Raw genomic sequence first — 72,089 nt, forward strand, 5'->3', positions numbered from 1 at the left:
ACACATTTACTCAGAGTTTAGTAAAGGAAAGTTTGTTGTCAATAAATACAACCATGCAGTCTCATCAATTGTTCTAGATTGAAATAATGAGCAGGAAAATGCTACCATCAAGGGAGATGGTGGTGCTGTAGGTCTGAAGGAAAATCCAGGGACTCTCAAAAGATGGATGTCTGGGCAGAACTTTTCAGAAAGGTAAATTAATTTGAACAAAAAGTGTGAATGCAAAAAAAAACAAAATTTGTCACCATGAATAAATACCTAGTGTACAAAAATATTTCGCAAAAGATGTCAAATCTCTAATTTAGACGATTGAGGACGTTGGTAATCCGTTTATGGATGAGAGCAGTGATCTATTCAATCTGGACAGCAACAAAGTTATGCCTGCTACAGTTATAATGTTGGTGAAAACAGTACATGAAATAGGTAGATCGCAGTATAAGTCCTATTTTCATGAGGTGTTGCAAATGTGTCAGAAGCCCATAAAAGATACAATACCAAGGAACAAACTTCAAATACTCAGCTCCTACCTGTGTAGAACCTCTGAGTACAAAGACAAACTATCCTTGTTAAACAGTAATTGCAATCTGTTTTCTAGAATATATATCAGATGTCAGGTAAGAAATGGTAATTTGGAAGAATTTTTCAAACATGAAAATTAGCCTTTTCCACCATCTATATCTGTGAATGGAAAACACAGACAAGTACAGATGCTGCAGCTTCATGACTGTGTTGCCTGAAGTACCACCATACACAGCACTGCTCCAGAGGTGGATGCAAACATATTAGATGGTGCAGCTACAATGAATATGCTACCTCCCAAGTCTTGTAAAATGTTTGATGATTATGCGTTAACAGTTTTTACACCCTACATAGCAACCGAATCAAGGAACGTGAAACAATGGGATCTTAAGTGCGATATATATTACTGGAAGCATCAAGCAAAGTGTTAGAGAAAACAATGGTGAGGTTCTTTGCAAAACGAGTTGAATCTAACACTCCAGTACCCAAAGATTGGCATAGGTTCCTTAGATGAGATAAAAATCAGACAGAGGTGTTTCCTTTACTGAGTAGGTGTGTGCAAAGAATTAACATCGAACAGATACAAGTAATTGTCACCTGTCAGGATTAAGCTGCAAGGTCCACACCAATTTAAAATTTCTAAATGATATTGCCTTGAAATCATGAGGAAGCGGACACAAGAGTTATGCTTCATTCTGTCCATGTAGCAACTGAAAGTCATTCCAAAATAATGATTTGTACATTAGATATCGATGTAGTTGTTCTTGTGATTGCTGATTTTAAAAACATTGGATGTCAAGAATTGTGGTTAGCATTTGATACAGAAAAAGTTCCTCTACATAACAGCCCGCACTACTGCAGCAAGCTTAGGCGTAGATAAAGGTGAATCTCTGCCCTTTTTCCATTGTGTTACTGTTTGCGACACCACATTATCTGCTGATCCTGTAAACTTCTTAAATGTTGAGAGATTCATTGTACTGATGTATAGCTGCGCTTGTCCATTACATGAAATAAACGGTGCTCGCCAATTCATGTTTGTAAGTGCCAGCAGAACTATTACTTACACCCAACCCACACAAAACTTCAACATGTTAAATGATCTGCGTACCAAGGGGGCCATGTTTAGTGTCAGACTTTAGTGCCCATAAAATAATTGCCAAATATAAATGATTGGGACAGGAAGCAGATTGATGAAGTAATGGTAGCCCACTGGACAACTATTCATGAGGCAGTTAAGGCATGGAAAGAACTTATTTATTGTGGGTCAAAAGTTGTGCCAAAATCAATGCAGTTACCCAAAGGCAAGCCTCCCATGCACCGACCATTGCTTTTGCAGTGGAAACTGTTATCAAGATTAAGACAGTGTACAAACACGAATCATCATTGTTTCATATTACAGAAATGTTATCAGGGTTTATTATACAGTAGTCTTGTATTGTTTGATTACAATGGAAACATTATCCACATGTCAATAATACATGTTGTAAGGATACAAAAGATGTGAATTATAAGTTTACTTTCAATACAGTGTGTGTTACTTATTATTGGCATCCTTATTGGCAGCCCTTTTGGAGATATATTTATGATGTCACTCTAGATCCAACGTGGGTATGCACATGACATGCATTGACAGTATACATTAACTTTTGTGCCAAAAGCGATGCATACTGGAAGATTTAAAATTATTTTTAAATATTTTTTGCCATCTTGAATTTTCATTAAACTATATGACAGAATAGGCAAGATTCATTTAAGATTTTGCTCTCATGTGATTACCATTACAAAGATGAATGTCTATACCAACGTTCTGCTTTCTACAACAAGAAAGGCTGATTTTCGTTGGAAAACAGGCTTAACAGCTGTACAACTGTAGAGATAATCAAAGTTATTTTACATCATTGTAAAACCACTACGATCTCTTCAGAATGTGCACATCCATTTTTGTTCTATTGGCAATATTACAAAAAATAATAATTGAAACATAACGGTCCAGAAGATCGCCAAGACATCAACAAAGAAAGAGACCCCGGATTCAACTCTTCCGGAACAAACGCAATCCTTCTATGATCAAACACGAAATGATGAATGTTACCAAAACATATCTGCCCTCTTCTTTTTTTTAAATCTGTCTCCAGGTGTTCAAGCCACAGGTTAGAGTGCATTTTATTTTTGTGCACGCTACACCTATAGAGTGCATTTTATTTTTGTGCACGCTACACCTATCAGACCGAAAATGATGCAACCAAAGGGACTGACCCAAAACACTTTTTTTTGTACTGTACTGCAGGTTTCAAGATGTGGATTAAATGCTTCATAACTGCACTCTCCTTCATCAAGACCAGCATGCATTCAGGAAAATGTCCCTTCAGTCTTGGATCGGACTAACACATATTGTACACTCAATGAAAAATCAGCCGAAAAGAAACATGGATCAAGTTCAACCACAATGAATGCCAAACTGGTATAGTTCTTAAATCAAGGGCAGTTCAGAGGAGGTAGGAACCAAGTCACTATGCTTTTTAAGGATACAATAGACTGAGGGTCTATGGATGGTGCAAAGGGCAGAAAACAGGACAAAACACAGACTTGGGAGGAGAACGTCCCACGGATCGCTAGGAACTGGGGCTAGTTCTAACAATCTCATTAGTGTTTAATATATACCAATATGAATTATAACCTATGAAATGAACGTTATTAACCATGACCTAGGGTCCCTACCCTGACTATATACAACCCTTTCTATTTTCAATTAGTTTGCTGAACTCAAGAGATTAGGAACAAACTAATCACACTGATAAAGCTTTCATAAAAGGGATTCAGAGAAAGGACCGCTAATATTATAAACCAATGTACTTTGTAAGTCTTTTGTTATTGTGATCTATGGTAGTCTCCATGGAAGTTAATTATTTGTTTAAAGGGTCTTCTCCCTGTGTGAATTCGCCTGTGACATTGAAGATCTGTGTTTTGAGTAAACTTTTTCTTAAATTTTGGTTCTACTGCCAACATGTAGTCTCTGGTGTAACAGAAGGCTTCTTGTATGAGCTAATCTCAAATAACAACCAGTGCAAGTAAAGGGCTTCTTATCTATGAGGAATACCTGGTGATGCTGACGGTTGGACATATACATATACAAAGCTTTTCTTGCACTAAGTGCAAGGAAATGGCTTGTCATCCAAATGAACTATCTGGTGAAATTGAAGATCTGTCCTGCACATGAAGCTCTTATCACATCTTGGCAACAAAAGTGGCTTTTCATCTGCATGCATTATCTGGTGATGTTTTAAAGTTATGTATTGGTTAAACCTCTTCTCACACTGCCTGCAAGTACAAGTTTTCACCCCCTTGTGGCTGTTCTGATGATGTTGGAGAGCTGCCTTTCGTGTAAAGCACTTTCTGCACTCAGGGCAGGGAAAGGGCTTCTTACCAGTGTGCCTTCTCTGGTGACGCTGAAAATCTGATTCATACGAAAAGCTCTTCTCACATTCAGTGCACTGAATGAGTTTCTCACCCATGTGGAATCTCTGGTGATTTAGGAAGTCTGACTTCTGCACAAAGTTCTTCTCACGGTCAGTACAGGATAGGATTTCTCATCATTGTGTATTCTTTGATGACGCTGAAGAGTTGACATGTGAATAAAGCTCTTCTCACACTCACGCTTGTTGATCCGCTGGTGACGTTCAAAGTCTGACTTATAGACAAAGCTCTTTGCGCATTCAGAGCAGGGAAAAGGTTTCTCACCACTGTGGAAACTCTGGTGACGTTTAAGGCCTGCCTGCTGCGTAAACCTCTTTTCACACTCACTGCAGGAATATGGCTTCTCACCCGTGTGAATTCTCTGGTGACGATGAAGATCTGACTTCTTAGAAAAGCTCTTCGAACAATCACTGCAAGGAAAAGCCTTCTTTCCTATGTGAAATTTGTAGATGATTTCTGTCTCTTTTAAATGCATTCTTACCATCAGTAAAGAGGGTGAGCTTATCAATTTGGACTACTTGGCACAGGTCAATGATGGCTGGACAAGTAAAATTCTTCAGACTTTCATAACACGTAGAGGACTCTTTCACAAACATGCTCCCAGAGTCTGGTAGGCATGAAAAAGAATGCAAAAATTCAATACATTAGAAGAAACTGTATTTAGTTTGTTCGGCAAAGTATAACGGTACAGTTCAATTTGTAAAAGGCAGCCACTCAAGCTACTGGCAAGGTATAATTGAACACCACTTACTAAATATCAGTTCGCCCTCTGATGTGCAAGTGCTACAGAGTGCACTGAATAAGAAATGGTTATCAGCTTTATTATTCACAAGAGTGAAGCAAGTGGGAAGAGCCCAAGGTTTAAGAATTGACAAGTATTTAGGAAAACTGGAGCTCTAAGAAGCCAAATTAGTGTAACTAATATGAGTACTTTGGTCATTCAGATGTTTCTTAATGAATTAAACCCTTCTTTGTTATTATGGAAAAGTGATTATGTTGTTTATGATTCTCTGTTAGTTATGAGACTGGAAATTTCGGTTAGGTGTATTACTGAATACTACACTTCCACCTCCCCTTTCTTACAACATGCACCACTATGCTGTTTCACAGGTGTACAGCAACGATGTTACATGCACACATACTCAGACTGTTCTCAAATGTATTACAGTGGCAAATCACCCACAAACAACAAGTAAAAAGCCAGCATCTGACATTTGCCTATTATTCTTAAATCAAAGCTGAAATTCGTGATGGTGTTCTTGATCGGGCTGCATAGTGAGAGCACAATTTGATGCATACCTAGCTCTTTGTGGTAACATTTGTAAATTTGTTGTAAATTTGTTTTTGTATCTACTTAAGTCCCTATCAGAGCCTTGACATTATTGCACATTAACATGCATTTTAAACGCACTGCCATTTTGTTATCCCATACTGTACACTGTACATTTGGCCTGACTGTACATGTTAGCATTGGCTCGTTTGGCAGCTGGCATAACTAAGCAAAAAATGCCAATAAGTGGTCAGCTGTTTACCACAGCTTGTTTTTTAATTTATTTTCAAGAGCATCTCACATTCTTCCCCCAAGAGGTGCCAGACACCTTCTTGTTAGTGTCTATATAGTTTCTGTTTGATCACATGTTCTGTTCACCTCTTATTGCACTGGGTAAAAGTATATAAAAGAAGTGAGACAATTAGCACTGTCAGCTCCATATGATCACATGGCGAAGCGCTGGTTGGTGAAATGGCAATTTGCACTTACATTTTTTTTTATGCCAACCAATTATTTTTACATTAAAAGTGTTAGATTTCGATGAGCTTTCTCAAGTGTCTGATTTCTTTCACAACATTCAAAGTTTTAGTGGGTCTCTTAAGTGAATCATTTGAGTTATGGATGTGTCTTTGTGATGCACCTAGATAAATGCCCGATTAAATATTGTTCAACTACATTTGCTTTATCGTGAGTTTTATTCAGTGATGTAAGTGTAAGAGACGTAGATCACATCCTCTAGAACATTGGTGTATGCTAATTATGAAATACTGCAAGCCATTAAGTAAAAGTCAGTAGTAATCATGTGATTTAGATTGGGACTGGTTTTTCAAACATTTCAAGCATATTGGAACTTCTATGCCATTGCTATAGCGGAACAGGTGAGCCGGCAAGTACCGCTATAGTGTTCAATAAAAATGAAAATATTGTATTAACAGAAAAAATTGTAATATTAACGTGTAGAGCACCTTATCAATATTAGCGAAGAAGGGAACACATTCAAAATAACACATGGTTCTGATATAACAGGAGTGTGAATTTTCAAGGTTGTGTTGCAAACATACCAAAGCAAAATGGTGTTGTGGCCAGGTACAAATTTGAGGGACAGATATAGTGTAATTTTATGTAGAGTATTCTCATTATTGTACAGATAGGTCAGGTTGATTTTGCAAGGACTAAGGAGGGGCTCTTGACAAGAAGATGGGCAGAAACTACACCAGGGAACTCCATGTAATCACACACATCTCTGTATTGTAGCACCTTAGTTTGAATACAAGCAACAGGTCTACATAGCCATTATTCAGATATGATGCATCAGTAAGAGTACTCATTAAATTTCTAAATCGGTAAGAAAACCCATTAATTTCTAGATCAAACCTTTGTTCTCTTTCACAGAAGTGCCAATTCAAATAGTTTGTGGGTTCAATTTGCACCTTTTTGAGGTCGCAGAATGAGCATGGGAGGCATAGTTAAGACTTTCTAGCTATTATGTTTCATTTATCTAGGACTTTCATTCAGCCCAACACCACTTTGAAGTCTCATGGGAAAGGTAAAAGTCATGCTCGGAAAGCTTTCATAAGGAATGCCTTGACAATGAAATAGCTCGCTTTCGCCAGCTAGAAGATCAAAAATTATCCAAAGTTTACACAAAAAAGTATAATTCATTCATATTAGTGTCTCTGTGCATTAGTCCACCATCTTGTAATTAAACCAAGGAATTAATTTTGTGCTCACCTGAAGATCCTTTCTCAGCTTCTGTCTTTTCTTCTGTACACGTTTTCTCCTCTAGGTTGGTGCTCAGTGAAAACACAGCTGTAATAAGTGGAACCCCTGAAAAGATAGGATAGATTATATATTAGGCTCAATCCATTATAGCATGTTTGAGGGAGAAATCAAGCCTTATAACCAAAAATGAACAGGTACCGTCAGGTAGGTCTTCCGATGCAGAGCAACATCACCTATACATGTTTCTCATGAAATCCACTGCATTTTCCAAAAAGGTATACAAGAAATAACTAAACTAAATGCAATTTACATGAAAATATGTATTAATAAAATATTATTTTACTGTGTCTAAGTCTATAAATTGCTTTATCAGAGCCAAGGTTATTAGCAGTGCAAGTGTTCAATCCAGATCCAGGGAGAGGAAAGCAGAAGTAGATGTTTGGACAATCAAAAAAAGTAGGACTAATTGTTGCAAAAGTCAATTAGTAATTATTTAAGTATTGGGGTGAATACTTCAGCAGAGAAAGAAAGTGTATTTTATGCATCAGTTTCAGTTAACTGCTGACCCTTTGAGCTGGATGATGTTCACCTCAACAGATCATAAACCAGATGGTCTGTTAATTTCTACTCCAGCTTATGGAACCCACTCCCTCCAATGTGTGGGGGCTGGAGTACCAAAGGCCTTCACTGCCAAGCCACTGTTGAGGACTCCAGGACCCAAATTACCAATTGCACCATGGCATATCTTTAGGCAGGTCCGCCGGGAGCAAACAGAGAAAGTGAACTTTGCTACAATGAATGTTCTGCCCTCAGTGCAGCTGCGAACTTGTGCTGCCCTGGAGGCAGTGCATTTAATGAAATACAGAGCAGGTGTTTTAAAGTCACTCCTTGCTTCTCTATGCAGGCAGCAACCCACCTGCACTTTGAAGAGGGAAGGCAGATCCCCCTGCAGGCGGGTGCAGTGAGTGACTGCACCTACATGTAGAGGGGTGTCTAGGGAGGTCCATGAGACCCTCTCTTCCCCCTACAGAGGGCTGTGTTAGGGGGCCCTTCCCCCATGCAAATGAGAGAATGCTCTCTCATGATACTGCTGGTATCAGCACTATCAGTATTACAGAAGGGGGAGCACAAGCATCTGCAGCACCTTTTCTAATACCATTGAGCACTGGAGGCGCACAAAGCTGAAGCTGGCACACATACATGTTGCACCCCGGGGCACAATTTATAATACAGCCCCAGTCAGTTATACCTTACTAGTTGAACACACTCAGGTGTGTTGAAGCCATCAGGGATGCATCAATGAGACATCAGCAGACTGACCATACTTGCCAACACATTCAGTTGCCAGCTGACCCTTGGTTTAAGGACAGCTTCCAGGACATTGCTGACCTCAAGAGCTCATCTATTGTCTTTATAGGGACTGCAGCTTCTGTCTAAGGACCCCACTCTCTTCATCTACAACCTGAGAAGATCATACACATTGAATTTGTTTTAAGATATTGGACTTTTCTTTTTCAATATTCTTGAAGCACAACACAGGTTTACTAGAGAATCTTCTTAACATATCCTCTAACTGGTCTATTACATTTCCTTTGTTTGCATAAGCTGCTATTAAATGAAAGGTACACATTTCAGTACCAACAAGAATTCCAACACCTATTTATAGATAAGCAACCCATTGTATGCTGTTTGGTAGAAACCTGGCTTACCCATAAAGGTGGTACGGCTTTCGCTGACCTAATAACCCTCCTGACTACCCACGCATCAGATTCTCTAAAAAGAGAATTCTTCTGAAATGTTTCTAGATTAAAAAACCCTTATAATTACAAGGAGAACAGATTTTCAGTAGCTCGTAAGTGCCTCATTTTATATAGTACTGTTTCTTTAACATGCCTCTATCTGGACTTTGCGCTATCACTCACCTGTGATAAAACTAGGCAGGAACAGCTTCCTAGCTTGCTCAATGAACTCATCCAAATCGAAGGTTCACGTCCATCAAGTACCCTTTTTAATTACTATTTTAAACTAATGCAACAATATAACCTCAGGATTGAAACCTGGTGGAGGAACTACCAATGGCTATCAGATATTTTGCTCTTCTTAAGGCAGCTGAAGACTACAAAGCTTCCATTTTCAAAACAGTATTGGGATGATTGTACTAACAAGGATGAAAAAAAGTCAGGAGACTTATGTAAATTGGTCACTTTGGCCACTTCCCCTGTGCACTGCCTTCCTGAGGTAGTCCTCTATGAATGGCTAAGTGTTGACGTATAGAACAAAGTGACAGCAGGATAATTACCTAATTTCTTCTACAAAATAAAACTGAGCTTTAACCAAATTCAAACTCATCCACAAAGTACCTGTTTTGGTGAAAACCTTAGCGAGCAGTATTTTTCCACAACTACAAAACCATTGTGAGGTCAATCATAGCCTACCACCACTGTTGTCCAAAAATAGCATCAATCGTACACTACTGGATTCCTGAGGCAATGCCTTGTGGAAAAGAGATGTTCAGATAGGATGCCTACTGGTAATGCTGGATCTATCCGCAACATGTGACACCATGCCATTCTCCTGGAAAGGATACCCATGGTGACTCATGCCAACAGGTCCTCAATTAAGTGGCTTTGGATGTAATTCCAGAAAGTGTTAGCATTAAGTGCTTTCCTATGGCACTCTACACTCTTGCATGCACTGTTTAATACTGTCTGTATGGGTGTATTATTTCATATCTTTAAATACACCCAAATTGAGGTGCAGTCATACACTGATGACACACAAGGTCTCTTGTGATGAACTCACTGATACAAGATCTTCAGAAAGTCTGGGGGGAGATAAAATCTGAATAGAAATATAATCCAGCTCAATGGATTAAATACAAGTTATTCATTTTGGTATAGTAAGAAGAACAACAAAAACACAATGAAACCTGTTGCTGAGAATGCCAAACACTGCTTTTAGATTACTAGCTAGGCTAAGCACAAGAGATCAATTAACAAAAGCTAGAAAAATGTTTCAATAGATGCCCTTTTAAAAAGACTTTGATTGGGAAATGTTCACCACTATATTTAAATTTAGCTTACCCTCTCCATTGCTCCTTTCTCAAAAAGGACTCTAGAATAACCACTATTAAGAAACCACAAAATCATTTTGATGGAGCTCCTTTAAGTCACAAGTCTCTGGTACTCTGACACTGTACCCACTAATGTTGGTCAACCAACTCTGGCGGTGCCGTAGTGTTCACACCTACTCCAACCACCTTCAGCCTCTCCACGCCTCCCCTCCCCCAAAGGGATGTTATTCCTAAGCACCTCAGTCATTCCTTCATTTCTAGGCAGCACTTGATAATAGATATTAAAGCATACAGTGTAGAAATACTGCTTAGGGCATAGGCCAACCGGTCTAATGACATTTTGTTATGTCGATATGGTCATTATAATACAATAGTGTTAATACAGTGCACATTTACATGAAAACTACTAATGCAAATTGTGTTCTACAATATTAATAATGTATGTCACTCATTAACAGCTTTCCTGCCAAGTTAATGTGAGAATTCTCTAGGATACGTGGTTGTCATACTTCCCTGCCCAGCAACATATCACAATGCGAATGGGCCCAGAACCAGGTTACTAATTATTTTCACTCAGCAACAAATTACCAATCACCTGCACCGAGAACAAGACTGCCATGCCACTTTCATGAGGCAATCACTATGTAAAGGCATTAAAATTATGTAAGAGTGTCCCCTATTAAAAGGGGGAAAGTCCATCTTCAAACCTGGATGCCTTGGCCATCACAAGGACATTCCATCCAATAAGCCAGCAGCCCAGCCATGTGTGTTGCCAATGTACATAGCAATTTTTACACAGCTCCAGAGAGCTACGATTCAAAATATTGAACTGTTAATTCTGGTATTTTATTCTCTTTACTGTGGTTTAATTTGCCTTTTCTTGTACTTGTAACAAAGACGATTCTAATCCACAACTCCTATAATTAATTAGGCTATATGAAGTCTCCATTACTATCATATCCTAATATCTATGTGATGATATGGAAGTCCATAATGAAGTCTGCTTTATTTATTTCCTGGGGAGTTTTCTGGCATATCAGTTGCCTTCCAAATTCCTTTTCCAATGTGTACGTCCAATAGGAGTAATGGGAAATATCTGTCCATGTTTCTATTCTCGCAAAGCCTACTCTACACTCATTCTCGGGCGGTGGGGGCTCTAGAAATTAAACCACATTTCTCCCATAAAAAGATGGGTACCCAATAATCACACCCAGTTTAGGGCCAATGCCATGCTGTCCCTTGCTGGCCAGAAACCCAACTTTCATTCAAACATTGGTACCATGTTGGAGGCATTCACATGAACTAATAAATCCTCCTTGTGATCAGTAAAGAAGCCTCCTGCTCCCACTAAATTGGTAACGTTTAAAAGATTCAAGAGACCCAAAATATCTATTACTACCCGAATCTTTGTATACTATGTTGTTCAAGTAAATATTCCATTGAAAGTGCACCCTCCCCTTCGAGCTCACTTAGCAGGAATAGGGTTACTACTGGGTTCATATTCAATGTTCAGATTCTATGATCACTAATGATGTCAATACTCATGGGTGGACACTTGACATAGCAGATGCAGAGGTATGGAATTCAATAAATTATATCTACTTATCTGTGGGTCAGTTTGCTTCTCAAATCTACTTGCCCTGTAAAAAAAATCTACTTGTCTCTTTGGTATCATGTAGTGCAGAGACAAATTACAGCAGAAATCTCATTATGTAAGAGATCTGATAATAGCTTCTCTGATTATGCCAGGGCTAATACTATAGCAGGGCTTGAAAACTAGCAACTTCAAGCCCTACTAAGCAATGTCCTTATTGTGCCACCTTCATGCATATTTACATGCTGGGGCTTGAGGAAGTAGTAAGCAATAGTTCTAGGGCTGGAATGCCATTGTGGCTGTGCAAACATACATGTTTTAAGGATTTTCACCAGCTCATCTTGAATCTTTTCCCATACAGAGAAAGGTTAGAAATGTACCACTGACAAGGGCAGAAGTATAAGTTCTTCTAGTGGCTGGAGGGAAAGTGTACTTGTAAACGCTCAACAGAATTTTGCACGGGCAAATCTACACATGCATATTTGCTCGTGCTAAAATACAGTTCACAAATATTTTCTAGGAGTACGATTTCCTGATCTACATCTGTAAATTCTTGTGAATTCATGAAAGCCACTCATGCAAAGCCATATGCCATGAGTGCAGTTCTGTGACTTTCTTTAAGAATTGGGCCCCCACTTAGGTCTGGTGTTAACGGTTGGCTTTCCTGTGAGTAATGGCATTCTGCTCTCCCTCAAAGAGGATATTGGCACACAAAATAGTTTTGTTCAGTGCCAGGAACTACTGTGGCAATGAGTGCTTTTTGAGACCAAAAATCATTTTTTGCGATTTTCCAAAGTTTGTTACAATGGTGAGGGCCTGGCAGCTCCTACAACAATAAAGTGTTAACATGTAAATCTTGTATTGACAAAACCGAAAGACTGATAACCAGTGTTGGATCGGTTGACCTTGCCAGAGCCTGTTTATTTTCATGTTTCCCATTATCTTGTTGAAAATCGTTATAGTGATTTTCCATTATAAATATTTTTTGGAAATACTAGCATGCATCAGCACATTTTACTAAATGATGCATCAAAAAATAGTGACTACAATTTCACAGTAATTTAGCAAAACACTATTTCCCTACTTGCATTGTTTTACTGAACATTTTATTTTGAAAGCAAAGAATCATCAATCTTGCTTACAAGCTTCTGCAAACCACTGCCAGTAGTGCTGTGTGACCTTACAACTTTTCTTTAGAGTGCTCACACTAATAATGAAGGTTTTGCACTAAAGAACCATAACTACAAGTTTGAACAGTATTGACATACGGACACAATATTACCCGAACTGCAAACATTTCCCTTTCCTGTAAACTCACAGCCAAAGGGTTTGAGTTGTAGGAGGTTTAGCCTACTTGTTCCAAGGACAAAATAAACCCAAAACCTTGTTGTCTTTGACCCCAAAAAATATGTCCTGGGCGTTGGACAGCACGAATTCCACACACCTGTCAGATAAAATCTCCATAAGCTCCCAGACTGTCACCAATGTCCTGAACACAACAATGACATAATTATGATCAGGCGGCTGCCTTACATGGACACCTGAATGAACCTGAAGTAATTTATAAGGTTACAGTTTACATTGAGTAAAGTGGCACTACCTGTGCACAGGCCTGTAGATTAAATGCTACTAAGGGGCCTGTAGCACTCAATGTGCCACTCCCTTAACTAGCCTTTTAAAAATGTATCAGATCTGCCATAGCAGTCTGTGTGCGCAATCTAATGCCAGGTCTAAACCTTCCTTTTTGATACAAGTAGGTGACCCCGTGGGTAGACCCTGGCCAGCCCGGAGGGCAAAATGCAGTGTTTTTAAAAAGTTGTGCATGAACTTGAGTAGCCTCCCCCAGCCTCTGGAAATGCTTTGAAGGGCACAGATGGTGCCCTCCTTGCATAAGCCAGTTTACACCGGTTCAGGGAACCCCCAGTCCCTGCTCTCGCGCAAAACTGGACAAAGGAAAGGGGAGTGAGCACTCCCCTGTCCATCACTACCCCAAAGGTGGTGCCCAGAGCTCCTCCAGTGTCTCCCAGACCTCTGCCATCTTGGATACAGAGGTGTGATGGCACAATGGAGGCCTCTGAGTGGCCAGTGCCAGTAGGTGACGTCAGAGACCCCTCCTGATAGGTGCTTACCTAACTAGGTGGCCAGTCCTCCTTTGAGTGCTTTAGGGTCTCTCCTGTGGGGCTTTCCTCAGATAACGACTTGCAAGAATTCACCAGAGTTTCTCTGCATCTCCCTCTTCGACTTATGCCAAGGATCGACCGCTGACTGCTCCAGGACCCTGCAAAACTGCAACAAAGTAGCAAGAAGACTCCCAGCAACATTGTAGCACCTAATCCTGCTGGCTTTCTCAACTGTTTCCTGGTGGTGCATGCTTTGGGGGCTGCCTGCCTTCATCTTCCACTGGAAGCCACAAATTAATCTCCAGTGGGTCGATGGAATCTTCCCCCTGCTTACGCTGGCACCAAACTTCAGCGTCACCGGTACTCTGGGACCCCTCTCATCCTGATGAGCGTGGCCCCTGGAACACATGTGGTGGACCCTAGTGACCCAGACTGTCCAGTGGTCCAACTGTAGTGTAGCCATTTTTTAATGTAGCTTCAGGCACGTTAGCTTAACATATTAGGCCTCTGTGCACTTTGCCCTAGATACATTTTATTCAACCTCACACTGTTATTTTACAATAACCAGTTTTACGGTCTTGTTTTTATTTCATTCTATCACACTGTTTAGCTTATTTCAGCACTGTGTCCTCAAACAATGCATTCTTGCTCACTCTGTGCTTCAGTCAAGGCTACAGTCTGGTACATTGACGGTAAATGTGGTAGAAGTTTAGTCTTTAGTGTTCGTAGAAAATACACATCCTTACGTAGGGACATTATCTTAGAACATCTGTGCGTTAGTTATAAAAACACTTTCTAGTACTAGTACACGTCAGAGGGAGATTCCGACCAGGAACCTACAACTAGATGCTGACTGCCCGTTGCAGATGCCGATGCAGAATACAGGCCTTTGCTCAGGTATGAGGGTTGATGTCCTCCCGGGGAAACCTGAAAGGCAGACTTAGAGCTTTACATGCTGTGCTCAGACTATGACGTAGAGAGAACCTAATCTAGTTGCACTATGATAGTCTTATTCTTGTGCTTCACTCTCATCGTTACTATTTTAATCCTACTGTGTTGTATAGTTCCGGTTATTGCAGCTTACGCTTTGCTATCTAAAATGCAGTTGTTTTATTAAACACATCTTTAAAACTTAAACTTCCTTTGTCATTTATATATGAGACTGCACTGTGTATGAGAGAACCGGTTGTAACATGAGTAACCACGACTTCCCTGGGAAGTATTAAGATGTAATGCGCTTGGCTGCCCAATTGTCTTTTCCCTTTGGGAGAGATGAGGCACTGCTAGTTAGCCGGGGCAAAAAACGGATTTAGAGTGACAAGGGTCCTTCACCGTGGATCAGACTTAGTCCCCCACACTGTGAACAATCTTGCCGCTCAAAATCCAGTAGTCTCATTAGGATAATGAGAGCCTACGCGACATGGCGCCGCTAACGTTTGGTCAGGCTCTAATTTTCGGGTCCACCGGTATATCTCGCTCTCATATAATATAATGACACCTCAGTTCCGTATACGGAGACGTCCCTGGTACTGAGGATTTCCACCACTGCCGCATAGGTAGCCCTATTTACAGGGGGTGGTTGTTCAAGCTTGAACCTTAAAAGGATAGACCCCGTCTTGGTGTACCTTCTCTGAATTCTCACTGTTTTTCTAATGGCGAATCCCCAAGTAGTACAAATAGCTCTTAACATGAGACAACCACTCACAGCACATTTGCTAGCAAATGGCCTTACGGCCCAGGGTGGTCCAGTCACGTTTGTGGTGGATGCCCACGCAGCCTATAGAACAGAACTTTTTTACTCTTGGATCACATTTCCAGTAGTTGATGGGAACACAAATACATTTCATACATATACAGTTGCGAACGCGCCTGGACAGTACAGGGCGTACGCATACTTAGAGATACCTCTATCTTATCAAGAACATAATAATTGGCTTGATGGCGCCCTACCCCATACAATATTACCAGTAAGGTTAGGTCCACTAAGCAATGATGGTCCTACCTGGCGTTTATTGGCCACATATACACCACATCCTGCGGTTGCAAATATGGCGGCGGCTGAAGTTCGACGTTTATATACTGACTTAACGGCTACATATAGACGCTTAGTACAATTTGTGTTGCAGACACTAAATACAAACCCAGTGCGTGCTGCTCCGGCACAACCACACGCAGTAACTCCAGGTATAAATCCGGTGACTGTACACTTGATTATGGGTAAAGTCCCAGCAAAACGAGAGGAGACTCCGTTTTGGTTGCACAAAAAATTACTACGCTGGAAGCAGTATTTCCCCAAACGGGACCTCAGGATAAACATAGGATATTAACTATGTATTTACCCTTCGGGATGGTTCACACATTGGAACATTGTAATACATGGGGCACGGTGTTTGCCGTGCTCTGTACGACAGCACACGGTACACCGACACTAGCCAACCTACAGGAAGTGCTTAAACAAATTCAAGATGAATACGGGGCTGCCCCGGCCTTAGATTTAGGAATGCAACTGATAAGCAATTTTGCCACGGCTTCTTCAATAATCTTAAGTAATCTTAAAGGGGAAGCAGTTGCGCTTGCAGTGCGCATGCGTCTTTGTGACGTCCCGCATCAAGATCAGGAGCGGAAACTGCCTAAAATAATAGCGGAAACATATTCCAGTATTGGTCGGGATAGCCTGGGGACTAGACCGCAAAAACCTCAATTTCAGGGAAAAAGTAATAAAGATAATACTAAACAACAACCTGAGGGTAATAAGAAGCGCTGGGAGAAAAAACAAGAGATACCTAAAAAAGAAAGGGGAGAATCTCCATGAGCGAGACCCTGCAGAATAGGTATAATCTCAGAAATAGGGATAATATAAAAACGCCTGATAAATATCAATATACTGATACACGCCAATATCGTTCCATTCAGGACTCATCGGAAAAGAGAAATGAGAGAGGTGGGCGGTCAGAGCGGCGAACAGAGTACTTGAAACTGAGACAGGAATCACAACGCTCTTCAGAGGTTTCTGGTCAAGAAGGAAGAGAAACCAGTACAACAAAAACAGTTTAAAAAGAAAAAGGTGGCTGCAGTAGTAGTTAGGCATGCCACTCAGGAAGAGGGTTCTCTTGAAGAACAAGAAATGGGCTCTAGCAGTGCTAGACTGCGCAGCAGAGGTCACAATAGTTCGCAGCAATCTTCTAGAGCATCTGGAGGTGGAGGTGAAAGCAACTGATGACTTTATACAAGTAGAAACAGCAGTTATGCGTGTCTCTGAACCCGATAGGGTGTATAAAGTAACTCTACAATTGGAAGGAGACATTGAACGTACTATACACACAATCTTCTGGGATCGTGTAGTTAAGATATATGACATTTTGCTGGCTGAACAAGGTTGGCCGCCTGATTTTGTCCGCACCTGTGCAGCTAGGGAGGTGGTTATTAAACCTTCCTTCTCGCCCCTTGTTCCAGATGAACTCGCAGAGTCCTATGCTATAAAATGGGCTCTTGCACAGGCACCTGCTTATGTAGAAATCACGTAGGGTGGGACAGGGATTCTCCATATCATGTAATTCCCATTAAAGGTGAAACTCAGCCACAACCGCAGTATCCCATAAAACATGAAGCAAGGGCACCGGTGAGAGATATACTGACACAATTAGAATACCAGGGGGTAATTGAACCCTGTGTCTCGCCGAGGAATAATCCCTTATTTCCAGTAGCAAAGCCAGACCATTCATACAGAATAGTCTTAGACTACAGACATGTGAACGGACATACACGTACATATGCTATACAAAACTCGCATAGCACCGCATTAATGAGCAACATTGTGCGTAAAAAATATAAGACGACTTTGGATATCTCAAATGGATTCTTCTGCCAGAATATAGCTCCTGAAAGTCGTGATTTAACCAGCTTTAGAGCACTAGGCTCCCAGAAAAAATTCTGTTGTTTGCCTCAGGGGTATAAGTACAGCCCAGGACTGTTTGCGGCTCGTGTGACTGATATTTTGCACGAGTTAGACCCTGAAGCGTTGTCATATGTGGATGATGTATATCTCACAGATGACGAGTTACTACAACATTTAAGATGAGTAGCCCGCATTGTTGTAGGGTTTGCCGAAATAGGCTACAAATTTAACTTTAGAAAATCAAAAATTGCCTTCCTCAGTGTCCTGTTCTTGGGATATGAGCTGTTGAATGAAGGAAAGAGCCTAGCGTCACAATTCTTAGAAAAGTGTGCACATTTGCAACCCCCAAATACGATTAAGAAACTCCAATCATTATTGGGCTTTCTGAATTTTGGCAGAACATACATTCCGGATTATGCTACACGCATAAAGTCTTTATATGAATTAATACGTCCTGACTTTTTGAGCAAATTTTGGACAATAGAACATACACATACTCTTCGAGAGTTACAAGCAGATATGCTCGCAGCGAAACATCTACACACATGGGACAATAAGACACATTTGGTCATCAGTTTGATGGCTGGGGCCATAGGGTTTACTTATGTCACATTTAATGAAGGTAAGACAGTCCCAATAGCGTACAAGTCACACTTGTATTCCGCTGCCGAGCAACGATTTGCACCCACAGAGAAAATTCTTACTGCTGTACAGGTGGCTGTTATTAAAGAGAGACTTCTGGCTCAGGGAAAACACATTATTGTTGTTTCTTCTATTCCGGCCCTTGAGGCTGTTACAAAAGCTAGTGTCCCGAACGCAAAAGCACTCCACCCAAGATGGATTCAATGGGCCACGTCCTTGACAGCCACTGATGTAGACTACATTTTTTTACCCCAAGTTACAAACTGAGGAATTTCTACAATATGAGGTTGAATATTCAGTTCCCACTGACACGTTGCCTATTGATCAATATCAAGTAGTCATGTACAACGATGGCTCTGCGCAACCAGCGATTGCAACAAAACACCATTATTCTGCAGCATGTGCAGTAGTGAGCGGCTATATGGAGGGGGAGAAATTCTGCCCCCAACATACTTATACACAGACTTTAGGGGATTGTACAGCACAATTGGCTGAGCTAAAAGCTCTATTAAGGGCTCTAGAACATACGGCCCGACACAGTTCACACTTGTTGTTTGTGATTCGTATTATTGCGTGCAGTCTTTTAATGAATACCTATGTTACTGGCGCTTGAATGGGTTCAGAGATTCAAAAGGCAACACCATCAAACACAGACTACTGTGGGGGAAGGTAGGAGATCTGAAAGAGACGCTACCCAAAGACAATGTTGTGCATACACTTGGACACCAGCGTGTTGGAATACATGTTGCTGGAAATACTTTGGCTGATGAAGCCGAATGGTCAGCAGTGGTGGTTGTCACTGTAGCTGCAGTGACTCGTTCGAGTTCCGCCCCAGACACAGACATTATGGCTGCCATAAAAGCTACGGTTGATGGCACGCCTTATCCTAAGGGATTTCCTAATAAATATCAATACTTCATGGAAGTATGCTGAACGCTGAAGTTAAGATTCCAGGCATAGGCGTATGCGACATCCCCAATAAAGATGTAAGACCTCAATTGATTAAAGCAGCACATGAGGGAGTGGCATCTGTACATGCTGGCGTGGCAGCTACAATTTTGCTATTACAGGCCCGCTATTGGTGGCCTGGTCTCTATAAAGAGTCCAAGCAGTATGTCCTTTGTTGTGACATCTGTCAACAAATTAAAGTATCAACAGCTAAGCGCCCACCGCAGACACCCCTCTTAATTTCAAACAGACCATTACAATGTGTGTACTTGGATCATTGTGGTCCACTGACACGGGATAGTGCATAGAAATATATCCTAGTCGCTGTTGATTCGTGCTCCAGATTTGTGTGGGTGTGGCCACAACGCTCGGCTGACGCTAGGACTGTTATTAAAGATTTGCGAGTCTTTGTCGGTATATATGCAGTTGCGGCATTCCATTCGGACCAGGGCCCTGCTTTTGCCTCAAGGGCATTCAGGGACACCTTGGCTCCGTTGGGGGTCCAGCTCCAGTACTCGTCTCCATTTCATCCTGAGGGAAATTCTGTCGTGGAGCGATTAAACCGCGATTTAAACCAATCCTTAACAGCCAGAGTCTTAGGTACGGGTCGTAGTTGGCTAACCCACCTGTATGGAGTACAGAGAGCAGTAAATAACCTGCCTAGAAGGTCCCTGGGGGGGCGTACTTCAAATGAGTGCCTGTTCAGAACACAAATGTTTGTTCCGGATCTTGATGGTCCTGGTGTGGAGGCGGCAGAGACACCTTTTGACATAAATGATCATGTCACTGTTTTAAAGGAATTACAGCAGTTCCGTGAAGATAACTCTTCTACAAGTGCTGCCTCCACAGGAATTAAGGATGTGCCAGTAACACCTACCAGCTGGATTCCCAGGGTTGGGGATCTTGTGCATGAAAAGGTTTCAGTGAAAAAATAATTTGGCCCTTCTTATCGTGCACCAGTCCCCGTGTTGTGCATACACGGTACCAGAACTGTTATTCTACCCCCGTTGCCAGGTGCCAAAGAAAATCGCTTTGTTTCTATTGACAATGTCAAGTTACAACATGTGCCCGATTCTACACAGCTAACCAAGAGGAACGTCCAGTAGTTCCCGAATCCCTCTCACTACTGGAGAAGAAGTTCCGCTTCAATTGTCTATACCAACACTGGTGCCTCTCCGAGCTTGGGGAGGGGGGCTGATGATTTTGCATTAGTTCCGCTAACAACGACCAACTTAGAAACATTTGATCAAGTCACCATGACTACAGATGTTACGGATGGTGCTGTCTACAGTGTACCACTGCAAAAAACACCAACTCCTCCATTGACTACGGCAACGCCTTTTGCACAAACTGCCTCTGGTTACTTTGCCGACAACAACGATGGTCTATCAACTCGTTTGCCTCTTCGACTACTGATCTGTCAGGTCCACGTAAGGTGATGCGTTGGCTTAAAGATATGTATTTTGTTTGTCCATGGAACTATCTGTGGCTTTTATTGACTATGCTAGTATTTTTTTCTATGGATTGGGTTTGTCGTTACCTTTTTTCTGTTGATACATGGTCATTTTCTTCCTGAAAGATCAGCGGTTGAACAGGTGGAGGAGGTGTTGAAACCACATTTTTCATCACATAAGGTTCGAAGAGACTTGTCCTTTGTGAACATTTCTGCAGTGCCAATTCCAGATGGGATTGGGTGGGCTAAAGTAATTTTTGATATATATGGTTCCACTGAAATAATTCAAATACCGTATGTCCTAAAATTATCAATGAATGATGTGGCAATACCAGGCATTGTATTTGATGATTGGGGTGTGAAGACAGTTGACTCAATGATGACAGAATTGCAATATTATCCTGTCTATGGAAATGAAGATGTTTACCAGTTTAGAGACAATTATGGTGACATGTTTTGCTATAATTATTATGGGCACCACTTCATACATAAAGCAAGTGCACCCAAAATGATATTTGACTATACGCAATGGGAACATTGCCCGACTCCATGCAAGGGAGTTCCAAAAATTATTTTGATAAATTCACTTATTTTTCTGGGCACCACCAAAAGACTGCTGAGTAATATTATTTTAAGTTAACTCAGACAAAAGATAAACAAATGTTGCTGACCAACACGAAATTCATATATTCGGATTCCTTTGTTGCACGTTTGTCAATTGAAGGTTATGATTATTGGTCAAAAAATGTTGAGTTGAAAAGTGTTTGGGGAACAAAAAATTGGCAGACCCAGGGTAGAGAAACATTGTTTAGAGCATGTCTCATTCCCTTTCAAATTATTTTTTTAAATGAAACAGTACAGCAGACCAGCTGCTTAGGTTTAGCTACAATCTGTAACGCCGCGCTCTGACGCGGCGTCTCTTTCTGTCCTTGCGGGTGGAACGTGCTACCGATATTCGGAGCGCCGTTCCCCGCGTTTTTTGACTAAGCTTTCTGGGAAGCATATTTTTCGCTCCTGGTCGCGCTACACTTACGTGTAGCCTTTTTTCTCTTTTCTTGTTGGTGGTGGGTGTTTTGTTGGGCCTTTTGCCTGTCTCTATCCATGTTGTGTCCATCTTGTCTTCTTCGTGTTTTTGTCCCAGCATGCTCTGTTTTTCTTTATACTACTTCCTTTTTCCTATACTGGTCTATGGGCTTTTCCCAATCCAAGATGGTGTTACTTCCCTTTCCTGTGATGTCACATCCCTTTTCTCAGTATATAAGTCAGTCAGTCTTGTTCCTCCTTGCGTTGCAAACACTTCCTTCTGGTTGTGCTGTTCGCTCCTGTTCTTTGTTCCTGCTTTTTTGCCTTGGGAGATTTTTGCCTGTTCTTTGTTCCTGCTTTTGCCTTGGGAGATTTTTTGCCTGTTCTTTGCTCCTGCTTTTGCCTTGGGATATTTTTGCCTGTTCCTTTTTTCCTGCCTTGTACCCTGGATATTGCCTATTTTTGTTTCCTGTTGTCAAGTCCTGTTTTTTCTTGTTTTCCTTCTGGAGTTCCTGTTAGAGGTTTTTTCCCCCTCTGGGACTCCTTCTGGAGGGTACGGTCTGCTTTGGCGTAGCCTGTCAAGCGGCACCGTGGCTACTAGAAGGGGTCGCCCTTATCTGGGAGCATCCAGGACCTGTAGAAGACTTGGTGTATTCGCCAATCCGAAATCCAGAGATGAGAAGTCAAGCGCAGTACGTGACACAATCAGAGAATTAAACATGACAAGTATACCTGCCCCTGCAAAAATTAATAATTGGCAGAAATACATAAATGCCACCTTTAGTGAGCTTACTGAATGGGTCCAGAATGGTACATTTAACACTTCATTGACACGTCCAGGCGGGTGGTTATTGTGGCCAGTAGATACCAACGGGAGTCATCAACGTTTTGTCACCTCCTCAGGGGGTTTCCGAACGAGTAGGTCAGACCCTCGCTATATATCACCAGAACATGGTGAAATAATTACGACATATAGTGTGGGAAAATTGTGCCAGCAATGCTGAAATCATCCTCGCTAGATGCAGTTAAGACACATCTCACTCTCCTGTCTAATGACACTGATTTATTACAAGATTTTTTGTCAGGCCCGAAGACGCCACGTAGGAAGCGTTTCTTGTATGAAGTATACAATGAAATATGGAAGCTTTCTCAACAAGAGGCTGCAGCCCGGTTAAGGCAGATAGATCAGGAAAATCTGAAAAAAACATTAGCTGTTGTGGATAATAGAATTCACACCTTGTCCGACCGCATTTATACTATTAACAACTTTGTTTCTTCTGCTATAGACATTATACAATCTGATATGTCTTCTTTATATCATGGACAGAGTCAGACCAGGTCCATTATGCAGTTGGTTGGACGCTTCAGACATTGAAGGTGGGTCGCGTTCCGTGGAATGCACATCAGTGCCAGGGAAATATTTTTCTCTTTAATTTGACTTGACAACAACAACTAATGGCTAAGAAGGAGGCGACTTATGTCATGCTTAACATTGAAAAGTTAGAAAGATTGCCTTTTACCGTGGCCGAGATTCCCTCAGCGGAGTGGTTGATAAACAGGGTTATTAATCTGCCTATTTCAACATTACAATTCACTTCTTATTTAAAACATGTTCCGGTAGGCAGATATGAGAAGCTAGGAGATAGTTACATCCAGGAGGTATCGGAGCTTCCCTTCTTGTACAAATGCCTCAATGGCATGAAATAGGTCTTTCCTAGCTGCAGTGAATGTGAGACTTCAGTCATCCATTCGATGATTTGTAAGCAGCTGTCCTTGCATGGGGCGTGTAATGCCTCGGTTGCGAACTTGGCTTGCTATCTGAAGGGAGTTCCAGTTCCCTTGATTATATATGAAACTGCGCTATGTATGAGAGAACCGGTTGTAACCTGAGTGACCACAACTTCCCTGGGAAGTATTAAGATGTCATGCGCTCGGCTGCCCAATTGTCTCTTACTTTTGGGAGAGATGAGGCACTGCTAGTTAGCCAGAGCAAAACCCGGATTTAGAGTGACAAGGGTCCTTCACCGCTGGTCAGACTTAGTCCCCCACACTGTGAACGATCTTGCTGCTCAAAATCCAGTAGTCTCATTAGGATAATGAGAGCCTACGCAACACAACTGTCCAAATTTGGAGGAGGTAAGTCCTTGCCTCCCCTCTCCAGACAGTAATCCTGTGCACTGCGTGAACTGCAGATGCTAGGCCTTCTGTGCACCTTTCCCAGCACTCCATCCTGCATTGCTCAACTTCCTGAGTTGACCTCCGGCTTCGTGGGACCCTCTTTTGTTGTGTTGAGATGACCACTGTGCTCAGTCTTCTTGAACCCGTGTTCAAGGACTTCTTTGGGTGCTACCTTCTTGTGCATGGGCTCTCTATGTTGCTGAGGGCACCCTCTGTCTCCTCTCCCAAGTGGCGACATCCTGGTCCTTCCTAGGCCCGGGCAGCATTCTTTTTCTTCAACCACGTCTCTTGTAGCTAGCAAGGCTTGTTTGCGGTCTTTTGCCAAAGAAACAACTCTGCATCCTCCAGCACTCCGTGGGACGTTTTCTGCATGAAGGAGAAGTTCCTAGCACCTTTCCTTGTTGCAGAATCTTCAGCTTCTTCCATCCAGAGGCAACCATTTTGCACCTTCATCCGGCGTTTAGTGGGCTCCTGTCCCCCTGGACACTTTCACGACTCTTGGACTTGGTCCCCTTCGTTTGCAGGTCCACAGGGCCAGGAATCCATCTTCAGTGCTTTGCAGTGTGTTATGGTCTTTGCAAAATCCTTTATCACAAGTTTAGTGTGTTTCTGGGGAAATAGTGGTACTTTACTCCTAATTTCCAGGGTCTTGAGGTGGGGTATCTTGGACACCCTTAGTGTTTTCTTACACTCCCAGCAACCCTCTACACACTACACTAGCCTAGGGGTCCATTCGTGGTTCGCATTCCACTTTCCTAGTATATGATTTGTGCTGCCCCTGCCTATTGCATTCTATTGTATTCTACAGTGTTTGCACTACTTTCTGACTGTTTTACTTACCTGATTTTGGTTTGTGTGTATATTTTGTGTATTTTACTTACCTCCTAAGGGAGTATATCCTCTGAGATATTTTTGGCACATTGTCACTAAAATAAAGTACCTTTATTTTTTAGTAACCCTGGGTATTGTGTTTCTTAAGATATAGTACCTTTATGATAGAAGTGGTATAGTAGGAGCTTTGCATGTCTCCTAGTTCAGTCTAAGCTGCCCTGCTATTGCTACCTCTATCAGCCTAAGCTGCTGGACCACTACTAATGTACTAATAAAGGATAACTGGACCTGGCACAAGGTGTAAGTATTATCAGGTACCCACTATAAGCCAGGCCAGCCTCCTACACTTTGGATTTGTAATGAAAAATTCTCTCTTATGGTAAAGTCAGATTTTAAATTACAATATTGAAAATGCCACAATTTGGCATGTTCCTGGCTTAGATGTTTAGTGCCTGCAGGCTGTCTTTGGGTCACATGAACTGGGTGTAACATATAGTTGGGTTTTGTGTATTTCTTCAAGACAACCACATACAATAGAAGGCTTAGGTATGTCTGCATGGGCCATCACTGCCAGGAGTGGAGGGCGGAGCTGGGCACAGCCCTAATTACATTTAAATAGGCTGTGTCCTGCCTCCACACAAAGGGCTGCATACTCCCTTTAGTTAATATGGAGCCAGGGCAGGGGAGGCAAAAAACAAGTACTTCAGAGGGAAACCTGTAGAAACTTCTCCCTCTTCAAAGGAGGCAGCTGGTAAAAATATTGGACCTCAGACACCAACTCTTCAGTACACTTCCAAACCTGTGGGGACTCTGCCATGAAGAAGGACTGCCACTCAACGGGATTGCTGCCCCACTATCTCCTGCCTTAGTAAGGGGGATTGGCTCTGCACCTGAACCCAGACTCCCAGAGTGACTCCAAGGGCTAGTTGCTGTCCTTCTGTTCAGAGCCACAGTGGCATAACAGATTTATTATAACCTGAACCAGCACCCAGATCCAGCTGAAGAAAGCCCCTGACCTCCAAGTACTGCCCTTTAGGTCCTGGACACTTGGTGTGACCCCAGAGAGACAGAAGGTGTGGGTATTGAAGCCTGTGGCCCCAAGAGCACTCCAGGACAAATGGAGTGGACCCCATCTCATTGTGGAGAAAAAAGGTGAGGTCACCTATTTGGTAGACCTGGCACTGCCAGAAGTCCCATTAGGGTGCTTCCTGTCAATCGCCTGAAACCTTATTATGACAGGGCTGACTTAACCCTGCTCATGGCCACTGATGAGGGGCAGGAAGAAGAGAGTGACCCTCTCCTTGAACTCTACTCCACCACTGAAGCTGATGGCTTAGTTGAGGGAGTGGTGCTTGCAGATTGCCTTACTGCTGAGCAGAAGGACAACTGCATAAATCTCTTAGATCAGTTCTCTGACCTCTTCTCACTGATCCCAGGTACAACTACCTGATGTGAGCACACAATCGACAGTGGAGACAGTTAGCCTGTAAAAAGTAAGATTTATAGGCCACCTGACCATGTCAGAGATTACACTAAACAAGAGGTACAGGAAATGTTAGATGTAGGAGTGATTGAGCCTTCTGAAAGTCCCTGGGCTAGCCCAGTGGTGCCTGTCCCCAAACCTCATAGTAAAGATGGTAAAAATGAAATGAGGTTTTGTGTTGACTATAGAGGTCTCAATCAAGTAACCAAAACTGATGCTCACCCTATACCCAGGGCAGATGAGCTAATAGATATACTGGCTTCTGCCAAGTATCTAAGCACTTTTGACTTAAATGCGGGGTATTGGCAGATTGAGTTGTCAGAAGATGCTAAACCTAAAACAGCATTTTCAACCATTGGAGGGCACTATCAGTTTACTGTTATGCCCTTTGGATTGAAAAATGCACCTGCCACTTTTCAGAGGTTGGTGAATTCAGTCCTGCAAGGATTGGAAGCCTTTAGTGCAGCATATCTAGATGATATAGCTGTCTTTAGCTCCACTTGGGATGATCACCTGGTCCACGTATGGAAAGTTTTGGAGGCCCTGCAAAAGGCAGGCCTCACTATCAAGGCTTAAAGGTGCCAGATAGGGCAGGGGAAAATGGTTTATCTAGACCACCTGGTAGGTGGGGAACAGATTGCACCACTGCAGGGGAAGATCCAAACCATTATGGAATGGGCTCCCCCTACAACTCAAACCCAGGTGAGATCCTTCTTAGGCCTCACAGGGTACTATCGGAGGTTCATTAAGAACTATGGCACCATAGCTGCCCCTATTAATGACCTCACATGCAAAAAGATGCCTAAAAAGATATTATGGAGAGTTAGCTGTCAAAAGGCTTTGCTCTGCACCTGTCCTAAAAAGCCCTTGTTACGCCAAAAAATTCATAGTCCAGACTGATGCTTCTGAATTAGGGGTGGGGGCAGTTCTATCACAGTTTAACACTGAGGGCCAGGATCAACGTGTTGCTTTTATCAGCAGAAGGTTGACCCCCTAGAGAAAAGCGTTGGTCTGCCATAGAGAGGGAGGCCTTTGCTGTGGTCTGGGCCCTGAAGAAATTGAGACCATACCTGTTTATTAATCACTTTATTGTTCAGACAGACCATAAACCTCTATTATGGCTTAAACAAATGAAAGGTGAAAACCCTAAATTGTTGAGGTGGTCCATCTCCCTAAGGGGGATGGATTATACAGTGGAACATAGACCTGGGAATACCCACTCCAATGCAGATGGACTCTCCAGATATTTTCACTTAGACAATGAAGACTCATCTGGGCAAGGTTAACCTTATTGTCCCTCATTTGGGGGGTGGGGGGCTGTGTAGGAAAGTACCATCTTGCCTGACATGTTACCCCTTTTTTACATGTATGTAAGTTTGCTATTTCCTGTCTCACTGGGATCCTGCTAGCCAGGACCCCAGTGCTCATAGTTTGTGGCCTAAATGTGTGTACCCGTGTAGTGACTAACTGTGTCACTGAGGCTCTGCTAATCAGAACCTCAGTGCTTATCCTCTCTCTGCCTTTAAAATTGTCACTATAGGCTAGTGACCATTTTCAACAATTCTAATTGGCACACTGGAACACCCTTATAATTCCCTAGTATAAGGTACCGAGGTACCCAGGGTATTGGGGTTCCAGGTGATCCATATGGGCTGCAGTGTTTCTTTTGCCACCCATAGGAAGCTCAGACAAATCTTACACAGAACTGCTACTGCAACCTGAGTGAAATAACACACACGTTATTTCACAGCCATTTTCACTGCACTTATGTAACTTATAAGTCACCTATATGTCTAACCTTCACTTGCTGAAGGTTAGGTGCAAAATTACTACGCAAAGGTGTTCCCCCATAGTTCAGGGCAATTTCCCCGGACTCTGTGAGTGCAAGGACACCATTACACATGTGCACTACATATAGGTCAATACCTATATGTAGCTTCACAATGGTAACTCCGAATATGGCCATGTAACATGTCTAAGATCATGGAATAGTCCCCCCCATGCCAAATCTGGTATTGGGGTGCCAATTCCATGCATCCCCGGGGCTCCACCATGGACCCCGGGTACTGCCAAACCAGCTCTCTGGGGTTTTCTCTGCAGCTACCGCTGCTGCCAACCCACAGACAGGGTTCTGCCCTCCTGGGGTATGGGAAGCCCAGTCCCAGGAAGGCAGAACAAATAATTTTCTCTGACAGAGGGTGTTACACCCTCTCCCTTTGGAAATAGGTGTTAAGGGCTGGGGAGGAGTAACCTCCCCCAGCCTCTAGAAATGCTTTGAAGGGCACAGGTGGTGCCCTCCTTGCATAAGACAGTCTGCACCGGTTCAGGGAACCTCCAGTCCCTGCTCTGGTGCAAAACTGGACAAAGGAAAGGGGAGTGACCACTCCCCTGTCCATCACTACCCCAAGGGTGGTCCCCAGAGCTCCTCCAGTGTGTCCCAGACCTCTGCAATATTGGATCCAGAGGTGTGAGGGCACTCTGGAGGCCTCTGAGTGGCCAGTGCCAGGAGGTGATATCAGAGGCCCCTCCTGATAGGTGCTTACCCCACTAGGTGGCCAATCCTCCTCTGAGGGCTATTTAGGGTCTCTCCTGTGGGCTTTTCCTCGGATAACGACTTGCAAAAATTCACCAGAGTTCCTCTGCATCTCCCTCTTTGACTTCTGCCAAGGATCGACCGCTGACTGCTCCAGGATGCCTGCAAAACTGCAACAAAGTAGCAAGAAGACTACCAGCGACACTGTAGCACCTAATCCTGCTGGCTTTCGCGAAGGAGGAAACATATGTACATGCCCTTTGAGCAATCTATTTACAATAGGGGACTTCAAAAAGGGTGGTTGGTTAGGCAGCCGCAGGAAGGTGGACAGAGCAGTGAGACAGTCCTTAAGAGTATCCACAGCAGAGCCCTCCAGGGCAAGGGTAAGATTGAAAATAATATCAGAAAGAGAGGCAGAAACAGGGTCAATAGACTTTTCTGTAAAGTATAATACAAACTTTTGCCATCAGTAGGTGTACAATGTCTTGGTATAGGGACGCCTGGCTGCCAGAATAACAAGTAACACCACAAAATAAAATGATGGACAGAGTGCTGTAACTTTTCAAACACTCACCCCCAGTCACCGGTCTGGTTTTAATCTATTGTTATGTTGCTTGCCAGATCACACCAGTATGGACCCAGCCACATGCAAATCAGCCTTGACACTGTTCCCCATGGGAACAGTCCAGCCCAATCTGCTAAGCTAGGTGCTCCTGGGACTGGAAACAAGCATCCTGGGACCTGTTTCCAGGTATCACCCCTCATCAGCCGGGCTAGCTTGATTCCAGTGGCGCAGCGAGCAAGGAACCCATGCTTGGGCATACCCTAGTCACTTAGGGCGCACATGACAACACCACAAAATAAAATGATTGGCGGCGTGTTGACACTTTTCAAACATTCACCGCCAGTCACATTTCTCGATTTAATTCATTGTTATTTTGCACGCCACGTCACACCAGTTTTGACCCAGTCATGCAAATCAGTCTTGACCCTGCTCCCTAAGGGAACAGTCCTGCCCGAACTGCCAAGTCAGGTCCTCCCTGGAAAAGAAACAAGCATCCTGGGACCAGTTTCGGGGTATGACCTCTCATCAGCCAGTCTAGCTTTATTCCAGTGGCACATTAAGCAAAGGACCTATGTCATACCACAGCCACTTCTGGAGCACATAGCATCACCACAAAATTAAATGACGGACGGGGTGTTGAAACTTTTCAAACACTCACCCCCATTCACAGATCTGGGTCTAATCCATTGTTAATTCTCTCGCCACATCACCTCAGTTTGGACCCAGCCATATGCAAATCAGTCTTGGCCCAGCTCCCCATGGGAACAGTCCAGCGCAAACTGCAAAGCCAGGTCCTCCCTTGACCTGAAACCAGCATCCTGGGACTGGAACATTGGATTTAACCCAGATCTGTGACTGGGGGGTGAGTGTTTGAAAAGTTTCTGCACTCCGTCCATCATCCTTTTGTGTTATCAGAATAACAATACAGACTTTTGGAAGAAGCTCAAAAGTTGTCAACTGTCGCCACTTAATCTCCATGCTAGAAGGCGGAGAGTTGGAAGGTTTGGGTGGAGGACCCTCCTCTGCTGCTGCAACAGAAGATCCTCCCGAATGGGCAGTCTGATCTGAGGATCAATGCTAATTTTCAGAAGATCGGAATACTAGCCACTCTTTGCCCAGTCCGGAGCCACAAGAATGACTTGAATCCAGTCATTTCTGATTTTCTTGAGAACTCTGGGCTGTAGTGGTATGGGTGAAAGGGTGTACAGGTGGCCTGAACTCCACTCGAACAGAAAAGCCTGTCCAAACATTAACCGTCTTGGAAAATCCAAAGTGCAAAACACCTGACATTGCGCGGTCTCTGGGAGGTGAACGGATCTAACCAAGGCTTTTCCCCACTGCTGAAAGAGTCCATGTGCCATTTACTGAATGGAGACACCACTTGTGATCCGGCAGGCATCAATGGCTGAATTTTTCAGAGAACCTGCCCTGTTCCAGCTATGTGCAGAGACAAAGGGACTCTTGACAAAGAGTCCACAACCCCACCCTGCCCTACTTGTTGCAGTACCACATGGAGGTGGTGTTGTCCGTAAACACCTGCACTAACTTCCCCTTGACAAAGAGAAGAAATGCTTTCAATGCTAGCCAGATTGCACGGAGCTCCAACAAGTTGATGTGGAGTCCTGATTCTGCCAGACACCAGACTCCTTTGATCTCCAACTCTCCCAGATGGCCACCCCACCCCAGGAGTGATGCATCTGTTACTACTGTCAGAGTAGGTTGGGGAAGGGAGAGGAGTCTGCTTTTGACCCAATTGCAGTTTGTCAGCTACTACTGGAGGTCTTTTGCCATTTCTTCCAAGATCTGGACTAAGGGCCTGATTTTGAACTCAGAGGACGGGTTACTCGGTCACAACAGTAATGGATATCCCATCCACAGAAATCTAAATCCCATTATATGTAATGGAATTTAGATTGCTGCGGACCGGATATCTGTCACAGCTGTCGCGGAGTAACCTGTCTGCCAAGTACTAAATCTGCTCCTATGTCAGATTCCCCTGATGCTGCACCCAGTGGAACTTCACGTCCCACTGCAGAGCCTGCATATGCCATATGGCATGATTTACCAACAGGATGCAGGAGGCCATGAGGGCCAGCAGCCTTAGAGTGAGTCTCACTGAAATCCAGGATAGAGGCTGAAACATTGGTATCAAAGCCTGAATATCCTGGACTTGCTGCTCGGGAGTATAAACCAGAAATTGCTCGGTGTCCAGAACAGTTCTGATGAAAGGCAGAGCCTGAGAAGGCGCCAGGTGTGACTTTGCATGTTTATAGTAAATCCCAGCGAATGCAGAGGTCCGCCATAGTCTGGAGGTGGGAGACAACAGCCTGAGGAAAGCCTGCCTTCAACAGCCAGTCGTCAAGCTAAGGGAAGAATGACACCGCTAATCTCCGCAGATGAGCTGCAACCACTGTTATCACCCTGGTGAACACCAGAGGACCGTTGATAAGGCCAAAGGGGAGCATGGTAAACTGAAAGTGATTGTGACTTACCTTAACCCGCAGGTAACGCCTCTGGGCATGCAGGATGGGGATTTGGAAATAGGCATCCTGCAAGTCCTATGCTACTAACCAGTCTCCTTAGTCTAGGGTAGACAAGACCTAAGCCAAAGTGACCATCTTGAATTTCTTGTTTTGAAGTAGAGATTGACAGTTTGGAGGTCTAGAATAGAGCCCTTGTTCTTTTTGGAGATCAGAGATTAGCAGGAATAACAACCATTGCCTACTTCGGATAGCGGGACCATTGCTATAGCTCTCTTGGCGAAGTGAGCCGTAACTTCCTCTTCCTAGATGATCCTCTGTCAGTCGTTCTTGTGTTGGTGGTATAGGGGGAGGGGAGGATCTGGATAACCCACCTTTCCAATGTAATGGAAAGCCAGTGAAGGAGATAACAACGTATTCTCCCTCCAACTGGACAGCCATGATCCTTTATTAGGAGACTAGGAGGGCTCAGAGGCTGCATCTGCCTGGAGGGAGGACGGGTTGGTGACGGATGACCTCTGGCTACTGTACCCACGGGGTCAGAATGCACTGCTTCCATGCACAGCTGGGGGAGCTTGCGCAGGACGTTGGCTAGCATAGGGTTGGGGCAGTGGTACACGTTTTCTGTAACAACTAAAAGGGTCAACGGGTTACTGAGAGTCCAAAGGACTTGGCAGTAGCCTGCGAGTCCTTAAAGCGCACCTGCGCCGAGTCTGCCTTCTCTCCGAAGAGACAAGTTCCATCAAAGGGCATGTCCATGATGTTTGCCTGGACAACCCCCGAAAAGCCAGATGTTCTCATCCAGGCGTGGCATTTAAGAGCCATTGTTGACAAAACTGCTCTGCCTAGCGAGTCAGTCATGTACAATCAACACCTGATGGTGAACTTTGCTGCATCTCTCCCATCTTTTACTGCTTGGGAGAGGATGGCCTGGGTCTCATCCAGAACCTGTGGCAGCACGTGCGCAACTGTATCCCAAGGACTGTGGAAACAATGGCCCAAAAGCCATGCAATGTTCACCAACCACAATGAGAGGCTGATGGGAGCAAACATTTTCTTTACCAAGGTGTCCAGCCTTTTGGAAGCCCTGTCTGGGGGAACAGCAGAGAATGTGCCATGTGAAGTTGAGGCCTGGACTACCAAGCTCACAGTGGTGGGGTGTAGGGTGTTGGGTCACCCGGGGCAGGGCAATGGCGGCAGGCAATTATCTTATTCATAGGCGCCCCGGTGCTGGGCTTGGACCAGGACATCAGTCAGTGCTTCCTTGAAGGGGAGCAGGGGTTATGACGAGGAAGCCCCTGTTTGAAGCACTTCTGTCAAGAGGTTAGCTTTGACTGACACAGAGAGAGGTTTGAGGTCAAGGACCTCCGCTGCCCTCTTCACCACCATCGCATATCAAGCTCCCTCCTCTGTAGCCACAGTTGGGCAAGAAAGCAAACCAGTAACTGGAGATGTATTCGGTATACTGGCATCACACAGCACCTCATACCAATCCAAAGAGGGTCCAGTGACCCCTCCCATTCTTCCCCTATGCCTGGCAGCTCAGAAAAATGCTTAAGCAACAACCCAGGGCCTAAGGGGCCCTGTCAGCACCAGAGAAGCCATAGAGCAAAGCAGTTCTGACTCCCAGTCATCAGGGATTAGAATGGGGCTAGACTGCTGGTGGGTGCCAGGAGCATCAGTGTTCGGACTGGCGACAGCGAATATTGCGCTGACATGGCCGGAGCTGTTCTGGATCTGAGATTGGATCCACAGGGCCCATCGGAGCCAAGGCTGAAGCCACAAAACCTAACTGGACCCCACCGTCCCCACGGGGCCCAAAGATGCTCCAGATGGGCTGGCCCACTCAAATTCTCAGCACATGACCTCGTAAAACTCACTCACTTGCGCAGGGTTCACTCCGGCTTCCGGAAATGCAGAGGGGTGCGAAGTAAGACATGGCAACTGTTCTGCGGATCTGTGCCCAGAACACTGATGTTCTGAAGGTGTCACGTTGGCTGAGGAGAAGTCATAGCAAGCTTCGACTTCTTGTGCTTCTCGTGTCTTTTTCCCCCAAGTGTCTAATTAACCTAGAGTGGGACAAAAGGACTTAGGGCTCTTGGAGTGATCCTGCAACCTTCTCTTGAGACCGAGATCTCTGAGGCGTCACGCTAAGTGGTGTCGACTGCTGGGCTGGAAGCAGCTTTAGGGACCTCTACCTCAAAGCCTTCGGTGCCATGGCCCAGCAGTCCGAGCACGACTTACAGTTATGGTTATGCTCTAGGCACCACAAACAGACCAAATGGGGATTTGTGATCGACATAGTGGGGTGACAGAACCCACACAGTTTAAAATTTGCTTTTCTTGAAGACATACAGTGACAAAAAATGCTCAACAAAACATAGAAAAAACATGGCAAAAAGCGACAGAAGGGTAGCTCTTCTCCAGATCAGCACTAACTGGTGCAGAAAGAAAAGAACTGACATCTGCGTGCCAAGGTGGAGTATATATAGGTGACCGCAACATCACTTCTGGCACCAACTACGAAGATGCACAGAACCAAACGTAGCCACCTGATGCACACAGGGATAGTGCTCACGCAAAAATCTTCTGGATCCAGTCTGATGCTTGCGAAATTCAAAGGTAAATATTCTGCCAGCTAGATGTCTCTATCAGATTCCCAATTTCTTACATTTATTATAAAAATAAGAAAGGTTGCAACATGGAAGTAACACTTTAAGCCGCTTAAAACCTGAAGCTAGAGGGACACCAAAAATGTTCTTTTGGAGTAGTGGTATTGAGGCAGCCACTCCAGGCCCATCCTTCATGATCACTCCACTTTTTCTTGCATCCAAACCAGTGGGCTTTGCATATTAGTGTTAGACTGCCGTAGGTTTAATTAGCACATATGCTGTGCAAAAGACAAACAGCACAGGAGTGATGACTGAATTAACAGAAAGGGGACATAAAAATAAATTGCTGTTTATTTCAAAGAAACATTGTCCCGGGAGGTGAAAGCCTTTGGGGATACTAAAAATGCATTCAACCATTTAACTCAAAGCTGCTATGTGATACCCATTTGAGTCATTCAAAGTCGATAAAACCTTTTTTTTAAGGTACTGCTGGCAATCCTGCCTGATCTACTGAGGTGATCACTGCAAGTAAACCTTCATGTGGAGGCCGCTACTGTAATCTGTCTGGTGTGAGCACAATTACAAGAAGAAGAAGAATCTCTATGACGTGGTAACTGCTATAATTAAAGAGAGATCAACTGCCCAAGACAAAAAGATAATCATTGTTCAACCAATTCTCTCTTTGGAAGCCGCTATCAAAGCTAGAATCCGATCACAGCACTGCATCTTTGCTGGGTTCAATAGGGCACTGACACACGCCGTGCTTATTACCTGAACTTGAACAAATACAATTTTTTAGAATATTATGCACTGGATACATTTCACATTTAAACAGTTCATACATACCACACTGAGGGAGGGAGAGGGAAGAGAGAAACAACATGGTCAGCGCCTGGGTGGGAGGGGGTGGGAAGAACAGCAACAAAATGACCAGCGGTTGGGGGCAAGTCACAACAAGGAAAATGGATGGGGTGAGACTGGGTTGGAAGGGAGAGCAACAACATAGACAGAGAATGGGGCAAGAAACAATACATACACTGGGAGGGAGTAGGCAAAAACAAAGACCATGGGATTGGGGGGCAAGTAACACGAGGGAGAAGCGACATTAGCGACAAAGCAACACAGGAACAGAGTACAAGAGGGAGACTGCTAGAAACGACACGCACTCTAGCTGAATGCTTAGGCAAAAAAAAAGTCATGCCTGGTTAAGGGAGCAGGGCAGGGCACAAGTACTTGGTTTATGTTTGAGGGAAAGGATGAACAGAATAAGCAAAAGTGAATGCCGCATGTGCCATCCTATGGAAAGCAAGCAAATGAGAGGGACAATGAAGCCAACCAATGGTAAGCAATAGGCAGTCTCTAAGTTCCCTGTAACTAAACAAAATGTCTTGGAACGGGCAGCGCATGCTCTGTCTTAGGCAAAACTAAATGCAAATTAACCTAATGTAGTCTTTTACAATATGTAACCTCAATTGGCTAATGCGATCAGTGCAGATGCCCATGTGTGACCAGAGAGTCATAGAACTGAATCCTGGTTGGCACAGTGGGAGATACAGGCCTGTGCATTTTTAGTGCTACAATGTCCCAGTGCATATGTAAATCATTATTTATATCTATATATTTTAATAACAAGCAATCAGACTATACTTTGAAATATTTTTATAGGTGTCCATTAACAAGATGCACTCCAGAACTCAGCTGGTAACACCCTTACCTCTCAAGAAGAATAAATCTTTGTCGCTGTGCAATCCAAGTGATTACATCAAATAAAGTCTACGCTACCTCGCAAGCACCCTTTATATTTAGTGCTTAACAATTTGTTAACATATATATTTCTTTCAGGTAGCAGGCACCCTGGTGAGAATGTATTTTTCTTTACCTTCATGCCCCGTTTAAGGCAGAGGCATCTTAAAGTCAGCATTATCCTTTCAGGTATAGTTATTTTTGTTTGTAAAAGCCTGAGGAGAGGGGCGGAAGGAAGGAGCCCAGTATGGTTGCATTCAGATGCAGAACTTTGATCCTCTGGACTCCTTGTTCTCAGTGTAATTGCCTCCCAAAGATTAAATAAGCTAAGTCTATGAATAGTGTAAAAAATGTCGGGACTCACTTTTTTGTTTATAAATAGACAGACATTTTTCTCTGAGAGATGCCCCTATGAAAGAAGGGTAATACAGGAGGGCTTTTTCTAAAGGGCCATCACTAACATTAATGGAACAGGTGCACCTACACTGTGATCCAGGCATCTGAGGAACTGACTAGATCATAATTATGACTGGCTTTCTCTAAAAAAAAGTGTAGGTTCATTTTTCTTGCAAGCAATGCCATCTTTGATGGAAAAACCATGGCAACACGTGGAAGCTCATGTTTATCTGAAAGGGAGATGTGGTCGAACAGCGAGAGCCGCTGACTTTGGAACGGGGGAACCAGGTTTGAGTCCCGGTGTAGGGTTAACATTCTGTGATTCTGGGCATTTCACTTAATCTCGCCAAAAGCGGCAAAGGAGATAATCTGCAATTTAGGGCCACAGCTATAATTAGTGCCGCAGGTGTAGTCGTATTTGTGCCCTGGAGTACGAGTGGCTTAAAAAATCCAATATGGGAACCAGAGGTTTTTCATCAATTCCTGTTTTTGTTTGATGAATTCGCCCTTTTATAAGTCTCAAATTTAATTTTCTGTAGTTTATGAGCTACATATAAAAATATCTTATAACTTCTGCCCCCTGCGCTCAGTCCGGTCCCTCCAGCTAGCCCCAATCGTTGCCATAAAGTCCTGAAGGGGACGTAACTTCAAAACATTTTTCTTTGGGGGACTCGGAGCAAAAACGTTCAATGGCCTTTGCATTACTGCATGCAAAACATAGGTTAGCACAACAAAGTGAAGGAATTTACTCTGTTGAAAAAGCTACAGATATTGATATCAAAGCAATGCACCATGATGATCAATAACAATTGAAACTGGATCATGTTCTTTTCTCAATAAAAGTGCCAGTGTTGGGAAAAGAAAATGAGGAATGACAAGTCAGCAATAGAGATGGGTTTAAGTGACTGGCTGGGTCATCAACTGGAAAAATACAATGTAAAACCACTAATATTGTCCTCAGAGAATAGAAGGCAGTAGAACATTGCAATGGCGAGGCTTTTTTTTCTTGCAGTCACCAAAGATGCCAATAGGTTATTGTGAGGAATTGGATTGATGGCTAGGGGAGGAGAAATGTAAGAGCCCCAACAAAGTGATATAACATAATCCCCCCAAAAGATAAGGCAGTTTTCACCTATACATCCTCTTAATCAAGGATTTAGCATATTATTACTGTACACTATACTGCAATATCTCGGATGTCCCTAAGCCAAGTAACACTTACAACAGGCCTTTGTTTCAAATTGGGCCTAAACCTGGGTTACTAAATAGGACTTTTGAATTATTTCACCGCAGTCATTGTAAATTACCTACTGAGCGTGTGTCACTTGAACAAAATATGCATCTAGGTCTTGTTGACTCATTTGGGTGGCTTAGCTAATGTTATAAGAAGACTAGGATATTCTAGGCCTGCTCTTCAGGACTTCATATCGTCTTTGGAGTTTTCTGGACAAGTGTGAATATTTCTCCTGTTCTAATTTCTCATTGCTTTCTAACACTATAGCACATGAATCTGCTGCAGCACAGATCTCTGTGGTAGAAGTCAACTCCTCGTTAATTAAATAGGCTTTAGAGTAAGTGCTTCCAGTTTAGGTCCTTGCTGAGCATTTACTGATTTGAATGCAGTTACAGCTTTCAAAATAATCGTCCCTATAGTTTTAGTCCTTGAAGATTCTGAGACAGTGTCACGCCCCACATGTCCGTTGTACTTCGATAACTCGTCTGGCTTGCTACTGTCAATTCAGTAAGAGAAAAATGACAAAACCTAGAACTACTAAGTATATTTAGTGGTTTTTCTAATTTTCTGCTTTTGACGCTTGTGTATATGTTTAGGAGACAAAATCAGATGCACTGTCGACTTTACCATGTTATATTAAACGCCCATTTGTATGGAAGAGGTCTTTTGCTTTTAGTAATGTCCCCTTTTCTATTTTCAGGCTTTGCAGGGTCACCTCTTTATCTACCACGGTGGTTGTAAGGTGAACCTCCACTGTACTTTAAACACTTTCTTGTGATAGATATATAGAGAATGTTCCAAAAATACCCCCTATTTTTGTACCACCAGATTCTCCAAATCACCAAGCACCATTTGCACTTCTACTTTATTTGTTGGCCCCAACCTTACATGGGGTGAAGTTACTTTCACATGTCATCATATTACGTTAACCTGATCTCGGACATGTCTCAGAAAGTGCACAGAATATTGCTACTGTTCAATTCATTATTTGCTGTGACACTGGATTCTCTGAGAGTTTAACATGCTCAATAAGAAGAAATGTCCTCCAAAGACATCCCTGCGGTTTGATGCTGTGATTTTGCTTGACAATCCACGCTCGAATGTTGCAGCTAAAGATTCTGTTGGAAAGAATCGGTTCCTTATTGAATAATGCAGCCTGCCTAAACTTACGGGGTCATTCTGTACTATAGGATGTCCCAAGCAGGTTGTTTGTACAGCACAAGAGCTGCCATGTACCTGTGTGAGCTCAGAAGAGTTAATAACACTGTCCAAAATAAAACTAGGCACTTTACCTATCTGAGGGGGTCCAGGATAGATTGCTCCTACTAGAAAAGAAACAAATCTGGATATAGCAGGTACCTACCTGAAGTAGCACAGTGAGCAAAAGAAGATGATGGACTGGCATGAGTGGCTGAAGTTAATTCAGACATTCCACACATAGCTTTTTTATATTTAAGTTGGATGTACTAAGACTGATGGGTATGCCCAGACGAGGTTTACGTGTACACTTTGAAATTAGACACAAACTGCACCTTGCTGACTACAGCAGTATAGGATTATATGATCCAGTCTAGAGGGAGGCATTTGTGGCTATTAAGGCTAGACAGATCATTTTAGAGCAGGTGCATGTCTGATTTATGTATGGCGGATTTAGGGAGAGGCATAGTGGGGTAAAAATGCTGCATTAGAATGAAGCTCAAAGTAATTTTCAGTGTCTGTGTAGCAAAGTGGCAGTATTATGTAGTATGACAGGGGAGTCTTACCATGTAATACTAGCACGTTACCCCAAAAGTGGACCGCAGGTTAACACAAGTAAACTTTAGCTCAGCCCTGGAAGAGTGGCAAAGAGTAGTAAGGCTACTTGGAGGAACATTGATAAGGCATTTCACAGCACCCGCATGGACGATAAGAAAATGACATGATTAGGAAGAAACACAACACCAACTTCGAAAAATAAAGCACATTTAATTTAAACACCAAAAGTAACTTTGTATCTTACATACAACCGGAGTTGTGGATTATAGAAGCGTTGAAAAACAGATGCACTTTTACATGTCAAACAATTTCCATTAAAGTAAATGGGGAAAGTACAGCATGCAATTGGTCACTTGTGGGGCGAGTTCTGTGGAACCCAACTGGAGTTAAGGTTTTGCGGGGCCCCAGACCAAGTCTCAACAGACAGTTTTCCTTTACTTTGCCCAGGTAGTCCAGGTGCAGAGGTGCTCTGGCTGTCCTTGGTTCTGGAGGGATCTGAGATGCTTGTTGAAGCTACAGTACTTGACAAAGATGCACTTAAGGATGGAGCTACTACCTACCCTTGGAGAGTAGCCTTTCAGCTGTCAATCACGGCTGGGCTGCGCCAAAGATGCTTTGTCACTTCTCCTGAAGTCACATCCTTCAGGATGCAGGATCTCAGGAGTGGGTTTTTTACTGACGTTGGTCCCTATGCTGGAAACTGCTCTGGAGTCAGTGATGTCCAAGGTGAAGTGGTTTACAGGGCTGGCAACTGACAAGCCTTGGCAACGGCAAAAGTAGTCTATTGTTACTTCGCTGGCTGAAGGTCATCTGAAATGGAGTAGCAGCTTGAAACTTGGCAAGAGCCTCACAACAACTCCCGGGGTGCAAGTCAAAGACTTTTTTTGGGCTCAATCAAGAGTGGCCGGAAGTGTAGCACTTCTTATGACGCAGCATGACGATTCTTCTACAGGTTTCAGGTGACTGGTGATAGAGCGTTCCTTCCTAATAAATTACCTGTATCTGGACGCTCTTGGGTCGATGAATCTTTTGACCAAGTGGGGCTCTCTTCACCCGAGAGTAATCAATTTAATCAAATCAATAATCAATAACGAACATAAGCAATGCCCTGATCAACATAACACTTCACAATTAATCCAGAAAACATTTCGGCGAACCATGACCTTTCGGCCATGAATAACCACACCAGTTCATTCAAAGTTAATGAATTTATTTCCCTATATTAACAAAGCTAGCACGATATAAATGTGTCTCAACACCAAATGATATATGTAAATGAACATCAATAGCTGTCCATAACGGCGAAAAAGATGCAATCTATGCAGCATTTGAACAACAATGCATTCGATAATAGCAACGCAAACCACTAAAACTACAATCTGTAATGGGCTAATTGCATACATTAGTCAGCATAACAAGGTCTCAAATTGCATCGTGCATCAAATGAATCCTCATCTAACCTCAAATTAGCATCTGCATGTGGGACTTCATGCAAAAACAATTTAGCAACATTAATTTAGAAAACTCCTAACTAGGGCTCTTATCAAAAATCAGCAGTTGGTTACCTAAAAAGAAACACAATGCAATTGTACAATTTTCCTTTCATATTTACCAAATTCAATCAGCATTCAAGGAAGTCTTCGTCTCACAGGTACCGGTTTCGATCAGCATGGGACGGGGGCAAAGGGGCAGGGTGGATGGGGCAATTGCCTCACAGCGGCAAGATAAAAGGACAAAACTACTACTTCATGCAAAGGGGCAAATCAAAGTTAAAGTCTCTAGGGCGAGAATTACTTAAAGTCTCTTTCTCTCGATTAGAGAAAGCATCAAAGTCTCATCGAACATCAATTGGCATCGTAGAAGATGGCAAAATGACGAAGTCGGCAAAATGAGCCATAATGGCTGCAATGTCCTGCAAATGACGGGTAATGTCTAATGGCAAATGTCAAAATGGCTGGTAATGTCTGGGTAATGGCCGCTTTCTTCTTGTGCACCAGGTTTAAATAAACAACAGTTCAAATCCAGTAGGGTCTTCCATTGGAGGGTTCATAGGTTGGCTTCAAATTGTCCAATCAAAAACAACAATTCACAAGCTTCTACCTAGGCATACATTATCCTTGGAGTCGGGAACGTTAGTTGCAACATATTTTACCAATTAACTCACTTTCAGAGCTTCCATTGTCCGCACCTGCAGATTGACCTTGGAGCAAAGAAGAAGATGCCAGGCTGGCACGAAACCTTAAAGATAAGCATGTGAACCGATCTCACTGGAAAAGTACAGCTTCAAGCAAGAATACACGTTTAATAGCACATTAGAAAAACACGAGCATCTAAACCGTGAGACAAGGCAACTAGGCCGAAGCCTCCACTAAAGTTATGCTAAGTTAAAACATTTCAAACAAGCAAATCATGGCACACGTTTACGGTTATGTCAGATTAGTACAATTCTAATACATCACGTTATATAAAGCACGCTTATAAATGTTGGCGAACTACTCTGAGGGCACATTTGTAGGCAGGATTGGTTTTGTACAGGAAGACAAGCCTTGGGAGGCTTTTTCCTCTTTTTATTTGTGCAGAAGAATGCAGCACTCCTACAAAGAGAAAAAAAACAACAAGCAATAGAGATATTCCTCCTCATTGCACCTTCCTTGAGGAAGTGTAGGGTTTTGGCGCATCCCTAGGTTTACAAGCTCTTGTAAATCTGGGGGTGAGCCAAAATCCATGGGTGTTGCGTGGGAATGCCCACTGCGACATCTATGGAACTCCTCCCTTGTGCAGAGTAAGGCAATGCAGAGATTTGTGCTGCTTTGCTTTACTCAATATCTATTAGGCCTTTCAAAGCCAGGCAACATGGCTTGTGTGGCCTAATAGATATGAGTTCAAGGTTTGTGCCACCGTTGCTTCACAAAAAGTGCCCCTAAATATGCCCCTATTCTAAAGCATTTGAGAGTACCAAACAACAAAATGGAAATGTGACACAACATATAAGATACACAACACCAATTTATAAAAATAGATTATAGTTTTATGAAGTTTTAGAGTCCAAGATGAGCAAAATACAGAGTTTGGGAGATATAGGGGCCCATTATTACCCTGGCGGGCGGCGGAGGCCGCCCGCCAGGATCCCGCCCTCCAAATTACCGCGCCGCGGTCAAAAGACCGCGGCGGGTATTACGAGTTTTCCCCTGGGCTGGCGGGCGGTTCCAGTAAAACCGCCCGCCAGCCCAGGGGAAAACGACCTTCCCACGAGGATGCCGGCTCGTAATCGAGCCGGCGGAGTGGGAAGGTGCGACGGGTGCAGTGGCACCCGTCGCGTATTTCAGTGTCTGCAAGGCAGACACTGAAATACTTTTCGGGGCCCTCTTACGGGGGCCCCTGCCGTGCCCATGCCATTGGCATGGGCACGGCAGGGGCCCCCAGGGGCCCCGCGACCCCCCCTACCGCCATCCTGTTCATGGCGGCTTTCCCGCCATGAACTGGATGGCGGTAGGGGGGGTCAGAATCCTCATGGCTGCGGAGCGCGCTCCGCAGCCATGGAGGATTCCAAAGAGCAGCGGAAAGTCAGCGGGAGACCGCTGACTTTCCGCTTCTGACCGCGGCTGAACCGCCGCGGTCAGAATGCTCATTGGAGCACCGCCAGCCTGTTGGCGGTGCTCCCGTGGTCGGTGGCCCTGGCGGCCACCGGCCGCCAGGGTCAGAATGACCCTCATAGTTTTTTAAAAGATTTAGCAACTTTTAATACAATCGCAAACAAGCATTGGTCAAGTTCAAGTTTGCAAACTTTTGAAAAGTTTGTAAAAGTTAGTTTGGCTACTCCATCCTGGGCGACCAGACCCAATATGGAGAAGGTCTGGGTGCTCACTGTGGTAGATATAAACAGCTACTTGCCCGAAACAGTGTTTTCCACTCCACTTTATATCTTTACAGCACAACTGTCATTGACTTTAATCGAGAGGTCCTGATGCTAAGCATACAGAAGATGAAGATGCCTAAGGAGGTCTCAGGTGAGGTGCAGTTGACAGGGGTGCCTTTGCGGTTATTGCTCAGTCCACAGGTCAGGTGGGCCAACTTTGGCCACAAAGTTTGGAGTCCCTCAAAGTCCTCTTTGAGACAGTAGGATGCCAGCTGCAGCTCGGCTACTGGTCTCTGTACAAAGCACTCCCCGTAACATCCTTTGGTGGAGGCTGGTGTCCTTCTGGGCATCCAGTTGGACTCAGACGGCACTCCAGAGTATGGCTGACTCAGGTGCAAATCTAGGCCTGTCGGAGGCTGGCTCTCTATACAGTGTACAAAAATGATGTGCACCGTGGAGAGAGTCCAAGCAATCCCACCTTAGTTTACAGAGGTAAAAACTAGACCACCTAATGCTCTAATTTTTATGGTAGCTTGGTCAAGCAATTAGGCCAATCTTGGAGAAATACTAAGCATTTGTTGTACTCATAGTATCAATAAATGTGGACACTGAAAAGAATATCTTAAGACCAATTTACAACAGTACTTCAGATTTTTATAACATTTTTAAGACCAAGATCATCAAAATCAGGTAAGTACTTTTTAAGTTATGATATTTCAAAGTTTAGCAAAAACAGTCTTTTTGTGTGTAAAACTTTAAAAATGCATACAAAATCAGGCAGTGTGTTTACCAATGTCTCCTTTAGGTTGTAGTTCCAGGTCGTCGACATGTCCTGTGGACCAGCCAGGGAAGTTTGGGCGGCTCGAGGTTTCGGCGGGATGAAAAGCCCTTGCATCTGGTGCAGGACCACAAAGGGAACCAATTAGAAAAGCAAAGGCGGGTTTCTGGTGGGTAAACCTTGGAGTGTAGAGGTCACAAGGGGTGGGGGACCTGTAAAGCCCAGCTGGTTCTCTTGTGCAGGCCCAGGGAGGCCGGGTGCAGAGCAGATAGGAGAGCCAAGAGCATTGTGCAAAAGGGCCCTTGGAAGCAGGAGGGGGGTCACTTTGAAGGTGGATTGCAGGTCAGTAGGGCCACGCTGGGGGGTGGTTCTTATGTGTCCTGAAGTCCCTCGATTGGGGCTTGCTCCATGTCATTTGCAAGTCCGGAGTGAACTATCCTTCTGGTTGTCTGACGTTTTGGGTCTAGCAGTTGCATGGATCAGCCAATGGAGGTCGCAGTGGCACCAAACTTGGCACACAAAGTATTTGTCCTCTGGGCCTATTCTGTGAAATTTAGTCCAGCTGCAGTGTCCAGTTCCTTCGCCAGCGGCTTGTCAGTGAACTGGACTTAACTGGTCTTTTGCTTCTTTGTTACAGAGAGTAATGCCTCAAATCTGGAGGGAGATCTTTGGTGATTTTTACAAGGGTGGAGGTCCTCTGGGGTTTTGAAGAGTCCGCCTGATGTCCATGCAACCCCACAGCGACGATTGTCGAGTCCTAGGTGCAGTAGGCAGGACTTGGTGCCTTTTTCTCTGTGCAGCAGGAATGCAGTTCTGGAGCCTTGGGTCTTCTTTGCTGCTGGCCTTCCTGTGTCCTTGGAATCTGATCTGCAGGTCTAGGGGTGCCCAATAAGTACTGCATTTAGTGGGCATTTAGGGGTAGTCCCTAGTAGGACCAACTGGTCATCTATCTTATGGTGGCTACACTCACTATGTGACCACTTCCTGTGGGCATTGGTCAGTTCCCTATCCCTGACAGGCTATTTTCCTATCATGCAAGATGGAGGTAAATGAAATGGATTGACATCATCTGGTCATTCTGAAAGTGTTCTATAGCATTTGTGAGCTTGAAGTTATTCAACTTGGTACATCCGTAGCCAATTTTCAATCACTAATCGTGTGATCATGGACATAACCTTTAAACACATACTGGACACAACACATCTGTCAAATCTCCCACATTTGGTGGATGTCATCCTCCTTTTTCTGGTTCTCACCCAAACAAAATAACTCAATAGAATTTAATCAGGTCATTTCAGACAACCTTTCGCTTTTAAAACATCCTTCATGTATTCTATTCACCTTAACGGGATCCTGCTCATAAAGGATTAACATGGCCCTCAATTTTAAGTCAGGAGATTGAAAGTAAACATTTGACACTAAAAGGACACATTCTGCCTGGCTCTTTCGATAACCTCCATATTTTAGTAAAATGCACTACACATATATTTTTGAGGTGGGCCTTATTTGCATCACTATTCTGAGATTAGATTAACCACCTCTTAGTGGTACTTCCCTATTCCAAGTTCATTCAATAATATGCAATGCATCAACGTTTCCTTAAAACAGTTAAATTGCAGTGAGGGTTACAAAATGATACGGAAAAACGCCCTAAACGTGCCAATTATAATTAGCAACACACACCATAAATCACACCTTCATTATGAAAAACATAACTAAAAAAACAAATGTACTGTTCATCACTTCACAATATTTACATCAATAAATAACAGAAATTATATTCTATCTCTGAGCATCATTGAAATTCGCAAGATATGTCAGGCTCCACAAATCATAACGCAATTTCCTACCATAAAACCAATAGCTCGCTCCCACAATAGGCTGCTAATAACCTCACACCAGTGCACATTTAATCGCCTAATTTAATCGTAAATCTTCTAAGAGTTCTGCTTTCCCAGACATAAAATGGGTTGAATGAATGTAAGATATTTTCGTATGCAAATTAATTCATGCAGCTACGCCATGCTATTAATGAACACACTCTACCAAGTGTTCACTGTCTCAGTTATATGAGAAATATTTTACTCGTTTGCCTTCAATTCTACTATTAAGTACTATACACAATTTATTTTTCGATGATGTATCCTTATATGTTATTGTATATGTATGCCTATCAAAATTGCATAATTGTATGTTTTCTACTAATACATGAAGTCTCATAAAATATATATGACCTACATTTCTGATGGGTGGAAACTAGGAATTCGGTTATCGTCTGTGAAATGAAACAAACTGTTCAGAGCACTCTTTAACCCACATATAATTACTGTGTTCCAGGAAATACACTCTCTGTGTATATAGCAACACAGCTTTCTAGTTTTATCCTGCAGTGGAGCATGGTTGAAGCAGCTTTTATTTTGATTATGTTGATAATGCATGACCTTTTTACTTCAGAGTATAAGATACAAATACAGAGTGAACCCATTTGTTACAATGAATCACCTGATAAACTGTATATTATATGGACATTTTTTCAGATCCTTTCCATTAGTGAACCCTAGTATCTACTGCAAAGAAGGTAGTTTGCTCCGCCCCTAAGTTTTCCTGTGGTACCTTACATTAATCAGCTTTACGGACCCTTGCTGTCCAGAACTAACTACTAGCAGTCTGGTATTATTTTACTTGATGAAGATAAAATCATATTTAACATGCTGCATAACTAGCAAAATGTTTGATGTTCCATGTAAAAGTGATGCAGTTTGCATAATTTAATTCCATCAGCAATTTTCATTTTTTTCTTTCTCTTCCAATCCAGTAGACTTTCTGCATGAAGTTAATTCAACACTGACATCTGTGAGATCTCTCAACAACCCCTCAGGACACCATAACATTTTACATAGCATAATATTGCAAGAAGGTTAACTTAATCATTCAACTAGTTCCAGACACTTTCAATGTCTTGGCCACACCCAGAATCAGCAAAAAGAACCTACTTTTCACTGCCCCGCCGTACTTAGCAGTGGCATAGCCAGTGTGCAGTGGGCCCTTGTGCAAGAAAGGATAAGGGTCCCTGGCAGTTGTTTGAACTGTTACAGAAGTAATCATGGTTCAGTGGACACCTCAGGCCTCTGGGCCCCTGTGCCACTGCACCTGCTGCCCCAATGGAAGCTACGCACCTGGCACTTATGGATCATGTGAAATACAAATAAACAGAATGCTTATGTTTCATAAATATGTGTCTTTTCATGTATGTAAAAAATGCATGCATTCAATATTTTAATAAAAGTTCAATATTACTTTTTGGCTGATTCAACATGTTAAAATTACAGAGTATATAAAAAGTGTATGGTACCAGATGTATCAATATAGTGGTCGCAATTTGTAACCAGTAAGTTTACGACCAGTATTCAATTTTTCACACCAACCTGCATATTAATAGGTTGATTTACATAACTCTGAATTGGAGTGGGCTGCAGTCTGACCTACCTCATGAATATTACTGCAAAAACTCGCAAATTGTGACTCACTCCTATTGGTGGCAATCACAAGGATAGATCCCAGCAATGGTCAGTAGATCACCATGTTTGTGATTCTTTTCTACAAAATTATTATTATTTTTAAAGCAGCCCATTTTCTCCTAGTCCATTGCCCCGTCCCCCTGAAACATTTTCCATAACTCATAAAAGGCAAGGTTTTCAAAGGACACTCATTCCTTTTGGCAAATAAGATATCCCCTCAACTGTATTCTCTACACTTTCAAAGATTTACAGGTTGCACACAGCACCCCCCTTTCCAAACAGTGAATAAGGATCCAAGTGCATTCTCATTTTAGGAGTCGGTCGACCATTACTGCCCCCTAAAATGGAAACAGTACATGTCCAAAATATTTTTTGCAGTCGCAAACGCTGGGCGCAGAGACAAAGGGGGTCATTCTGACCCCGGCGGTCATGGACCACCGGGGCCAGGGTTGGCGGGAGCACCGCCAACAGGCTGGCGGTGCCCCGCAGGGCATTCTGACCGCGGCGGTTTGGCCGCGGTCAGATGCGGAAAACCGGCGGTCTCCCGCCGGTTTTCCGCTGCCCTTTAGAATCCTCCATGGCGGCGCAGCTCGCTGCGCCGCCATGGGGATTCTGACAGCCCATACCGCCATCCTGTTCCTGGCGGTTCTCCCGCCAGGAACAGGATGGCGGTATGGGTTGTCTTGGGGCCCCTGGGGGCCCCACTTTGTATTTCAGTGTCTGCTTTGCAGACACTGAAATACGCGATGGGGGCCACTGCACCCGTCGCACCTTCCCACTCCGCCGGCTCAATTCTGAGCCGGCGTCCTCGTGGGAAGGCTCTTTTGCACTGGGCTGGCGGGCGGCCGCCCGCCAGCCCAGTGCAAAAGCCAGAATACCCTCAGCAGTCTTTCGACCGCGGAGCGGTATTTTGGAGGGGGGAACTCTGGCGGGCGGCTTCTCTTATGAATGGTTGCATTCACGCCCCCACCAAATGAAAGCAGGCCCACTCGAGGTGGTCCCGGTGCCACATGTGTGTTGGAGTGATCTGTATTATGGAAGTGGCTAACCAAGCGTCCGCAGCCCGTTCTGTAACACCAGAGTGCCACAGGGGGACAGAAAACAAGGGCATATGCCACTGGGGTTGCCAAGGCTCTCTGGACAATGTTAAGTCTATACCTATAAACTTTTCTTTAGACAGTTATTGAGGATATCTCCTCAGGGTTGCCACTTCTGAGAAAATCATGTGCCTATTTTTCTGACTTGTGAATTAATCACTTCTGTGGTGAAAACCATTAAGAACACTTGAATTCGCTAGTTTCCCTTATATGGCTCTGTACAACAAAATAACGCATTCTCACTGTCTCAACTCCATTGAGGTTACATTGATCTGAGTTTTTATTTTAGTAATTCCCCTCAAATAACTCTAACTGAATCTGCAAATTAAAATATTGAATTTAACAGCATGTGTTCACCTTGCCTCTCACATAACGGACAACTGCAAATAAACAAAATGAAAGGGCAAGACATCAAAGTATTGGTACAGATAGGAGGCAGACAGAATTAAAATATTGTTAGCTCGGGGGCGGGGCCTGGAGGGCCAACATGGCGACTGCTTCCTCATCTGCTCCGCTCTGAGCCCCTTCAATACGTCACATATCAGGAGCTGTAACCGCCATTGGACATCCCAACCCGACTCCCGGGGTCGATGTAATGGGGCTGAACCACTTCTGTCCAAGGGACTCCCAGAACAGTGTATTGTATGCCCACTAACGCAGTGGGGACTAAGGTGCTGCCTGAAGGCATGGGTCCCTGTCTCGCCATGCATCATGTGCCACTGATCATCCCTGGAAACCCCAGAGGTGGCCAGGTGCTGAGGTTTGCACTCCTCCTAGCCCTTGTTACGCGACTGGTCCTGGGGCGCTGAAGACCGGGAGTAAGGTCGCGGCTGCCAGAGATGCCTGTCAGGGGGCCGATGAATGAGGGCTAGACGAGGCCTACCTAATGAAACTGTGGCCCCTATGCCTGAAAAGATGGTGGGGCCGGCCATGCTGCCTGGAGACGGAGGGCCGCGACCTCAGCACATGCAGTGCATTTACCCATACCCCCCAAACTCACCTGAAGTGTTTGAATGTCGGGCCTGGCCGCTTCATGATTCTTGCTGTGTGGCTGGCTCCATCAGGTGAAGGGCTGCAGGCAGAGCTGCTGCTGTGTGAGGTGGCTGAGGACAACGTGATGGCCTGGGGACCAACAGGGCCTGGCCATGCACTCCTCCCTCCTCCACTGGGACTCAGCACAGTGGTGCTGCAGGGGCCACGAGCCGTGGCTTGAGTGGAAGCTCTTCTCTTTGGGCCAGTGGGGCAGTCCCACCTTCATCGCACCCTCACACCCCACTTTGCAGTCCAACGTGAAGCTGTGGGAGGTCCTCCATGTGAGAGTTCTGCCTGGCCTTTGACACCGAACTGAGGCCCTTGATTGTTGAGTGCCTAGAAAGGTGTAGTGCGCTCCTGTCTACCTGATTATCTGTAGCATGCCGTGGGGGCTTTCTGGACATCACTTATAGGAAGGTTCCCCCTTAACACCCTCCTCCCCCCCTGGGACAGTGATTGGTGCCTGAGGCTTGGCTGCTGGTCCCTTGTTGTTAGCCCCCAGACTGATTGCATTGGGTTTGGGTCGGAGGTGAGACGTGGCACCTCTGTTGTTGGCTTTGGCCTCTCTTACATCCCAATATTGCCAGAACTCCGCTAGAGAAGAATGGCCTTGCTGGGGGCCACTTTGTGACCAGCTGGACCTCTTCCTGCGATAGGCCCTTGGTGCCCTGAAGAACCTGTGGGAGACAGTGTAGAATTTGCTGCTGTTGCGAATGGCTCCTTCTGAGGACTCCCTTTTTATTCTTGGCCTCAAAAGAGGAGGAGCCTGGGTATGGTGTGGAGACTGGATTTTGCGCACATCCCCCACTACTAACCCTTCCCTCTTTGTGCCTGCTTTAGATCAGTGACTACCTGACTTGTGAATTCCCTCCCTATGTGGCCCCTCTAGGTGTGAGGAATTGCATTTTGGCCTCACAGGGAGGAGGTGATTCAGATGCCTTGCAATGCCTTACTCCTTTCCCTGCCTGTCAGCCTGTGGCTAGCGGGCTGACCCCTTTCTGCCTTGGCCCTTGGTTGCTGTGAGACCCTTCCGTGATGGGCATGGATAAACCCGCCCGTTCTACTACTTCACAGACACGCATACACCAATACACCACTGGACACACCAGCAGGCCACCGGGCCCTCCTGAAAGAGATAAACCTGGCTTACCAGCTAGTCAGCTTTCCACTATCCATCAAGCTATCCAGACATCACAAGCAGAGGAGGAGATGAAAATTGGAGAGGTAAGGATGGTTGTAGTGCTACTTCATGAAGATCTTCTGAATACCACTGCACATATAACAGAAACTGAATCTCGGATCTCCTCAGTTGAAGATGATGTCTCAGCTCTCAAAGTCCAGGTCTCAACACTCCTCACCCATACAAGGGAGCTCCACAGATGTGCTGAGGATGCTGAAAATCACTCCTGGCATAAAAATGTGCGCATATTAGTTCCTGAAGGTACGGAGGGCACTGAACCCCAGTTGGTGGGGGATTTTATAGAGCTGTGGATTAAATCCTGGATGTCCTCTGAACGTCTGTCCTCCAAGTTTGCAGTGAAGAGGACACACCGAGTGCTAACTTCTAGACCTCTTCCGGGAGCCTCTACAGACCAATAATTGCTTGCATCCTTAACTACAGGTATGGAGATGCTATCCTTAGGGGAGCTCAATTGCAATCGGACCTCAGATGTGAGGACGCCAAGGTTCCTCTCTTCTCGAACTACACCGGTGAGGTGCAACTAAGCTGCCGCTCCTACATGGAGTTCATGCAGAAGCTCAGGGCCATGGGTCTTCAATATCGCTTGCTGTTTCCAGCTAGACCCTGCATCATCCATACCAATAAATCACACTTCTTCAACAATCCAGAGTCTGTGTGGCAATGGCTGACTGAGGACCATCCACTTCGCAGCCAGATTACCTCCTCGTCGCACCGATTGGACACCGCAGATCCACTGGAACCGATGTTGTTTCCTAAACTTTGGAGGACATGCACACACTCCCAAAGGAGTCAGAGGACCGCACAATGTGAAGTTGGCTTCTCTGTTCCCCCATACGTGGGTGATGTCGCCATCTCAGCCTGATTCAAGTCCCATTGCTGAGGGGGTGGAGGGGGAACAGGACCTCGACAAGCCTCCACACTCACTGTCTCCTACACCGGCTGTGCCTCATACAGGCACAGATCTCTCTTGCAGTAGTATAATTTGATTAGAGTTTGGTTCCTGACAGCTCCATGCTTTTGAATTATATGGGTTGTCCTGTTTGTGCTTTAGCCATGGGGTTTTTCAATTACCTGCCCTGCTGTTCCTATGATCTATTTGTGGGCACTTCCTACATCAGGAATGGTGGCTAAAATCTCAATGATTTATCTTCTATTTTGAGAGGGCTCATTCCCTTGATGTTTCCGCATTGGTGCGTATATTATTTTTCCTAGCAAACATTATTTTCAGGGTGACAGATGCTTCTAGAGAAGAAGTGTGGGGGGAGTGGGAGTTGGGGGTGCGGGGATTCTTTCACAAACTGTTTTTAGTGTTTTATTGATTATTGTATGTTTGATTACGTTTTCTTTTCCTTTTTAGGTTTTGACACCCACCTCCACAATGACTTTAGCAGAAATTGTCTAGTTATGTCATCTTGCAGTTTCTTACTGGCATCGTTTTCACCTAACTACTGGACCTTGACAGGCCCCTTCCTTACATTACCTATAATGCATAGTCCCGCTCACCCTCCATAGCGATGACTTTCCAAATATTGTCTTGGAATGATAATAGACTCCTAGACCGTGTAAAATGATCCACAGCCCTCACCTTTTCCCACCACCACTCCTTCAAGGTACTATTTCTTCAAGAAACGCATCTTATGGCAAGCCTCTAAAAAATCCATTTATCCACTCGATATGGTGAGTCATATTTTATCAGGTTCAGCTATTTTTAGTTAGGACTTACTTGTCCCTTCTGGCAAGCTGAGAAAGAACAGGTATTCTGTTCAGTCAGAAAGTGAAAGAGCAATAAAGATGCCTTTAAATCTTGATCTTGCCTTGTGACATTTGCTCTAGGTCCAGAGACAGAGGTCAAAAGTCATTTTGTCTTCTTACAATTAATTTTCCTCCTGACTGCAGAGTTCCAGGATTTTGTAAGGTGAACTGTATTTAAATAACTAAGTTAACTGTTTAAACATTTCAAAATATATTTCAGTCCTTGTGAAAGCCCAGTTTTTGTACTTTTTTGATCAAAACAATAATTTATAGGATGAAAACAAATCAGAACACTTCACTGGCTGATGTGCAAAGGATAAATATGTTTTCCAAAACTTAATTTTCACAGATTGTTATTACACTATATTGTTCAGTAAAGCTACAAGTTAATGGGAAGTGTTTTGGGCATTTCTGTGAAATGTACTGTCTGTAAATGGCAGTGTGCTACCACACCATGCTTTAGTAATATATTTATCAAAAGTGAGTATTTAAACATAAACTGAGAAACACTCCTGCACTACAGCAATGCTATTAGTAAACTAAGAGGAAAGTCATGAATCATGTGTCCCCTGTATGTGGGCTAGATTCTTTTTATACACGAAGAAAGCATTTAGTTGATTTAATCAAACAAAAGGGTTTTTGTACAGAGGAAATGATGAGCTCACATATTTAAGGTGCTCTTATATGTGAGAATGAAGATAAAGGCGACTCTGTAAACTAATAATATTTGCCTAGGATCACACAATTTGAGACCCGTTTAGGGGATTCAAGTACATTACAGTTAGGTCGAGTAGATTATTTAAGATACTTGACCTGCAGGTCTAGTACAATTTATATGATTTTTCGAGGTCTGTATGGAGAGCTTTGTACCTTCCAGGCAACTAGAGAATGTGATAGGGTCTTTCATGCAGGGTATTTCCACAGATCCTGGGGAATTGCTATCCTGCTGCAGTGTTCCTTACCCACCTCTGTTTCCCATGGAACCTGCACGGTCACTTCATCACCCTGACAGAACGGAAAGCCAGGAGGTCTCTTTAGTATGAGCTTATGCTTCGCCTGCATCCCTTAATGCTTGCCTCAAGGACCTCTCCAAACTCCTCCTGATCCTGTCACAGGGCATTACAAGATTAGGAGGCAAGTTTGGTGCCGTGCTGGACCCAGAGTTTGATACAATGGGATCCCCCCACTAGCTCCAGACAAATCCGGGCCTGACTTTTTACTAATTGGACTGCTACTCTTGGCCTCTGTGATGCCTGGAGGACATGGCACCCTAGATTACGCCAATGAACACACACCTCTGCAGCCCACCATACCATACGCAAACAGACCTAATATTCTTTTCCACCCTCGACTGTTGAGAGCTTACTCAAATCCAAATATTACATTGCAGAATTTTGGACCATTCCCCTCTATTTGTCCATCAAGGACCCCCCAAAACTGGCCATCGCCCCATGTGGCACCTCAACGCTTGGTATCACCTGGACAAGACCCTCCGTGCATCATTGAGGATGGAACTTCAAGCCTATTCCTGCAATAATGAGGAGTCGGTCATAAAAATTGGAACCCTGTGGGCAGCCTGTAAGGTGACTATACAAGGTTTACGAGGGGGCATATTAGGGATGGGGACCGAGCTCGCTTCTCTCAGGTTACCCAATTAGAAGCATGCGCCCTTTGCTTGGAATGCCTCAAGTCTGATTCTCAGAAGACCTCTCCTGCCAATTGAGTCTCCGCCATGAGTAAATCTGTCAGAACTCCTTTGATGCTGCCAAGCACCTTTTGTAAGCCACAATTACCAGGATTTATGGCTGGGGAGACAAATAAGGGGAAGTTATTATACTGGTTGGCCTCCCACCAGCAGGTGAAAAGAATCATACCCTAAATTATTGATGTAATGGCTGTCCATAGACATACTCTTCCCAAAAGCGCACAAACATTCACCTGTTACTTAGGGAAATTGTATATGGCTTCCGTGAGAGGGGATGCGGATGCTCCCAGTCATTTTCTTGACACATTCTATCTCCCTCGCTTGTTCCCATACTCAATGAACCCTTCACAGCCAAGAGGATGGGGAGGTGTTTTCCGGATTGGCATCTCAGAAGACTCCCGGTTCAGACGGATTCCCCATGGACTACTATACCACATTCCTTGAAATATTAATACACCACCTTTTGTCCTTGTATAGGGAAGTGTGTCACACTGGCACCTTTCCCCCAGAACTGGACTTGGCCACAATAGTGGTTACCCCTAAGACACAACCTCCACATCCTGTACAGATTATCTTCCAATATCTCTCCTTGATGACAGGTAACAAATTTCAGTACCATTTTGGCTAACTGGCTCAAACACATTCTTGCTACATTGATACACCCAGGTCAATGTGGCTTTATGCAGACCCGTGGCACAAGACACTGCTTGTGACAACTCCATGTTGCTCTGGCTCACCGTAATCGCTTGCCTTATGATTCAGCCCTACTTTTTTTTTATTTTGGAAAAGCTTTTGACACAGTGGACTGGGGCTACCTTCAGTTGGTGTTGACTCGGGCTGGCTTTGAACCTCAATTTCATTGTATGATTTGCACTCAATGGCTTGAGTACATGTTAATGCAGTTCTTTCTAAAACCTTCCCCATAGGAAGCAGAACTAGGCAAGACTGTCCTCTCTCCCCATGCTTTTTCGTACTTGCATTTGAGACACTAGCCAAGTGCGTCCATAGGGATGTCCAGTTTGGAGGAAGGAATTGGAGTGATAATCAAGAGGACAGCATTGCGATATATGCAGAAGATGTCCTCCTATATCTTGAGAACCCCGCCATAACTGGCCCCTGATGTATTAGTTTGCTGAAATGCTTCCATACAGCCTCATGGCTTAAGATGAATCCCTCTAAGTTCGTTTTGATTTCACTGGGCCCATCTAGAGATTGCTTTGACTAGCGGACGAATATTCCCCTTCATCGGCTCAGCTTTAAATATTTGGGCATATGGGTTACTTTGCATCTGGAACTGACCTGGATTCTCAATCTCCAGCCTTTAGTCCGGAAGGCCAAAGCTGATCTCGCTAGATGTCAACCCCTTCCTGTAAATGCTATGGAGCAAATTTCTCTGTACAAGATGATGATTCTTCCACGGTTCCTGTATATCTTTCACAATTTGTCGCTCCACCTACTTCAAACGTGATTTTGCAATCTGGAATGGACGACAACAACATTTCTGTGGCATGGATCTCGGCCCCATCTTGCCTTCACACACTGTCAACGTGGTCCTTATGATGGTGGCTTGGGGATGATCAATTTTCTTCTTTATCATTTGATTCCTCACCTTCGTTATCCATGAGTGGTTTAATAGGGGCTGGTCTGACCCTGCTTACCAGTTAGAACTATCCTTGTTAATTATGTTGTTTTTTAGGTCTTGCAAATTATTGGTATAAGTATTGTGAGATCATATGTATTTCATTCGGTGTTCAAGCTATGGTTTGCATAGCTAGTGCATTAGTTATGGACTGCAGCCTTTAACATAACTAAAAAACTCATTATTTTGGTTTTAATTCATAACCATATCTGCACTTCAAATGTGTTTTTAAGTAAAGGTCTAAGGTTTTTTTTAAACTTACAGTAAGGTGTAATAAGCAACATTAAACAGAACTTCACTTTAATCTTGTTTTTTTCATTTTCTTTTATCAAATACAACATGCAATATTTTGTTGTGCCCACCCCTCTATGGGACAACATAGTTCGAAGAATTGATTTTACTGGATCTTCACAAGATTTACACAGATGGTAGAAATTTACATAAGCTCTTGCCACACAAAATGACCTTTTCTCTGACAGTTTAGTTTAAAATATTTGAACATCTGCATGTTAAAGTATTTTCTTATTTCCTGTATTCATGTCACTGATCTTAAATTCTCCAGCACTAGTGGAGATTCTTATTTTGTTTTAGCATACTTTAGCAATTTGCAGATTCATGTCAGGTGTACCATTTCAATACATACCTGCTAAGGTTTCAGACTGCTACCTGTGACATTTTCATAATTACAGTGTAATTATGAATGACATTTCAGCAGCTATGAGTGACATTTTCTCACAAGTAAAATCAAGCAATGAAGACGAGGAACACTTATAAATATCAGAAATTACACCAATTTGAAAAACGAGAAACTCAAAGATCATAAAACTGCTGCAAAGCACCAATATTTCAAAAAGGTTAAGCTCAGTCACTATTCTATAAACACGATCATTATTAGCTGAGTGAGCGACTGCCCCGGGTATGGCGCACCCCAACACCCATTACCTGCAAGTTCGCACTTCATTTTAGTTCAGTCACAGTGGAAATGCACCACAGTGGTTCTACGTCTCAAGTCACTCCGTCCCAGTTGCCAGGTTTTCACCTAGCTTACAAGTGACATTTCTATGGTTTCAGTCCAGATAAAGTGACATTCAATTGCGAAATGTGTAACACCTAGAGTTACACTCTTTCACGAGCAAAACAAGGCAATGACGTGCATGGGAAGAGATAAATATCCTTCTGAGCAATTAACATTTCTAAAAAACTATCTTGAAACTTATGCACAACACCTAAAACAGAAGGTCACTAACCTACAACCTCTTTCATGATGACGTCTGTAATATTGCTGAATGCTCAAATTGTATTGATATGGGCTGTCTCTTTTGTGGAGTACCCATTGTTTTGTGGTACAAAAAAAGAAGTAAAAATATTATTTCCATTAACCCCTTCGCTGACATCCTTTTCCCCCTCAGGTGCTGTAGGAAAGTACCATCTTTCTTGGCATGTTACCCACGTTTTTACCTGTATGTCAGTATGTTTTTGCCTGTCTCACTGGGATCCTGCTGGTCAGGACCCCAGTGCTAATTATTTATGGCCTAATGTGTGTGTGTGTGTGTGTGTGTGTGTGTGTATAGTGCTTAAATGTGTCACTGGGGCTCTGCTAACCAGAACCTCAGTGCTTATGCTCACTGTGCTCTTAAAGGTGTTACTATAGGCTAGTAACTTCATTTACCAATTTCAATTGGCACAATGGGCCCCCTTATAAGTCCCTAGTATATGTACCTAGGTACCTAGGGCATTGGGGGTTCCAGGATATCCTTATGGGCTGCAGCATTTCTTTTGCCAACCTTAAGGAGCTCAGACAAACCCTTCCATCGGCCTGCCACTTCAGCCTGCATGAAATAGTGCACACACTATTTCACAGCCATTTTCACAGCACTTAAATAACTTATAAGTCACCTATATGTGTAACCTTCACTTGCTGAAGGTTAGGTGCAAAGTTACTAAGTGTGAGGGCACCCATGCACTAGCAAAGGTGCCCCCACATAGTTCAAGGCCAATTCCTGGGATTTTGTCAGTGTGTGGACACCATTACACACGTGCACTACATACAGGTCGATGCCTATATGTAGCTTCACAATGGTAACTCCGAATATGGCCCTGTAAGGTGTCTAAGATCATGGAATTGCCCCCCATTCCAAATCTGGTATTGGGAAGCCAATTCCATACATCCTGGGGGCTCCACTATGGGCCCCCAGTACTGCAAAACCAGCTCTCTGAGGCTTGCAATGCAGCTACAGCTGCTGCCATCTCATAGACAGGGTTCTGCCCTCCTGGGGTCTGAGCAGCTCAGTCCCAGGAAGGCAGAACAAAGCATTTCCTTTGGGAGGAGGGTGTTACACCCTCTCACTTTGGAAATAGGTGTAATAGGCCAGGGAGGGGTAGCCTCCCCCAGCCTCTGGAAATGCTTTGAAGGGCACAGATGGTGCCCTCCTTGCATAAGCCAGTCTACACCGGTTCAGGGACCCCCAGTCCCTGCTCTGGCACAAAACTGGACAAAGGAAAGGGAAGTGTGCACTCCCCTGTCCATCACCACCCCGGGGCGGTGCCCAGAGCTCCTCCAGTGTGTCCCAGACTTCAGCCATCTTGTTTTCCAAGGTGTGAGGGCACTCTGGAGGCCATTGAGAGGATAGAGCCAGCACGTGATGAGAAAATGTACATAAACTTAATCATACACCATAGCCGCTAGGCATCAATTTATCTTTATTATGTTGCCATGTGCTCGACAAACCTCCTGAACTTTGATGATTGACTTTGTGTTCGCAGCCTTGGGCTGCAATCTGCTTATCGCTGTAATTTATTTGTTCTAACCGTATTTCCGAGAATTGTTGTGCTTAATCAGTAACTGCCAGAACAGGTTCGTACAGGTCGTTGCCACCTCCTGCCAGCTGCATCTGTACCTTCTCCCACCACACGTGTGTCCCTGAAATATTCTGAAGGCTGCAGAGGACCTTGAATACACCAGGGGTGGAGTTGTCCTCTGAATAAGCAGTTTTGTGTGTATATAAGGTTGGGTGCCCCGGAGTGAAGGGGCAGCCTCCGTAGGATAGTCACTTGACTGTCCTGGAACTCTGTATTAGCTCGAGCTATAATCCATTTAAAAAACTTCTCTTTATTCCTCCAGTTGGTGACTCCGCCTGATTTGTGTACTCTCTGCTAAACAGACCCTGAGGACTAGTGTGTCCCTCCACCGCTGGGAAGGAGACCCCGGGTGGGGATTCTATCTTTCCTGGTTCCTCAGTTGGCGCCCGAACAGGGACCCGAGTCAGGCATCCAGGGGACCTACCCGGTGACGGAGGAATCACGATTGGACTTCCGAGGGAGGCGCCCCACACCAGATTCTGAGCTTTGTTCTCTGTCCTGGACCTGCGGATCTCCACTGTGTGTCTTCCAGCCGGCTCAACTTCTCCTGGCGCTGTCTGAATTCGGGTCTCTGTTTTCCGTGAACTACTGGAGTCCCCAACTGTCGGACTATAACAGAAGTGTCAGGTAAAGACAGGAGTTGAAAGATTCCTGTCTAAAAATAGGTCTGTGAGTATTGTACTGTTTCTATCGCTCTTTGCAAAGATCAACGTCAGTGGTAAGACTGACCTCAGTTGTCATTTAAGTATAAAGGAAGCAAAAGGCATATTTGCCACTCATTTGGTGTATTCAAACCACTGGTGTAAGAATTAAAAAAAAGAAAAAAAAAAAAAACATTTTTTTTTTAAAATACTGGAAGAATGCCAGTGTTCAGTTGTTTCAGGAAATTGTGTTGTTGTCTTTGCAGTACGGACTCCCGCCTGAAGGAAACATGCCCCGCTCCTCCGGCTGGGACTCCGAATCATGATATATATGTTAAATGTGGCATATATACCTGGTCTGATATATGGAGAAAAAGAACCAAAGGTAGTTCTGATTTACAATGGCCTATTCACGGGACATTTGATAAAGATAAATTAGACTATTTACAGGAACGTTTGTTTATGACAAAAAGTAGACCAGGGATGTTTGATTCACTACGGACTTGGCAGAAAGAAGCAGACCAAAGACGTAGGAAGGCAGAGAAAGAATTACAGAGACATAAGACCAGGACGGTGACTGAAAAGGTATATGACTCTGACGTAGCTGAACATCAACAGAAAATTTTAGAACATGACCGAAGGCTTCACTTACAAACCGATAAGTGTTACCCTTCCAGGACAGTAGTGGATAAGCCACAAGAGGAAGACCCCCTTTTAAACAATATGTTAGATAAACCCCTGTTATATACTCCACCAATATATCCTACACTACATCCTCAACCTACACCAGGTGACCCTATTGTGCCACCCCCGGTTGGATCTCAGGCGAGTGCTCCGCCACCCACCACCACCCCTCCTGTCACCAGACCTATAGAGGATACACCCCGCCCGACTGTACCCACCCCTCGACTGGCCCCCGTTTGGCCCACCCCTGACTCCTGTCTAGACAACACACATACCCCCCGTCCCATGACCCCGCAAAAGCGCACCCTTCGCGGACACTTGTTCCCTAATTCACAAGAGGAAGATGTCATTGAAGAAATGACTCGGAGGTGGATGACTAATTGGAATGACTATGGGGTCAAGGACATTGTCCACACTATGAAACAATGAGATAGTTTAGTTCAGCTACATGCAGCTACTCTTATGTGCAACATTATAATACAAGAATATGAGGATGATGGTTCCTCAGCTCCCGCGGGACTGGTGGACCTCCGAAAACGTGCCTCTACTGGACTGCCATTTGGTTCTGGTCTACATGATTATGTTGTTACTCTTCACATATAAAGGGACCGCCTGTGGACATGTAGCCCTTTTATAAGGGCATCCATGTTTCCCATGAGAGAGGTTCCGCCGGTTTGGTGAGAGCCGGTGATGGATAACGCTGGCCAAGTTATTACCGCAGGACATTTTCAACAAATGTGGGTACACACCCCATGGAAAAGATCTGAATCATATACCCTAAAAGCCGCCTTACCTGACCCCCGTAAGAATCCTGCAGGATATTATAAAGAACTGCAACAAATTCTTGAATCCTGTACTATGACGTTGTCCGATATTGACATGTTAATGGCAGCAGTAGTCCCGCAGGAAGTATGGTCAAAAGTACGGAGGCACGACCATGCTGAACTACGGGGCACATGGGACCAATTGCAAGCAGCAGAAAGAGACAGGGTTGGGGGAGCGAAACCAGACCCACTTATATTGGCTCGCCCACTGCGTATTTTGGATTTAATGAAGACCATATTTACACCACACAGGATAAATTGGGATAAATTGGCTGCCTGTAAACAGAAAAAGGACGAGGGTGTTTCAGACTTTTATACAAGGTTTGAGGGTGTCTTTTCTGATGACAGCGGCCAAGACATGACTACTGAGTGGGGATAAGACTCTTTGTTGACAAATTCGTGGACAATATATTACCAGACATAAAGGGAAAATTGAAATTGTGTGAAAGTACGTGGCCAGTCTCTACTGCCACTGGAATACTGACAATGGGCCAATATTATGAGAACAGGGAGACAGAAGAACAAGAAAAGAAGGAGAAAAAAACAAAGGAGTTGAAAACGAAGGTATTATTTCAGCAGGCCTACCCTCAACCCTGACAACAGCAGTCCAGATCAAGGACCTCCCAATGACAGAAGGCAGTCCCAACGCCTTCCCCGTTCTTCCCTCTCCTACAATCAGTGCGCCTACTGCAAGCAGGAGGGCCACTGGAAGAATGACTACCCCAATAAGGACAACTCCACAGGCCGCCCCATGCCCCCACCGCAACAGGACAACAGACCACGCGGTAGGTCTGATCCTGCAGACAGACCCCGCCAGCAGGCCCCTTCACGGTCCCACAGTACCCCCCGCCCGAATTATTTTGATGCTTCATCCCAGCGTCAATATTTTAATGACGACTATGATGCTTAAGGTCAGGGGTCCTCCTTTGACTAGGACAGCCTTCGACAGAGGGGGTGGGACCAGTTTCTATTCCTGTTAGGCAGAATGGCCCTCACGTTGAGGTACAATTAGATGGTACTCCACATGATTTTTTGGTAGATACTGGGGCCACCAAAAGTTCTGTTAAACAGGAAGAGGTCCAAAGGGGTCCCTCTGTCTGGCAAGATTAACGTCTCTATGGGTTTTTCTGGTGTTCCGGTGGCTAACCCCGTCTCCCAGCCGCTGCATATTGCTATAGGTCCTTACACCATAAGCTCCCCTCTCATTCTTACTTTGGCCTGTAGTGAGAATTAATTGGGTTTGGACTTATTAAAGAAATTGTACGCCACCATTTATTGTTCTCCGGATGGAGCTCATGTCACTTTAGGTCCAAATATTTCCCATTCACAATTTTTGTCAAAACCACTTCCACCTGAACTTCGAGATTTGCCAGACATTTTATGGGCCACACATAAGGACGATGTTGGATGTCTGGACATACCACCGTATGTCATACGCTTGAAAGCCAATGCCAAATTGCCTCGTCTTCCCCAATACAAATTATCCCAACACATTGAACAACAACTTAAAAATATTGTGACCCAGTTGATTGATTTGGGTGTCATTGAAGAAACGCGTGGTAATGATTGTAACAGTCCTGTCCATAAAAAATTATCTGATGGCACCGCGTCTCCAGGACTCCGATTTGTTATTGATTTACGGGCGGTCAATAACATTGTAATACCCCAGTTCCCTGTTGTTCCTGACATTACGACATTATTAACAATGATACCTGCCTCCGCTACTTGGTTCTCTGTTATCGATCTTAAGAATGCATTCTTTAGCATTCCCATTCATCCAGATAGTAGACACATCTTTGGGTTTTCACTGGGTGGTCGCAGTTTCCGGTTCTGTCGCGCTCCACAAGGCTATACTGAATCGCCTAGCATTTTTAGCCAGGCCCTCAAGGGTCAATTAGATACCCTTGTTTTTCCTTGCTCCTCAACGCTGGTTCTATATGTGGATGACCTTTTAATAGCATCCACTTCAGAACAAAATTGTAAAACAGATACTGTAGCCTTATTGAAACATCTTGCACACCATCACCATAAGGTCTCCTTCTCCAAATTGCAATATTGTAGACAGGAGGTTATATACCTAGGGCACCTCCTGTCTAAGGAGGGACGTAAGTTGACGGCTGAGAGAATACAAGCTATACGAGACATACCGGTTCTAAGGACACAGAGAGAGGTTAGGGCCTTTATAGGTATTACCTCCTTCTGTAGTCAATGGATTCCTAATTATTCTCTTTTGATAAAACCGTTTTTGCATCTCACCCACAAAGATTGTCCTGAAACAATCGAATTGAATGACGATTTTCAGTTTGGTTTTGATGAATTGAAAAATACACTCTGCACAGCACCTGTACTGGGTACGCCTGATTACCGTAAAGATTTTCAGTTATATGTGAGCGAGAGAAATGGATGTTCACTATCAGTGTTAACCCAAGAGCATGGCGGCAAACAACGCCCCTGTGCTTATTTTTCGGCCCTACTGGATCCAGTGGCCCGTGCACTCCCGAGCTATCTACGGGCAGTAGTCGCTGCAGCGGTCGCAGTGCGCCAGTCGGCCGGGATAGTCATGGATTCACCCCTCACCCTGTTGGTCCCACACACTGTTGACGCACTATTAAACAAAACAAAAACACAGCATCTTATTAATGCACGATTAACTACTTATGAACTGACACTTTTAGCTAGTCATATAACATTAAAAATGTGCAACACGCTCAATCCTGCCACTTTATTGCCAATTACTGAAAAAACAGAAGATTCCTATGATGACATACATGACTGCATTCTCCGGACGGAGGATGAAACAAAAGGGAGAGTAGACTTACAGGACCCTCCACTGAAAGACCCTGACGGCATATTATACATAGATGGCTCCTGCATCAAGCTACCCAATGGCACTACCTCTGCAGCCTATACAGTTACAATAGCTACCACTGTAGTTGAAACAGCTAGAATACCACACAACTCTGCTCAGGCCGCAGAATTAATAGCTCTAACACGAGCCTGTGAGTTAAGTAAAGGACTTGATGTGAATGTTTACACGGACAGCCAGTATGCATTTGGCGTAGCACACAATTTTGGTCGCTTGTGGGCAGAGCGAGGATTCCTCACCTCACATGGGACACGTATTCAACATGGGACCCTTATAACTAACTTACTTTCCGCCCTGGCATTGCCCAAAACAATGGCTATCATGAAGTGTAGTGCACACAAAAAGGTGACAGATGAAAGTGGACGGGGTAACGCCCTAGCCGATCAGACAGCAAAAGATACAGCGTATGCAAAGGCAGGACACATGTATGTGGTAGATAGTACAGAGAAGGTTCGTCCACATGAGATATTTGGGAATACGGTAGAGAGTGTCAGGAAGATACAGGATGAGGCAACTGAACAGGAGAGAAAGGAATGGGAAGAAGGGAAGGCCCAGTTAGATGAAAATACGCTGTGCTGGACAGATCTGTCACAGAGGGAAAGATGGATGGTACCCGATGCATTCGTTCTGCCAGTAGTGACTATGGCCCATGGTCCTGCACACGTTAGTGCGAAAAGCATCTGTGATTTGCTTGATCCAGTTTGGTCTAATAAAAATATCAGAAGAGTAGCTGACCAACTGGTTCAATCCTGCATGATTTGTTTACAACATAACATAGGGAAGAGTGCCTCAGTCCCTGCTGGGCATTTTTCACCACCAACGTATCCCTTTGAAGTACTACAAATGGATTATATTGAGATGGAAAGGTGTAACAACTTGAAATATGTCCTAGTTGTGGTCTGTATGTTTAGTAAGTGGGTAGAAGCTTACCCTACTAAAGATAATACTGCCCTTACTACCGCAAAGGTACTTCTGAAGGAGTCCTTCCCACGGTTTGGGGTCCCAAGGTGTGTCTGGTCAGATAATGGGAGTCATTTTGTAGGAAAGGTGATGAAAAGGGTGTATGAAGGGTTGGGCCTCCGCCAGAAGTTTCATGCAGCTAACCACCCCAAGTCAGCAGGACTAGTTGAAAAATATAATGGCACACTTAAATTGAAGATGTCAAAGATATGCGCAGAACGCGGTATACGGTGGCCGGACGCGTTGCCCATGGCTTTAATGTCTGTCAGGATGACGCCTCACACTAGATAATGGTGATGGGAAGGCCAGCAAATGTCTGGGGGGTCCCTCGACCTCACAAGTACTCAGAGCTAGAACATCCTGTTTTGATGGACTATTTAAATGAACTCACTAATTCTTTGCGTTCTATTCACCAACAGGTGCGTGAAGCACTCCCATCTGTATCCACTGATCCAGGTCACAAGATACTACCTGGCGACTGGGTTCTCACAAAGAATTTCCAGCGGAAAAAGAGTCTCGAACCTCGATTGAAAGGTCCACGTCAGGTTCTCCTTGCTACTCGAACAGCAGTTAAAGTCGAGGGAGCTAAGAACTGGATACATGCATCCCACTGTAAGAAAGTACCTCTGCTTGTACCCTCTGATGAAATAAAAAGTGGTGACCACCCGACGACTAAGGACCATTTCAGCAACACTACGCGGAGTGATAAAAAACAGAACAACAGTGTGCTGCAGGAGGTTCCCTCAGATTTTGGTCACACTGAACAATTGTTTCCTGACCATACCATACCACAGTCCACAAGATACGATTTCCGCCCACAAAAATAAGAAAATGAACAATGAACTGTTTGCTTGTCCCCTGTACTAAGTCTGACGATAGCTGCAGGGCCGTGATTTTGTCTGTCGGGGCGGACCAGAGTGTGTCAATAGGACTGCTGGAATCGCCCCACAGTGAAGCAACCACCAGTCACGGATAGCACTTAGGTGGGACAGGCAATAAAGGGAAATGGGTGTTATACAGGAAGACAAGAGGAAAAAGAAGAAAATAAATAATTTTAAAAAACTATCAGGCCCACGTATCGCTTGCCTCACCATAACAATACTATTTTTGGTACTTCTGTCCTGCATTGGGTGGGTAATACATGATTCTGATTCAGAGGTCTCACCAACTACGCCACCGCCTCCAGAACACAGCCATGTTTCCTTAGCACCCCATGAGGAAGGACGACGTAAGGAATATGAAAACAATACCTTTATATCTATGTTACATCAACATCAGCTGGCTGTAAATAGAACAAATTGTTGGATATGTGGCTTCCTACCGAGTTCCGTGCAAAGAGGGTTGCCATATATTTAATTCCCTTTTTCTTTTGATGGCTCCTGCAGCGCCTGGTATGAACTATCAGCCATTTGGGCTACCTCAATTGATGCTACTAATTCCGGACTATTGGTCACCCACCTATACCGGTTATGCTGGCCCACTGGAACAAGAGTTTATGGAACAAAGGAAGAAAAGTCGGAATATGCTGTCCGACGAAACAGGTCTACTGACATATATTTTTTATCCTTTAATACCACACCCCGGATTGACCGAAGATTTTTTGTAACACAGGTCAAGGCTCCACTTTGTTTTCAGAAATGTGGTAATAGAAGTGTAGGTGCCAGTAACTGTAATGTTACAGTAATATTGAATGGAACTAATTGGCCTACCATGATACCATCACGAAACTCGTATTTTGTTTGTGGTAATAATGCCTACACCTCCTTGGTACCCACCTGGACCGGCACGTGTTACATCGCTTGGTTACTACCACCAACTTACACAGCTGGCCCTCAACACCACAGGACTCAGAGAGGGGTAATATCTGCAGAAGATACCTCAGCACAAGAAGCATTGGACTACTTTAAAGGAGTCCTTCCATTTTGGCGCCCTATGATAAACAGTAGGGATATCAGACATCTCACATGAGTCGTGGAAGCAACAATAAATGAAACAGCAGGCGCTCTGAGTAACATCACTGCAGAGCTCGCTGCTGACCGCCTTGTTACTCTTCAAAACAGAATGGTTCTTGACATCATCTTGGCAGACCGTGGTGGAGTTTGTACTTTGATTGGATTGAGCTGCTGCATTTATATACCAGACAATGCCCCTACAGTTTATAAAGCTATTCAAAGGTTGCATACAATAGCTTCCACAATACACCAAGACGAAGGAACATGGTCCTTGACTGACTGGTTTTGGGGCCTGATTTCCCAATGGGGCTGGAAAATACTAAAATTCCTCTTTGTGCTCGCTGCTGAATTCCTCACCTGTTGTCTTTGTGTACAGTGCCTACCTGCTTTGTGTGGATGGTGTATGGCATCCCTTGCCCCCTGGCCTGTTCGCCCTCCTCAACACACGGCTATGTTGTCCCTTGAGCAGGAGATAAAAGACCTTATGTCCATTAACATAGACACTGAATGACGTTCAAACTTGCCTCACAATGGCAAAAGGAGGGATTGAGAAAATGTACATAAAATTAATCATACACCATAGCTGCTAGGCATTTATTTATCTTTATTATGTTGCCATGTGCTCGACAAACCTCCTGAACTTTGATGATTGACCTTGTGTTCGTAGCCTTGGGCTGCAATCTGATTATCGCTATAATCTACTTATTCTAACCGTAGTTCCGAGAATTGTTGTGCTTAATCAGTAACTGCCAGAACAGGTTTGTACAGGTCATTGCCACCTCCTGCCAGCTGCATCAGTACCTTCTCCCACCACACGTGTGTCCCTGAAATATTCTGAAGGCCGCAGAGGACCTTGAATACGCCAGGGGTGGAGTTGTCCTCTGACTAAGCAGTTTTGTGTATATATACGGTTGGGTGCCCCGAACTGAAGGGGCAGCCTCCGTAGGATAGTCACTTGACTGACCTGGGCCTCTGTATTAGCTCGAGCTATAACCCATGTAATAAACTTCTCTTTATTCCTCCAGTTGGTGACGCCGCCTGATTTGTGTACTCTCTGCTAAACGGACCCTGAGGACTAGGGTGTCCCTCCACCGCTGGGAAGGAGACCCCGGGTAGGGATTCTATCTTTCCTGGTTCCTCAGTGACGTCAGGACCCATCCTGATAGGTCCATACCTGATAAGGTAGCCAATCCCCCTCTCAGGGACATTTAGGGTCTCTCCTGTGGGTTTCTCTTCAGATTCTGCTTGCAAGTTTCCATCAGGAATCCTGTGCAACTACTACTTCAACCTCTGACATCGGTCAACCGCAGACTGCTTGAGGAACCGCTGTAATAGCAACAGAGTATCCAGAAGGGCTACTTTTCCTCTGCAACTTCAGCTCCAGACAGCAACTGCAACAGTTTCCACAGTGTGCATGCTCTGGGGACTCACTGTCTTCACCCTGCACCAGAAGGACCAAAAAAATCTCCGGTGCAGTGACAGAGTCACTCCCCCGCTGAAGCAGGCACCTTCTAAGTCGGCAACCGGTTCTCTTGGACTCCTCTACTGGCGACAAGTGTGCTCTTTGGAACTCAGAGGGTGGACCCCATCGACACAGACAGTCCTGAGGTCCTGCTGTCCCAATTTGGAGGAGGTAAGACCTTGGCTTCCCCAAGAGCGACAGTACCCCTGTGCAACACGTCTTCTTCACCTCCTGAGGTCTGTGCACTATTTGCTAACTTTCTTCATGCACAATCTGGCCCAGGTCCCCAGGATTCTATCCTGCAACGCTCAACTCGCTGAGTTGTTCTCCGGCTGCGTGGGACCTTCCTTTGTAGTGCAGCACCAACCGCATTTTGCACCTCTTTTGTCCCCGTGTCCTGGGACTCCCGTGGGTGCTGTCTGGTGTTCTGAGGGCTCTCTAAAATGCTGAGAGCCTACTCTGCCTCCTCACACAGAGTTGAGGCCCCCAAGTCCCTCCTGGGTCCAGATAACGCCACTTTGATGCAAAACGCGACTTTGCCGGAACCAAGGCTCGTTGGAGGAATCCAGCGCCAAAACTCGCATGCATCCAACTTCTCTTCGTGGGACATACAGTGCATCATGCAGGAACCCGCTGACATCTTCCTTAGGTGCATTTCTGCAGTCTTCGTGCATACAGGGACTCTTCTTTTGCACCCTCTTCTAGGGTGGCAGGGGCTCCTGTCATTCCTGGAACTTCTTCTGACTTCTGGACTTGGTCTCCTTCCTTTGCAGGTCTTCAGGTCCAGGGAACCACCATTTGTTATTTGCAGTCTTGCTTGGTTCTTGCGGTAACTCTAATCACGACTTGTAGTGTGTCCTAAGGAAACTTGCAGTACTTTACTCTTGCTTTTTTGGGCTCTGGGGTGGGGTAATTTACTTACCTTTACTGTATTCTTACTCTCCCAGCAATTCTCTACACATTACACTTGTCTAGGGGGGAATTTGTGATTCGCATTCCACTTTCTTAGTATATGGTTTGTGTTGCACCTAGCCGTATTTTCTCACATTGCATTCTGTAGCATTTTCCATTGTTTGCACTATCTTATGTCTAATTACTTACCTTATTTTGGTGTCTAGTGTATATATTGTGTATAATACTTACCTCCAGAAGGAGTATTGCCTCTAAGATATTTTTGGCCTTGTGTCACCCAAATAAACTAACTTTATTTTTGGTAACACTGAGTATTGTCTTTACTTGTGTATAAGTACTGTGTAACTATAAGTGGTATTGCAGGAGCTTTGCATGTCTCCTAGTTCAGCCTAAGCTGCTCTGCTATAGCTACCTCTATCAACCTAAGCTGCTAGAACACTACTACATTTCACTAACAAGAGATAACTGGACCTGGTATAAGGTGTAAGTACCCAAGGTACCCACTACAAACCATGCCAGCCTCCTACATTGGTGGTGCAGCGGTGGGATAAGTACTTGCAATTGCTTTACTACTTTGTTGCTAGTGCTTTTTCCAAGAAAAGCTTGCTCAAATACTTAGAGCATACGTAATATATACCTAGAAGTAATTTTCTAACTTTCTAAAAAGTTCTCTTAACTTTGCAAAGGTTTTACAAAGTTTTTGAAGTTTTCTTCTTTTCTCTAAAACATAAGCTCTGTTAGTCTACTAACTTTTTACTCACTTTCCTAAACTTTTTCTCTTTCAATATGTCTTCTGTAGAAGCTACCCCTAGAGTTGTGACAACTACCTATGAGAATCTAAACTTTAAAAGTTTGAGGGGTGTCTGTATTGAAAGAAGTTTAGGGATTAGGAAGAATCCCAATAAGGAGTTCCTCTTAAATCTTCTCCTTCAAGATGACCAGGGAATCAGCACTGGTCAAGATCAGGCAAAGAGGGGGATAGAGGAAGATTCAAACCAGGCAGGCCCAGAGTAGCACACTGATAATCCTGGGGAGGGTACTTCCACTTATCTTTCTGTTAACAGGTCCCCTAGAATAACTGGGAGTGGGAAGGGTTCACATGCTAGTAGGGCTCCCTTCACCCCTAGGGGCCAGGTCACTAGAGTGTCTCCAGTTAGAGAAAGATCAGCCTCTGCATATTCCCATGTTACTTCTGCCTCAGAAGTATCCCACAATTCTGACCCTGAGGACTAGTCCCTAGATAGGGAACTCAGAAAGCTGAGGTTAGAGGAGGCCAGATGGAGTCTACAGTAGCAACATTTGGCCTTAGACAGGGAATCCCTGGCTGTGGAAAAGGACAGACAGGGTTTGGGGTTAGTTCCCCATGGTGACAGCAGCAGTTTCAGGAATGCTAATGTTAGGGAACCCTCATTTGATTCCAGAAATCTGCATAAAGTTGTCCCTCCTTACAAGGATGGATGACATATACAAGTGGTTTGCTGCACTTGAGAGGGCCTGTAAAGTTCAGAGGGCTCCTCGTGTTCAGTGGGCTGCTATTTTGTGGCGATCTTTCTCTGGCAAGGGGAGAGAGACAGACTCCTTATTGTCAGGGAAGATTATGCAGATAACTACCACATTCTTAAAAGTGCACTCTTAGATGGTCTGGGCTTAACCACTGACCAATACAGGATAAAGTTCAGAGAGACCAGAAAGGAGTCATCAGAGGTTTGGACAGATTTTGTAGACTGTTCAGTGAAGGCCCTAGAAGGTTGGTAAAATGGCAGTAAGGTGGCTGACTATGGAAGCCTATATAACCTAATTCTGAGAGAGCATATACTGAGTAATTGTGTATCTGACTTGTTGCATCAGTATCTTGTGGACTCAGATCTGACCTCTCCCCATGAATTGGGAAAGAAGGCAGACAAATGGGTCAGAACCAGGGTGAACAGAAAAGTTAATACAGGGGGTGACAAGGACAGCAAGAAGAAGGATGGCAAGTCACATGACAAGGGTGGGGACAAAGATAAAAAAAATCATCAGAGTCTTCATCAGGACAACAAAAATCCTATGGTGGTGGTGGGTCCAAATCCTCTTCTCACAATCAGAAAACGCCATGGTGTTATCTCTGTAAAGCCAAAGGTCATTAGGCAAGTGATCCCAAAAAGAAACACCAAAACCTCCCATCACCACAACCCCTACTGCATCCAATAGTGCTCTAGTAATAGCAGTGGTGGTGGGAATAACACTATTAATAGCCAGTCAAAGGGTGTTGCTGGATCACCACTGGTAATGTAGTTGGTGTTGGTCTAGTTAGGGGGATCACTGAGGCTGTTTTAGTCTCTAATGGTGGCATTGACCTCGCCACCTTAGTTGCTTGTCCCCTTAATATGGATAAGTATAAGCAACTATCCCTGATTAATGGTGTTCAGGTTGAGGCCTACAGGGACACAGGTGCCAGTGTCACAATGGTGATGGACAAACTGGTTGCCCCTCAGCAGCACCTACTTCGTCATCAGTACCAAGTGACAGACGCCCATAGCAACACTGTTAGCCATCCCATAGCTGTTGTGAATCTTAACTGGGGGGGGGGCTTACTGATCCAAAGAAAGTTGTTGTAGACACTGAATTACCTGTAGAATGTCAGCTAGGAAATTATTTGGAGACTTCAGCTTGGGCTGAGATGGAGTTGGAGGCCCATTCAGCAATGCTGGGCACTCCTGGGCATATATTTGCTCTTACCAGAGCTCAGGCCAAGAAGCAAAGAGGACAGGGAAACTTGGATCCTGGAATAATGGACCAAGTGCTCCCAAAAACTAGGGGTAAGAAGGG

This window comes from Pleurodeles waltl, chromosome 11, assembly GCF_031143425.1.
Source record: "Pleurodeles waltl isolate 20211129_DDA chromosome 11, aPleWal1.hap1.20221129, whole genome shotgun sequence".
Classification (NCBI taxonomy): Eukaryota; Metazoa; Chordata; class Amphibia; order Caudata; family Salamandridae; genus Pleurodeles; species Pleurodeles waltl.